This window comes from Aplidium turbinatum, chromosome 2 (assembly GCF_918807975.1).
Source record: "Aplidium turbinatum chromosome 2, kaAplTurb1.1, whole genome shotgun sequence".
In the NCBI taxonomy this organism is placed as follows: domain Eukaryota; kingdom Metazoa; phylum Chordata; class Ascidiacea; order Aplousobranchia; family Polyclinidae; genus Aplidium; species Aplidium turbinatum.
The window spans coordinates 20,468,161-20,540,249 of record NC_137473.1 but is presented as its reverse complement, the minus strand read 5'-3'; the positions used below and the strand labels follow the sequence as shown (position 1 = coordinate 20,540,249).

The window sequence follows — 72,089 nt, the reverse complement described above, 5'->3', positions numbered from 1 at the left end:
AGCCTAAACATGGTTGAGCTATTTCCGTTTTATAAGACGCTGGCAAAAAATAGCGCTAGAAATTAGCGCTGACGCTGACGCCGTCAATTTCTTTAAGAGCTTACGCAGTACTTTACGCCGTCAAGTTTTTAGGCAATTTGCGCTGACGCTGACGCCGTCAATATATTTCAATGACGCGTACAACACTGATAAAAGCCTAGTGCAACTTTGCACAGCAGAAAACAGTAACCTTAGTGCAGCAGTTTTCCGACTCCTGCCCAGAGCATTGTGACGTAAGAAGCCACACGACCTCATTCGGTGGAAGTTAATCAGTTATTTTGTGTATTGGGCACCAGCTCAGTGGCCGAGTGGTTTCGCCTTCGGCTCTGGTACTGGTAGATCTGAGATCGATTCCAGGTCGGGTCAAACCGAAGACTTTAAAAACGGTACCGATTTTGTTCTATCCTGCATAGCGCAGTGAGAATGAATCGGGTAATAATGTGATAACATCGTAAACCTGATACAAATTAAAAATGAGCCCTGTCGCTAAAAGACCTTAGCTGTTGTAGAGCGACAATAAATAAAACCATAACATTATTGTGTATTGGGCAGCTACAGGGCGCTTTGACTCTTCAATGGTCTGGTCTGATGAAGGCCTTTAAGAGTGAAGAATTATCAACATAAAGTGATTAAGCATGACGATCGAAGTTAAATCTCGTGTGTCCGCCGTGAGACTTAATTTGACCGCCGAGATAGCTGCTCAGACTGGACACGTTTGTCCGCTGTCAACAAAATCGCATTTCGACCTATTTCGTCCCCTGAAAACATCGGGAAAAATTTTGAAATGTTTGCGGCAATTCCGATCAGGGACTTCGGCTAAAAGTTTGTTTTTTCTCGATCTTTTCAGGGTACGAAATGTTCAGGAGACGAAATAGGTTGTTTTTCTGTGTTTTCTTGTTGCTAATTCCTTCGTTGAATTCACTTGTTGAATTTTTTCATTGGAAATGACAAAAATTACTGCATTTTATGAGTAAATTGCGGGCCCCCTAATTTGCGGGCCCTGTGCGACCGCACGGTTTGCACACCCCAAAGACCAGCACTGATTACATGTATACTTCTCACTGAAGATCACTCTACAGTATATTACCCTAGTAGGCTACAGCAAATTAATGAACCACATTAACAATTCAGCAATTTAGCACGATTCTCAAAAACATTGCATTTTGTGCATATGAGTGTAACCTTAAGAGAGTAAGCTAAATTAATGCAGAAGAGAGTAAATTCAAGATAATTTCCTTGGTCTTCTAAGCATCTCTATAATGTTATTATTTCATATACGTTATTTTCCATTATTCATTTTTATTTTAGATACAGAAAGTATATGGAGATGGCAACCAAAGGTGTGTTGGAACCAGAAAAAATGCCACCAACAACCAGATCAGCCTCTCGCCATTGAAGCAACTCAAACAGCTTGCCTACTTTATCTGGTCCAGATCTGGTCAGAGCCGTACTCGATTTAGACCAGATAAAGTGGTTGTCTGGGAATCGTCACGTCAGCAGCAATCTGCTGTTATCAGGGTCATTCACCAATTCAATTCAAACTTACTTCAAATAAATGCATAAAACCAGAGACCCTGCATGTTTATAACATCTAGCTTAGCCTATGCTGTACACTGTATGTTCGTCCTAAGCCAATTTGGTTTTGGGATATTTTTCTACTATGAGTTTTCCTCTTGCACCGTATTTTAATAATTATTGCTCTATCGACGTAACTTTATATCAAAGCACGCTTGATATCTGCAAGACATAGGCTAACTTTCCTGGGTAGCCTATAACTGGATTTTCGCAAGATAATGATGTCGTTTTGTTTTTGCTTGTTTGTTTTTATTATTGTTTCGTATCGTCAAATTATAAATATTTGGTGATTCCTGCAAGGCCTGGTGCGTTACGCTTGAAATGGCTTTGCCCATGGTAGGATTTCTTTGTGGGGTTATCTTAGCCTGTATTGCTCTTCTTGAACTTGAACTCAGCGCCGCCGTGCGTGGAAAAGTATTTAACTGTAATGACTCCGCCTTTTGTTCTCGAGTTTTGAGTTGCTTTGATTCATCTTTTAATTAAATTTGGGTTTCTTTGAAATCATCAAAGAGAATACGATTAGCCAAACTGAAAAGTATGTTATTTTACATTGTTTTCTATGGCCAATAGCCTACATTTTGTTTCTAATTTATAACAAGGAGCAGAGGGAAAATTTTTGACAAAACTCAGTTTATCTCATTAAAAAACCTACTGGCGACTGATGTAAGTTTTTTGGTAACTTGGTAACTTGGTATCAAGATAGCCTATGTTCCCCTCACGACCATCAGCACTTTTGATAACGCACCATAGCCGATCTTCATAGCAAGTGTCTATTTTTATAAATCTTGAAAATATCAGCTAAAGCTATATGGGCTAATAAAGTTATTGCGTGACAGTGGCGCCGCCAGACCTTCAACAATGGGGGCAAAATATTGACAGTGCAAGACAGTAACGTAGTCAGGAATTTTGAAAGGGGAGTGTTGACGGGCGAAGCCCGATGGCGTGTACGCCGAAGACGACACTTGTAGGGTTTTCACCTTTCTAAGTCCCCTTTAGTGTAGGGTTTTGCCTAACTTACTGTCGTAATTTGTTTATAAAAATAAAAAGGATATATTAAAAGAATATTGAGAGACTCTAAGTCTCTAATTAAAAAAGGATAATTAAAAGGATAATTTAGGCTTCTGGCTGTCTAGTCTAGGGGTATGACTTCCTACAAAAAAGCAAACGAATTAAATAGAATGAATCATTTTTTATTAAATCAAAGTTACAAATTTGCTATTCGGGAATTGAAAAATATCTCTAATCAATATAATATATTGCGACCGGTGTCAGAAGAGCGACATTCCCCAGTCGTGAATTTAACCTTCTTGTTCTAAAGTTCAGTCCGTTCGCTTGCAAGTCTATTTTCGAATGCTTGTTTTTTTCAATTCCCCGCTTACTTCATAATATACCGGTAGAGCCTTTTCATCAATAAATAGCTATCGTAAGAATCAAGGGAAAAGCTATACCGGTTTCATAGTTATGTCGCATTAGAAATAGGCTACAGATGTGTTGAGCTAGATTCTGTGTGAGTGGCGTTTGTTAACAGGAAGCTTGACTTATGTTCTGTGAGAACGTTAGGTTTTGAATTTGCAGCATTGAAATGCATTTTGCAATAATGATAAATTTAAGTCAAATGTTAAAATATAAATTTGTTAGTAAAAACATGGTACATGTTACACACTTAGCGGGGGGGGGGGGTCTGAGGGTCTGAAAATTTTGAAAAATTACTTTCAGTTTGGTGCATTCTGAAAGCATTTTCAACAAAAAATTGGGTATGAATATTCCTGTAAAATGGTGCTGTCTGGTGGCATAGCAAAAGGATAAGATCATGTTTTCTTCGGCATTTTTCGGAAATAAAGCTAAGTCTCTGTGTTTTTTTGTTGCTAATTCCAGGCTGAGATATTTAAATGTTCGGTATTGGCAAAACTCGCTCTTTTAATGCAGCTTCGTTTAAAATTAGGCAAACTTTGTTTTTGAGACATAGGATGGTTGCTTTTTTTCCGAGACTATTACAGTTTTATTATTTATCAATTTTCTCCTTGGTTGATCCAAAAAGCGATCTTATTCCGGTAAGTCATTAACTTTTATGCTTTAAAGTCAACTCAAAGTTTAAAAAATGTAGCGTCATGGACGTCATACATCTTGATGAGTGTCAAACAAAAAGCTTTGAGACAATGAAGTTACTTTATTTCTGATATATGTTGTGGTATATGTCTGTATATGAGCACGCATGCTGATTTGCTGCTTCAGCTACAATTGCTTCTCCCTCTCAGTACCGTATCCACTTTTAACTTAAAACCTACAACATTGAACATATGGCAACTCTCGACAGTACTTTTGTGCTTTGCGGTTTGTGTTGTGAACTTGTGGGTTCACTGCAAGGTCGCGCGACTCAATCAATTGTTTTATTTTTCGTCATTAACGTGTCCGGGACGAAAAAGATACTAACTACAAAAATCGATATAGACCTACCAGCACGTCAACGAACGGGAAAAGGTAGCAAAACCTTGAAAGGTTTAAAACGTGCCTGAATGAAAAATTATGTAGTAGGCTATATATATCAGTAGTTAGCAAGGCCACATACCCAAAAAACAAACAGCAAAAAATAAAACAAAAACAGAGAGAAGCCCACATGTAGTAATGAATGACAGCCTAATGAAAAGTGTTGTGGATTAAATTTGCCAGTTCCAATGGTGATGTGGATGAGCAGTCAATATTAATAATAAAAGAAACCCATCCTCATTCCTCAGGCAAAAGCTCGTTTCGATGTGGCCCAGGAGAGCAGGTGTTGAGCTCTTTCTATGGTTAGACTGCACATCACATATGGTTAGACTACTCATACCCTTCAAAGAGTTTCTTGTTTTGGGGAAAGAAACCTTTATTCTAGGCAGTGGCTATTTGACCGGCTCCAATCTTTGAATCTGAAACACTATTTGACCGGTCATGATGTCACTATACGTGCACTTTTTTCTTTTTCTTTTTCAAACCAAAAGACGAGAAGAGAAGAAAAAAGTCCAGCTACATAAGTTCTAAATTTGACAATCATATTCAACTCAGTTAGTGGCGCGTACGAAAGTCCTCGGACTGGGTGCAACCTAATTCGTAGGCCTACCATGAACAATTCGTACCGTCAGTTCGTACCTTGAAAAAATCAAAATAAAAAATCAAAAAGCCGAAGTAGCTGATCGCAGTTTCAGCAAGGTTAGGGTCTTGGAGTATCGGTAGTTAGGGTATCGGAGTATCGGTTAGGTATCGGTATCCGCAAACAAACAAACTGAAAAGATCAAGAGAGAAAAATACAACATCGCTGATCGCAGTTTCCATTTTTCTGCAGTTTCCGCAAACATTTTAAAATTTCTGATTGCAGTTTCCGCAAACATTTTAAAAGGGTTAAGGTTGATTGCAGTTTCTGCAAACATTTTAAAAGGGTTAGGGTTTGGGTGTTTCCGCAAACAAACAAACTGAAAAGATCAAGAGAAAAAATAAAATAAAGCCGAAGTCGCTGATCACAGTTTCCGTTTTTCCTCAGTTTTCGCAAACATTTTAAAATTTCCGGTAATGATCCTAAGAGTTTGCCGAAGTGGCTGATTGCAGTTTCCGCAAATATTTTAAAAGGGTTAAGGTTGATTGGAGTTTCCGCAAACATTTTAAAATTTTTGGTAATGATCCTAACAGTTTTTGTTTCTTTGGGGGGGGGGGGTGCAACCTAGTTCGTACCCTGAACAGTTCGTACCCTGAAAAGATCATGAAAAAAAAATTAAAACAGCCGAAGTTGCTGATCGGAGTTTCCGCAAACAAACTCGAGCGTTAGCGGAAACTGCGGAAAAATATTTGTGGAAACTGCGATCAGCAACTTCCGTCAGTTCATACCTTGAAAAGATCAAGAGAAAAAATTGAAAAAAGCCAAAGTCGCTGATTGCAGTTTCCGCAAACAAAAAAAAACTCTTAAAATCGTTATTTTAAAATGTTTGCGGAAAAACGGAAACTGCGATCATCGACTTTGACGGTTCTATTTTTTTCTCTCCATCTTTTCAGTTTGTTTGCGGAAACACCCTAACCTTACGGAATGGCCCGTTTCGGTGAGTCCGATTCGGAGAGTCTGATTCGGAGAGTCCGATTCGGAGAGTTCCCTATTTGGAGACAGCCTTTTTCGGAGAGTTCCCTATTCGGAGATTTTTTGAAATTGTTTTTGAAAATTATCGGGAACCGTAGCCTAATTATCATTGCCCCTTTTACATCGTTTTAACGTTGCTAAACGTTCAAGTCGTGCAGAAAAAATAGAAATAAAATGTTTGAACGATTAAATGAAAGTTTGTCGGGAACTGTAGCCTAATTATCATTGCCGCTGTTACATCGTTTTAACGTCGCTAAACGTTCAAATCGTGCAGAAAAAAAAATAGAAATAAAGTGTTTGAACAATTAAATGAAAATTCGTCGGTATCGTAGCCTAATTATCATTGCAGCTTTTACATTGTTTTAACGTCGCTAAACGTTCAAATCGTGCAGAAAAAAAATAAAAGTAAAATGTTTGAACAATTAAATGAAAATTTGTCGGTACCGTAGCCTAATTATCATTGCCGCTGTTACATCGTTTTAACGTCGCTAAACGTTCAAATCGTGCAGAAAAAAATAGAAATAAAATGTTTGAACAATTAAATGAAAATTTGTCGGTATTCTAGCCTAAATTATCATTGCCGCTTTTACATCGTTTTAACATCGCTAAACGTTGAAATCGTGCAGAAAACAATAGTCGAAGCTTTAGATGAGTGGGGTTTAAACCTAACCATTGAGATCTTAAAACTAAAAAGCGAATTAAACTTATTTTTGAACTATTAATGTCTGCTCAGATAAAATTGACATGTATCCTGCGTTGCCTTCTGCATGCAAACTTAGAATATATTAGAATCCTCAACTATTACAAAATTCTAAATTCAACGACGCCTTCTGTTTATTTACAGTAGAGAATTTTATTCCACAATATCGTTTCTTTTATAGTTAAAATTCTTGAAGCTTTAGATGAGTGGGGTTTAGACCTAACCACTGAGATCTTAAATCATATTCATGACTCCGGAAAGACCCTAGTGATATGGTACGTTCCATATTCATAACTTCACCAAAGAAAACCGGAGCAACAGAATGCTCACTTCATATCTTAAATATCTTTGCTATGTTGACGTGTATTGTTTTTGATATGATGGTCACAAATAAAAACAATTCAACTGAACTGACATGACGAATTTTCATTTAATTGTTCAATTTTGCTCTTTAATAGCTAAAAAACTGTCCTACAATTATCACACAATTTTCCCTTAGCACTACTGGCCTATTGCTTATAAGTCTTTATTTCATCATGTATGCAAACTCGATTGCATGAGCCACCGAGCTTACATTTAATCCTGGAATGACTCTGGAACCTGAGACTATTGTTACCTTTCAATCTAAGAATTATGTTAAGTTAATTTTGCAAAAATATTCTAAGCACTACCTAAACCAGGGGTGGGCACAGTTGTTCAAAGAAAGAGCCGCTTGCGGATAAACCATAAACACCAGCGAGCCGCAAAATTAGTTCACAAAATAACATAACAGCAATAAAAGCACAATGATTGCTTATCCATATCAGTTTTGTACTTGACTCGCTAATCTCTGAAAATTTGAACGATAAGTTGTTAATGCTGTGCGAATTAATTCTTCCAAGTGTTCATTTGTCAATGTTGCACGATGTTTTGATTTTACAAAGTTCATTACAGAGAATAAAGATTCACAACCACAAGTTGTTAGAAAAACAGAAATGAGTCGTGCAGTGGTCTTTTTGAGTTCTGAATATTTATTCTCAGGAACCTGCAGATTTTTTCAAAAATTGATATTAATTAATTTAATTTGTCGCAGACATTTGTTGCCTGTCGGCTAGGGTGCATCGTCTCCCGCTTTTTTTTGAAATTGGTTTCGTAACATTGAGAAGTGTGTTCCACTTCAGGAAAAACTCAGCCAAAAAAATTTTTTTTGTTCAGGGACCCCCCCTTCCACTCGCGCATGCCCCCCCAAATTTCGGACAGAAAAATCGCCATAACTCCAAAACTAAAATACTTAGACATAAAGTGTTTGGTATTAGATTTATTGTAACTATATGATTTGATTCAAATTTGGTGAATAAAACATATTTTACAAAGAAACAAAATTTTTTTGCTACGTTTGTTGAAAACGTTCAAGTTGGACTCCCCTTTTAAAGCCTTATTCAAGGCTACTCTATGAGATAAAGAGTTATGGATCCGTCTCTTTTAAAAGCATTGTTCAAGTTTAGTATCATCAATCAACTATTATAATATAATAGTATGTATATAATAATCTAAAAGAGAAATAGCGATGGAATGATAATGCAGTAACTATAAGACATGCCACTCATACCAAATGGAACTGTTCTGTTGATGGTGCTATCAGCATGGTATTTGACACTACATCAACAAACACTGGCCTTTGGTCTGGAGGTTGTGTTGAATTGCAACAGAAATTGAAGAAATCATTGCTATGGTGTGCATGCAGAAAACATGTTGGAGAACTAATCGTAGGTAATGTGTTTGAAGCACTGAGTATTGAAACATCTCGATCGCCTGAAATAACTATGTTTGTTCACTTTCGTACTCACTTCAACAGTATTTCTCAAGACCTCATCTCTTTCCCACCTTATTTAGATACATACAAGTGCTTGTCAATCAGTGAAATGAATTTCCTTGAAACCTTGAAAGAAGATACTGTAGCTCTTGCAACCCAGTTGCTTACAAAAAATGATAAAAGATATTTACTTCGAGAAGACTACAGAGAACTATTGGAGCTGTGTTAGTTTCAACTATCCATTGCCATGCAAGAAGCCATTTAAATTTAAACAACCAGAAGCTATTCACAAAGCTTGGTGGATGGCTAAAGTTATTTATGCCATAAAGTTAATACTATTGTCTAGAAGGACTGAAGAAGTAATGGATCCTGCTAATCCCAAGAAGCACTTGATTCTGCAACCAAAGCAAACTGAGAAGTTGAAAAGGTTTGCAATGTTCCTCCTATATGTGTATGTGCCATGGTGGTTTCGTTGCAGTTCAGGCGTTTCTGCACCATGGGCAGACCTGAAGTTAATGAAAACTTTACATTTGTTTGAGAAAATTGATCCCATTGTAGCTACTAGTGGCTTGAAAAAGCTGAATCTCCACCTCTGGTACTTAACTGAGGAAATGATTCCTCTTTCTCTGTTTGATTACCATGTTCCAGATGAAACGAAAAGAGGAATTGTTGATGCATTGTTAAAAATGCAAGCAGCAGATGGTTCAATTCAGGAACCTCTGAAAAGAAAAGGTAAAGGAAAGCCAGTTTTTCCAGACACAATTGATGCCAACACTTCACTGATTGATTTGATTGGTAAAGATTCCTGGTATCTCTTTAAGCTCTTAAAAGTATGCCCAACGTTTTTTGAAAAAAATGTTAGGGAGTGGGAAGAAGATAGTCAGTATGAACTGGCCAAATCAAAAGCAGAAAGGTTAACAGTTGTAAATGACTGCTCCGAGCGTGGTGTCAAGCTGGCCACAGATTTTCGATCATCTGCTCAAAATATCCAAAACTTTGAAAGCATTCTTCAGGTAGTTGAACAAAGCAGATCTAAGAGACCAAATTTGCGGAAAAAATCATAGACTGTTGCATCCATCTAACAAACCGGCAGCTCCACTTTCAAAAGTAGCCTTTAATTATTAGAAATGGGACCGAAGTGGAGTTCTGTGGGTAACTATATCGTCACATAATTTCCAGGTGCTCATGAAATGTAATTATTTACAACAGCTTTACTACAAATACCACCCCGTTTGCCTGAAGAATCTATTCTACCGAGCTAGACGAAAACGTTCGAGTTGGACTCCCCTTTTAAAGCCGTTTTCAAGGCTGCTGTATGAGATATAGAGTTATGAATCTGTATTTCTTTAAAGCTTTATTCAATATTATATTACACTGGTCTACAAAAAAAGAATTTTTTTTTGCTCCATGAACTTTGAAGACTGATTTAGAGTAATTTTGAGGTTCTGAATCTGACCTCAGATTTATCCTATCACGTCAGGTTTGTGAAATATGATAGCAACAAATTGCTACTTTCGTCAAAAGTGGAAGATTTGGCGTTGCGTTTACCACCAACATATGCAGTGCTGTAACGAAACGTTAGTGTTAGACAGGCCAAAACAGCCTAAATATGGTTACTGAACAAGCATTGCCATAGGCTTGCTTAAATCTTTGTGGTTTCATGCAAAACATTGACGGGGGAGGGGGTCAGTTACACTTATAGCCTCCCTTTTAGCTTGTTATTACTGCCTTGTTAATAATGTTGCTTAGAAAACAAATTGGTATCAAAATTACAATTGGTAGGTGTATTTCAGCTACTTATGCACCACATGGCCTGGATTTCTGGATCTTGCACAATGTGTATGTGCAATAAACGCAACGTCAAATCTTCCACTTTTGACAAAAGTAACAATATGCTGTTATCATATCTCACAAACCCGACGTGATAGCATAAATCTGAGGTCATATTCGGATTCAGCACCCCAAAATTACACTAAATCAGTTTTCAAAGTTCACAGAGCAAAAATCGTGTAGACCAGTGTTATCAGTAATGAAACAGAAATCACTTTAGGCTTATTCATATTTTCAGTTCATTCAGTGACATTATTATAATATTTACAAGGGAACATGCATAAAACGAACAGTGCATTCAGTCACAATCATTCGAACAGTCACAATCATTTCGTAGCTATTTCTTTTTAGATGTATTCGAGGGAACAGTGTCTCCTGAAGAGCAAAAAAAGTTGTTTCTTTGTAAAATATGTTTTATTCACCAAATTTGAATCAAATCATATACAGACGAAACCGGTTAATCGAATCACCTATTTGCCAGACGTTTTGATACGATTATCCGATTGATTCGTTTAACCAATTTACTAAAAAAAAGGTTTATTGTGAATGGGCGTAATTGTTGAGATGTCTGTGCTGACTAGGCTGCAACGCACATTACAACTAATACTTCCTACAACTGTTTACGATTCTGGTTAAACTTTAAAGAGTTTACTAGTTCTGTGTTACATAACATTATGCTGTGTTTTCCAGCCAGCGAAACTGGTCCTTTTTGCATTGATTTATCATCTGCAGACGTTGAAACAATGTAAAAAAGACCAGCTTTCCTGACTGGGAGAGCATTTATGATCTAAGCATTTTTCTGCAAACTGCAGCAATCGGACTTCTTTTAATCTCACCGATATCTGTGATGTCACAACGCGAACTTTGATGTTGATGTTTTTGATTCAAGCGTGCTATTTTTAGCTCCGCACCAGCTGTGTAATTTTGAGTATGGAACATGGCCTACGAAAATTTTAAAGAGTTTACTACTTCTGTGTTACATAACACTGTGCTGTATGTTCCAGCCAGCAAAACTGGTCCTTTTTCCATGATTTATCATCTGCAGACGTTGAAACAATGTAAAAAAGACCAGCTTTGCTGACTGGGAGAGCATTTACGATCAAAGCATTTTTCTGCAAACTGTAGCAATCGGACTTCTTAAAATCTAACCGATCTTTGTGACGTCACAACGCGAACTTTGACGTTGACGTTTTTAATTCAATCGTGCTATTTTTAGCTCCGCACCAGCTGTGTAGTTGTGAGTATGGAACGTGGCCTACGAAAATAGTGGTATGGTAGAAAAACAGGGCCCACACTCATTGTTTGTTTTGAAATCGCAAAGTTTTTTTTTTCAAGTCTTTTGCGCTGTTTGTGTTTTGTTTGTTTTGAAATCGCAAAGTTTTTTTTTTTCAAGTCTTTTGCGCTGTCTGGTAAAATAATTAATTTGCAATGTTCTTCAACTGAACGAAAGTGCACAAATGAAATTACGCACTGCATTTCACAACAGTAGGCTATTTTTTTTCAGCAATTAAAAAAAAATTCTCCAAAGTTTTTTGGTTTAAACTTTTGGACATGCTTTCCAACACTTCCCTCTCAAGCCGAAATAATTTGTCCGTGTCCATTCCTTGGAAGGCCAGTCGCCGACGGATGACATCAAAAGCATTTAAACTTCTTTATTGGGAAGTGTGATTATTCCTTTTGTCTGCTTTTCTGTTTTAATGAAGCCCAGCTGTGCGAAAATCGGTTCTTTGTAGTGCGATGTCTAGCACATAAGATTATGGCCTGGGATTACAGACACTTGTCTTTGTTTTGATCGCATGCGTATGTCTCACCTCTGCTTCATTTCGCCTTTGAACATTGCAGACAATTATGTGAAGCAAAAAAAGAGACATTCTCCTTTCGCTAACAGGCACAATTATACGATTAAATGAATGAAGTATGCAAACTAGAAGCAAATCCTGATGCTTTTATCCGACTTATTCTTTTAAGCGGTATTCGTTTAACCGATGTTTTTACTTAACATTAGATTGGATTTGGTTTGGGATTTCAGGTTTTGATTCAAATAAACGGTTGATACGTTTAAGCAGTATACTATTAACCGATTTCGTCTGTAGTTACAATAAATCTAATACCAAACACTTCATGTCTAAGTATTTTAGTTTTGGAGTTATGGCGATTTTTCTGTCCGAAATTTGGGGGGGCATGCGCGAGTGGAAGGGGGGGTCCCTGAACAAAAATTTTTTTTTTGGCTGAGTTTTTCCTGAAGTGGAACACACTTCTCAATGTTACGAAACCAATTTCAAAAAAAAGCGGGAGACGATGCACCCTACTGTCGGCGGGTTTTGTAACCGTTGGGTTGTATGCTAACTAGAGATTGAAAAAATCGATGGCAAATCATTCCCAATATTGGTGTGTTCTACTACGAATTGGGTTCCTTTTATCCGTTTGATAACTTGAGGAAGTTAGGTAAAAGTACGGTACCGTTTATTCATAAAGCACAGCTTGTGAATGAACCTCAAAACTTCAGACTGCTAAGTGCTAAGCAGCGCCAGCACAGCACGTAAAAATAAATCATACCTAGCATAATTCTTGGTCTCAAAATTTCGTATAATCATGCTTATAGGCTCAATAATACTTTAATGCTAATTTCTTCCTAGAACAGACTGAGTGCTCTGGTCAGGCCAAGTTGAAGTCATACAAATACAACAGATTAGATTTATAAGTTCTTAGAAAAATGAATAAGTAAGTTCTGGTGCTACTTCTAGGCTTCAACTAATCGCTGCTTAGCGACTTTACTAAACTTCCAATTGTTGCTGACTGAGCGCAAAATGAGCCAGGAGAGGCACAATGTTGCTTTTGCAACGTCACAATTCCATTGTTTAACAATGGCTACAGTAAAAGAGAGACTTCTTTTTGCTCTTTGTATTGTGTTGCCTATTGGGCGCAAATTAGATTTTGAAAAAAGTATAGTCACAAACTTTAATTTTTAGCAACCGATTTTTGCGCCCCTATCAATGTGGTGCCCACGACTCGAGCCATGCCTGCCATAACCTAGGTACGCCACTGCTTGGTTGACAGCGCGAGATAACACATTTAAAATAATCTTAATTTTTTTTGTAATATTACGATTCAATACAAGAGCCACAAAATATATGTTGAAGAGCCGCATGCGGCTCGCGAGCCGCAGTTTGCCCACCGTTGACCTAAACACTCAACTGTATGTTACACCAGCAAAACAGTATGTACCGTATATGTTTTGGAAATTTAAAGCATTCATAAGAGTTGTTAGAATATAGCTGATTGTATTTGACATGTTCATGATTTGTCACTTTCTAATCCCCTTGAGGTGATGACTGATTAAATCTAATGTACTTGGTAGTAATTTGTTATCTGTGCTTGTTGTTGCATCGCTTGTGCTTTGCCAGCTAATGGCTCATTTTATTGCTCTACAGCTCAGACTTATTTTTGTAATATAATTATCATGGCTCTTCGTCGTCTTCCTCAACTTATCCAACAAATTAGCAGAAGTCGACAATTGCATGTGTCTTCAACAACATGTGGTCTTTTTGATGCCTTCAGTAAGTTTTTCACTGTATAAAAGTACTGGTAGTTGGTTTTTGGCTGAATTATATCTCAATACTGTGGTATTTGATTGTATAAACGAAATTGCTTAATTGCATATTGATTAAGAATATCAATCATTTTATTGGATCAAAATCTAAAAACCCCAAATCGAATCCTGTTTGGTGTTAAAGTAGACAAGTAGACCCATCAGTCAATCATATATACTACCATACTTAAAGGTATGAATTGTATCAGGATTTGCTTGTGGCTTGCATAATCGTTTGCCGAGACACGGCTAAGACAAGGTTTAAAAAAACTTGATTTAGAGCTAGGGTCTCAAACTCAAGTTTCTCTGAGGCCGAAATGACACTCATGAATTAACCAGTGGGCCTCAATACACAATAAAAAAGGTAGTAAGAATACCAAGAAAGTTAGATTACAAGAAAAAGAAGTAACAACAGTAAAGATGGAAATGGACCTGGACTGGAGAGTAAAAATCTTCCAATCAACTTTCAAAAAGCATAGAAAAACGAAATTCTTGAATAACAGATTTTACCAAATACCAAGATTACTTTTGGGATAACAACACAAGGAGTAAATAGGCAATGTGATCTAGTAATACGAGTTTCTCGCACGCAATAAAATGGTGTGACAGTAATAATGGTAATATTTCGTGTAAAGTTTGATGGGCAGTTTCAGATTTTTTGAGCATGTGTAGAGTGAATTTTATTTCTAAATCTATAGAAAAAATATGTACTTTAATTGTTTTAAGGTTAAAATGCATTCCGGGTGGCACCAAAAGTCCTTGCTGGGCGGATGTTAGAGACCCTTGATTTTAGAGTCTTTAGACTAGAGTAGTTTAATAAACAGTTTTCAGACTGAAATTTTCCGAAAGGACTGTTCGATTCTTGGTCTGCTCTTTTCATGTAAATGTTTGGGCTCAGAAGCGGTAGTGTTTATCATGTTGAGTCCATGCTAATGCTAACCCACTTACTTAAAATTTATGTTGTAAGTACTTATCTATAATTGGAGCATTTCACCCAACTACTTCGAAATCTTTGTGGCATTGCATACATAAAAAAAAGAAGTTTGAAGCAGGTAAAAATATTGACCCAATCAATGTTCACATTCAAGGAATTGCGCATTTTAAAAGTTAAGACATTTAACGAAAATGCAAATATCCAAAGTTATCAAGTGCAGTCATAAAGCAACTGAAATTTATTTCAGAGAAGCCAATGCCGCGACAGGAGGATCATGTGACAGGTTACCAGAAGATCATCATGGATGCAAAGAAGGTGGGAGAAGATCCATTAGAGGTGGAAAACCGTGATGAACGAACGGTTCTTAAGGGTTTAGGAACAAAAAATGATCCATTTATTGTTCCGTCCCGAAACACAAGACGATATGTTCTCGTTGAAGGTCAGTGAAAGAGATATCAAAAATTTTTACTTGATCATGCGTCAGTATCACAAGGATTCGCTTAGCTTAATGCGTGTGACAATATGATTTAGTTCTGCTGTGTTAGTTACTGAGAAATTTCTTTTGTATTATTTAATAAAAAAGGTTATAGCATTTACCCATTTCTCAAACATAGAGTAGTCGATGCTGTCATGGAAAGCGTACAGTAAGAGAGGTTACTTTTTGCAGCAACATTTTTGAGATCACGACTTCCAATGACATCTATATCAATCATACACCACCATTGATTAATTTTGGGAATCTTTATCTTCGAACTGAGTAGGCTAAGTCTTATGAAAGCTTAAGCATGACCGTTTCGCATACTTGTAGAGTCTTTGAACCACTGACGCATGCCCGGTCACCGAGGTTGGCAGAGTGAAGTTTCCGATTGTTGTTGAAGTCCTTGAAATGCATTGCTCAAGCACACAACCCGAGACTCGAACCAGCGTCGTTTGATCTTGACGTTATTTCGTTCACAAAATAAAGCGCTTAATCATTTAAGTAACAGCGGTTGGGGCAAACCCGAAAGTGTCTCCAAAAAAAGTCACTATTTTCACGACTCTTGATCGGTGCTTTCCGCAGTTACAACGTGATTCATTTTATTTGTTTCAGGTGCGGATCACCAGGGCGGACCTTTAAAAGGATTTTGGGTAACGCTGGAAGGCGGAGGTCGCTGTCCTCTCACGGGGCAGCACTACAAACTTCTCCAAGATTCAACAGACAAGTGGGGAATCGATGAGCTTGATCTTTTCAAGCACTAAACAATTTACTCATTACTGGAATGTGTGTATGTTGTACAAGTCTACCTTGCAATCGTTTGATACTTGGAGGCGACAGAACATGATATAATGGATTGTACATGCCACTTTGATTCAGTTAAATAGTTACATGTAATTGCGCAGACCGTTATTCATTGCTCTGTGGCGGATTCTTTCAATAAAATTAGCAACAAATCATGAAGCTTGTGTATTGTAGTGAATAGTGATGACAAATAATATTCCAGGGGAATTTTTGGACACTAGTAGAGTTAATAATGTAGTATTGGTCTGTGCGAGCTGGTCCATCCCCAGCGTTGTCATCCAAGAATTGTCCAGGACTTACTGGAATTGCGACATTTTCTATACGCTGGGTTGTTTGTGAAATACAGTACAGTAGTTTTGAAGGTTTATTGCTTCTCGCAATGTAACAAATAACAATGATTCACAAATGCGTGTCTCAGAGGAAATTGTTTACCGCATGATCTTTTCATTCAATTAGCCTTTTACGTATGCTGAAACCTTGGGAGGTTCACTGCTGTTACCATGTACAAAATAAAGCAATGTGCGAGTAATTACTATTTCTCTAGCCAAGCCTTAGCCGCTGATCAATACGAAATGCAACAGCATTGAGCTTGAAGTGCAACGTGAAATAGGGAGACATGCAAACGCTGAGCAGAGTTGCCAGATTAGAGGCGTATCTGCCCGATTTGGCTCGTATTAATTGTGACCTGCGTTTTCTGCGAAAGCGGCTGTTTTTTGGTTAGTTTTATTTTTACTCTACGCCAGAATGGTGATAAAAACTTCTGCAAATATCTTACAACCTTGCATTATTGTTGATACAATCCTTTGAACATACAATGTCATATTAATCAGCTTTTTAAATATTTTTTGAACAATTATGGTTTTAGCATCAGTAATTTGAACCATCATCGGCTTGCGAAGAAATTTTCCAATAACCACGAACAATCTGAAGTTGATCTGCAATTTGTTGATAGGCTCCTAACAGTCGCTTTATCCTCTCCGATAGCTCAGTTGGATAGCGTGTGACTTCGTAAACGAAGGAGCTTCAAGATCAAGCGGCGCTGGTTCGACTCTCGGAGTGTGCACTTGGGCAACGCACGTTAAAAACTGCTTTCCAGTCAGCGGAATCTAATGGATGGAATAATTCACGGGCAACAAGACTTCAACAATCGGAAACTCCACTCTGACAATCTCAGTGACGGGTCTGCGTCAGTGGTTCAAAGCCTCTACTCTACATAGTCTACAAGTATGTGGAACTGCCAGGATTAAACTCACAAAGAAGCTTTCCGAAGATAAAAATTCAATCAATCAGATATCTTCGTCAAATGAGTACCCACCGATCTGATAAACATAATAATGCCCACCTCACCTAATAAAGTGGCCCTCATCTGGGCTATTTTATTAAAAACAAAGTTTAATTGCTTAAGAACAAGTGACCAAATCACTATAAGCTTGAGGTATTTGAAGTAAATCATTTTGTTTGTTTGAGAAGTTTAACCCGAAAAGAAAATTTAGGCATAAAGAAATTATGTAACAGAAGCAGAAATTTTGAAATAGGTCGCATTTTGCTTGAAATACTCCTCCGCAAAACTGTAGCTCATGTAGGCCTACCTTGACCAAACACTTTATAGGCTCTGTATTCTGCAAGGTGGCTCATTTTGCACTGTCTTCATGAGTCGGATGATGCAACATTCTTCTGCATTTCATAATTTTTAGCGCTTAACAAAACCAAATTGCTACGATTTCGAAATGAAACCAAATTGCTACGATTTAGAACAGTGGCTCTTAACCTTTTTTCTGGCACGCCTCTCTTTCATAATAATTAGGCTACATGTTCTGCGTAGGGGAAGGTCGGGTTAGTTGAGCCACTGGGTTAGTTGATCCACCCCTTTTAATTCTTAAATGCGGTGAGCAGTGGTGCGGGAACTATTTTTCTCTAGGGGGGGCTGAAGCTGCCATTAGTGTTGTGAGCTTCTGGGGGGCCAAGCCCCCCAGACCCCCCTTGTGTAGGAGAACGTTTAACACTGGTAGCAGCTTTTATAGGTCCCTCCTGTGTGTAAAACGACGCCAAAACACACACATTGTAAGTTGTAAGAAACGAAGAACGGCAACAACAAAGCAGCTGTTCAGGAAATTAAAAAGTAAACGAACAAATTAGAAAGTGATGTGAAAACGACAGTTTGTGGAAATGAGTTCTCACACTCTTTCGAAGATTGCTTTTTGCTCAGGTTTTTCTCTAACTTATATGAACTGTGTCATGAGCTTTTTGACATCGACAGTGTTCAAAATGTTTTGGTGGACATAGGCCTACATCACCGCACGATGAGTACGGTAAGTCTGTATTGTGTCATTGAGCTTCTCAACCACGTTTTCAGGCGTCTTAGAGCAGAAAAAGAACTTTCTGATGATGCAGCTGGAACTGGGAGGCAAAGGCAGAGCTCCACGAATTTTCACGTTTCTTTGAAAAGATCAGTGTTGGAGGGTTTGGTTGCGATAGTACGGTATCTCAGCAACCTTTTGAACGGAGTTTGCGGTTTTTCCACTTATACAGCATCGCTGAGCAAGGTAAGTTCCGTTTTAGGCGATCTTTTCTGATGGCATCCGGTAAGCTGATCTCAGTATCAGATCCTTCCTCACCGTTTGCACAGCTCAGAAGGGCCTTTTCTCTGGTGGCTGCTGTAAGCAGATCCACCTGGTCGAATCTTCGATCAAGCTCAGCTTGAACGACTCAAGGGCTTTGATGTAGGCTATTGCCGTTTCCACGCTCCTTCTCCCGCAGACGACAAAGTTTTGTTTAAAAAACTTTATAAAATTACCTTGTTAAGTTCTTATTAAATCGTTAAAATCGTTCAGTTAAATTATTTTATCTCATGTAACCTCGTATTTGTGTTCTTAAACGATATGATTCATTATATGCTCATGTTTTCCCAGCTGGTCTTGATTCAATATTCTACAAAACCTTATATATACAATTCGATTTCGAAGCTACTGTTCCATCCATCATTATATTTTATTGATACAGTTATAATGTCTGATGCTGCAATGTAAGATGACTGATGACAGGCAGCACCTTGACTGGTTAACCGCAAGGTTGTTCGGTGCTGCCAGACCTTTCTATTGCCATATTTTGATTTGTATGTAATTGTGTTTCTTTATATCGAGTCGTATTAGAAAGGCAAATAAACAATATCTCTCTCTCTCTCTCTCTCACAAAGCATCCGATTCCTCTGTGTTTCAAAATTTTGCTGAAGTTTTGCTCACTCGGAGATCCTTTGGCGTCTTTAGGCTAGTGGCAGACGCTGGGACGTTCGCTGCTTCCACAAGCTTGGAAACGGATTCATCTTTTCTAAGATTTTTGATCCGTTTGCGGAAACTGGTGATGGATCCAAAGCTGAAGAAGCGGAAATCTTCTTGTTTTGGAGCTGTCTAGCGACGGCTTCCGCAGGCTGAAAAACTTCACCTCTGCAGGTAATCGCAAAATAAAGCCGCATCGTGTGTGCTTATTTTACCAAGCTGAATAGGCTATCTTTGCACGTGCGTCTCCTTCCATTGCACTATCTTCTGTCATGTCGGTCAGACATTGCAACAGGGGAGGGTAGCACTTAACAGCACGAACGAGGGCAGAAGCACGAACGCACCAACGAGTAGGACACAAACCCAGAAAATTGCAGGCAACTTCATCGGAACCAAAAAACGACATGAATAAAGATTTACGTTTAGACGATTCACGAATTACAACTGCCTTGAACGAAGTTTAAGGCATCGGCAATAAGCCTCACCTCCTTTACAACGTCTTGCAAAATCAAATCGAGAGCATGATTACCGGTACTGCAGTGAATGTATAACGATCCGAGGCATAATGCTTTAAGCTTGGCCCGCACTCTGTTATAACAACCAGATCTCTTGCTGTTCTATGCTGTAAGTGTAAAGTGAATATTGGCTGCAGAATGATGTCCAATAAACGATGGAACGTCGTGTTAGTAGGGAGGGTGGCTGGAACCGCTACTGCGAGGTATAGTTCCCTGTGATTGACGACTCTTTATTTCGAATGATGAGCGCGATCACACGTAATAGGAACTCGATCGATTCATCGTAGCAATTATTGCTCGAATAATTTTCTGAAAATATGTTATGTACCTACCGTACCTTAAATTATCAGAATTTTCTAGGGGGGGCTGAAGCAATTATCCAAAATTCCAGGGGGGGCTGAATTAGCTCTAGGGGGGGCTGAAACCCCTTGAGCACCCCTACTTCCCGCGCCCTTGCCGTACTCTGACCAGGGATATCTAGAGAAGGGGATACGAAGGCTTTTAATGCGTCTGACAATAAAAGGGCTTCTGTTTATTGTAAATAATCTCTGTTTATCCCAAAATGACAATTGGCACCGGTAGTAGTTTAATAACTCTTGTTATGATAACCTGCTTTGCGCTATTAGCATCAGGCCTGGATAGGCTACTCACTGCATGCTCATGGTTAGGCCTACTTGTTAATTCAAATACCCGTTTATTTGCTTTAGGCCTACATCTGGCCTACTGCAAAGAATTTGTTAAGAAAAACAGCTAACTGGTAACCTTTCAACTGTCTTTCCAAACAAGTACGGTAGGCTATTCTTTAAATATGCTCTATGTAACATTTAGGCTACTAACTCTCTTCTGTAGCTGACTGTACCAGCTGCACAACAAAACTTTCTGCAGTTGTGAAAAGAACTGCATGTTTTACGCGCTACAAACTACCGCCCTTATATTGTCATAAGAATAAGGCAATCGCTGTGAGCCTTCACATCCCCTTCTTTAGATATCCTTGACTCTGACATACTTTCTACACCAAAAATAATACTCTCTGTGTTGACTTGAAGGCCAGGACGCGATATAGGCTACATAGCCGCTGAAGCATCCAGCATCTGTAGACTATAACGTTGAAGAGACGAAAAACTACATATAAGTGATTGAAACTGCCCGTTGCAAGAATGCGTTTAGCTTATGGGCATGCAAATTCTTGAGAGGAACGCAAATTCCGAATCACTCCTCACAATCCTGAAGCACAACTGCACAATTACTTGAATTCCTGGGTAGCGTTACATATATGCAAAAGAACGACAATTTCACGACGGTAACAAACGGTGAAAAGACCTAAGCAGAAATGCAGGGTGCCACAGTTGCATTGCATATTGTTGGGCTTGTTTTTGCGTTGATTTGCCTGTTTTGGGCTTGCTTTTTTGATTTACCGTACTTGCTTGTTTTTAATGAATAACCTGGCATCACTGGTCGGAATCAAAATAAGGGTGGAGTACTGGAACTGGAGTTGGGAAACCAAACTTCTGGCCTGGGCCATGCAGCCAGCGCTTCCACTTTTGTGGTAATTACCACAATTGTGGAATTTTCATCATGCTTGTGGTAAAAATGTGGTAATGAAAAATTTGTGGTAAAAATGTGGTAATATGGAAATTTTGTGTGGAAATGTTGCCAAAATGTGGAAATTATAAATTTTGAAAATTTGACATAAAATACTATCAATAAATAAGAGCATTTAAACTGTTGTCCTCCAAAATCGAACAGGTATGCAAAAAACTACTTATAACAGCATGTGACTAGCATGTTCCGCTGTTTTCGGTTTGATTTTGGAATGCGTCCTGACTTTTGACTTTGAAGGTAGGGTGATCATGTGATCGTATTCATAGTCAAGATGTCTTTCAGATTCTAGCTGCGGTATCAAGTACAGTACTTTGCAGTGGCGTAGACAGGGGGGGGGTTTGGAGGTTACAATCCCCCCTTTGGCACGCGTGTGATGTCACGATATTGAGAATGATGCTTTCAGTCTCTATGTCTCTAAAACAAAGTTTGCCTAATTTTAAATGAAACTGCATTAAAAGAGCGAGTTTTGCGAATACTAAACATTCAAATATCTCAGCCAGGAATTAGCAACAAGAAAACATAGAAACTTAGCTTTATTACCGAAAAATGCCCAAGAAAACATGATCTTATTTTTTTGGCTGTGGCTATATTTACACTATATAGTGTAATAATAGCCTGAATAGTGTTGCCAGATAAGGAATTCTGCCCTAATTTGAGAAAAGTTTAAAGCTGTTGAAAACAAAAAGTTGCATTTTGGAATTTTTTTTTAGTCCTGGGAAGATCAAAATCCTAATCTTATTCCTAACTCTAACCCTTACCTTAACCCTTCCTAACTTTAATCCTAACTCTGGCAACACCTGATTGTGGAAAAATAGCCACTTCCTATTTTTTTGCTATGCCACCAGACAGCACCATTTTACAGGAATATTTATACCCACATTTTTGTTGAAAATGCTCTCAGAATGCACCAAATTCAAAGTAATTTTTTAAAATTTTCTGGGGAGGCCCCCCAGACCCCCCACCGCTGGGTGTCGCCTTTGGCAAAGAGGCCGGCGGGCGAAGCCCGGCGGCGTCAAAACCCCCTTTCAAAATTTCTGGCTAAGCTACTGGTACTTTGCTTTCTTATTTCGGACGTTTTGTTGATAAATTGAGTACGGTAGTTGTTTTAGGCCTTATTTTACACTATATAGTGTAAATATAACCAAATAATAGCGTTGCCGGATAAGGAATTTTGTCGTAATTTGAGAAACGTTTAAAGCTGTTGAAAACAAAAACTTGCATTTTAGAAAAATTTTTAGTTCTGGGTAAAGATCAAAACCCTAACCTTATTCCTAAGTCTTACCTTAACCCTTACTAACTTTAATCCTAACTCTGACAACACCTGATCGTAACTATGGCAACAAATGGGTAAAAATAGCCACTGTGTTAATGTAAAAGTAAGTCGAAATGCGGTTAAGATCGGGTGAAAAATCACAGTAAAAAATGTGGTAATCTGAGGACAAATGTGGTAATACAAGTGGTAATCTAGCTTTGTAAAAGTGGAAGCACTGCATGCAGCTTCAAGTCGATCTTGAGATTTGATTTTGCGATCTTGAGATTTGATTTTGCGATTCAGAAGCACTCAGACCTATACTTTAGCAAGGCTTATAAGCCGAAAAATATAAGGCACCTGGAGAGGTGGTTTAAACCTTTGTTGAAGAAAAAAGTGTTCTCATACTGGAGCTAGGTTATTAAAAGTAGGAGGTTTGTTACAGCATTTAAAAAAATATATATACCATCTGGTGCAAAAGCACGAGACTTTTTCAATATTTTTTAATGTTCAATCATGGGTGACTGTTGTCTTAGCCTGATTGCGGGCAAAGTTTCAGTTTAATAATAGTTTACAGAAAGACTCCCATAGAATGCTTGGACTTTAGGAAGTTCAGTTTCATATTGCTGATTGTTTTGTAGCTGGCTTTAACATATATTATCAAATAACCGGACTTCTTTCACATGCCATAAATAAGTATTGCTAAGATATAAACTAGGTACCGGTATTGCTTTAAATTCAATAGGCAAGTTACGTAATTAGCGAGTTTACTGCTGTTGTGCTTCATTGATTCTGTGTTAGGCTACATGTATTAAATCTTTTAGATAGTTTATACAGTTTCTCGTAACCCTTTGAAATAAATTGCATTATCTTTTATGTTAACAAAAATTTCAAGAGGATTAAATTACAACGATTCTGAACTCCAACTGCTTATTGACATCATCAAAAACTTAAATCTAGACGTGGAAAATACAGATGGAAATAATCTTTCAAAAAAAAATCAAGCTTGGAATGATTTAACTAAACTGTTTAAAACAAACAGTACATGTGGAGTAGTTATGAAAACTTCTCATTAATAATGTGTTGCCGTACAGTTCGTCTGGCTACTGTTGCTGGTCTACTACATATACGGTACCTGGCCTATACAGGCCTTAAAACTCGTGTTTTTTTCCTGCAGCCATCGTGGCCTACCGAGAGCTCCTTCTCGGCAGCCAAATCTGCACGCTTGGAGGCCAAAATACAAATAACGATACCACAAGTAAATAGAATTAAACTTGCAACAATGCTAAAATGATCACTTAGCGTTGTTGAAGTCTGAGCCACGTCCTGCAATAGAATAGTTGTACCACGCAATAACTGCTTTATCGCGATTGGGAGCTGGTATACAAGTCCCCCCCCCTGGTACCGGTAACTCATGACAAAGAGGAATTGACCAAAACATGTGGATTGAAGGGATGCAACCTGGTTCGTACCCTGAACAGTTTGTACCCTCAGTTCGTACCCTGAAAAGATCGAGAGAAAAAATTAAAAAAAGCGAAAGTCGCTGATCGCAGTTTCCGCAAACATTTAAAAATTTTCCCCCTGAAAAGATTGAGAGAAAAACAGCACAAAGCCAAAGTCGCTGATCGCAGTTTCCGCTAACCGTAATCCTTACCCTAACACTAACCCTCGCTCATCGCAGTTTCCGCGAACATTTTTCCGCAGTTTCCGCTAACCCTAACCTTTGCTGATCACAGTTTCCGCAAACATTTTTCTGTAGTTTCCGCTAACCCTAACTCTAACAATCGAGTAATCTATACTCTCTAACCCTAACCCTCGCTGATCGCAGTTTCCGCAAACATTTTTCCGCAGTTTTCGCTAACCTTACCCTAACCATAAAGTAATCTATGCTCTAGTCTAGCCCTATCCCTCGCTGATCGCAGTTTCCGCAAACATTTTTCCGCAGTTTCCACTAACCGCAGTTTCCGGTAACCTTTACCCTAACCATAGAGTAATGTATGCTCTAACCCCAACCGTCGCTGATCGCAGTTTCCGCAAATATTTTTCCGCAGTTTCCGCTAACCCTAACCCTCTAGTTCAGTGGTTCTTAACCTATGGGTAATTACCCACATGTGGGTAATTTCAGGATAGCAGGTGGGTAATCAGCTGAACCAAAATATTTAGAATTATAGATGTAACAAACAATGTCACAGCTGTAAGTGGTAAAGTTGTTTTATTACTTACACTTTTTTTGATGTTTTGAGTCCGTTCAAAACAACCAGTGATATTTTATTTTAATAAGAAAATTTTCCCAGTGAAGAAGATGAAGATATCCAAGAAGGGTTTTTAGACATGATTTATGAGTCATCTGTCAAGGCTTCTTCTGAAGATAAAAGCTTGGGAAAATCCTGGGGAATGATAGGCAAAGTATATCTAAAAGTTGCGCAAAAACCACTAACATTGTTGATTATGTTCCCTTCCACTTATCTCTGTGAATCAGCATTTTCAAGTGTTGTTGCTTTGAAATAAAAATCCGGAAACAAGCTTTTAGATCTGGAGTCAGATTTGCATTGTGCAGTATCCAAAATCGCACCCGATATTGCATCGATTGTACACAAAAAACAAGAGCAAATGTCTCACTGACGCTATTGATGTCATTCTTTGCATTAAATGCTGTTTTTGTTGAATAACGCTCTTCTATATTTTTAATATGGCAAAATAGCAAGATAGATAAAATTAGATTTTGGGTAATGAGACTTTAATCTGGACAGAAATGGGTAATAAGGGGAAAAAGGTTAAGAACCACTGCTCTAGTTTGTTTGCGGAAACTCCGATCAACAAGTTCGGCTTTGTGCTATTAAACTGCGATCAGCGACTTCGGCTTTTTTTTATTTTTTTCTCTCGATCTTTTCAGGGTACGAACTGAGGATACGAACTGTTCAGGGTACGAACTAGGTTGCACTCGATTGAAGTGTGTGAATAGTAAAGCAAAGGTAAAGTAGTTTCACCCTATATGTTTGGTCGAGTCCTGTCTTTGTCATGAGTTACCAAGGGGGGGAGGGGGGAACTTGTATACTAGGGTGTTACATTTTTTCAAACCTACTACAATATAGTGTTTGTTTGGTGGGAAATGCACTCAAACAAACTATGTCAAAATATTTTTCACTTAAAATAATATTTTGAGGTTCCACACTTGCGTTAACGATTCACCCGATATTGGCGATTTTATCATATGAACAACACAGTAACAGTATGAGTAATGTTATCGAATCTGTCCTGGTAAGAAACATAGACATGGGCTAATACATGCAAAGACGTCGGCAGAATTTTTTTTAAGGGGGGGGGGGGGCGTTTTTGTAATTTTGACATTTTTTAGGGGGGCGCCACTTATGTAATCTACATAAGTAGAATTACTTTCATTACTTTACACCTCTGGTCATGGCTAAGTGGAAAATTTGGGGCATTTCTTATTGAAATAGTACGTTTCACAATCATATTGATTATTCTAGGGGGGGCCAAGACCCCCCCTTGCCCACGTCCTATCAACGCCCTTGAATACATGCACTGTATTACTAAATAATATCAAACTCTCATCTTCTACAATTCACTAGTGTATCTGTATATTTTAAACATACGAAATATTACAAAAAAATCAAGTGTCCTACAGATATTCGAGACTGGTGGTCATGCAAGTAACATATCCTCTGATCGCTGTATCAATCTTTTTCAGTTTTTCGTCACTCATGTCATCATTGCTATCCTTGATTTTCTTTTCCTCTAAGGGTTTCTTAACATTCCCAATCAGTCTTTCATTTGGCATTTGGTTATTTTTGAAACTTTGCCATATTCCTCCGTCACCCAATAAAATACAAGGAGAACATTTACTGGTGATATCAAAGAAAGCTTTGAGGGGTCTAGCTGACCATTCTCTTGCCAGAAGCATTAAGGCTGGTCCTTCAACCGCACTGGGTCTTTTAAAAATGGAACAAAACATTAGAGCAGTGGTTCCCAACCTTTTTTGTTGCGTTCCTCCCTTTGCCTATTTTGGAACTATTCATTCCTCCCCATATTACTAAAAACAAAAAAGGGAGTCCTAAATTTTAGAAACCCTAGAATTTTAACTAAAATGGTTTCTCTGCAATTCCCCCAGATTGTAATAGACACCATTATGTTAGGGTTCTAAGACTCCTTCCTCATTCCGATCGGAAGTAAAAACGGGATCAGGGACCGCACAGCCGGCGGTCTATAAAAATTACCGGATAAGCCAGTTTTTGGTTTGGCTTCTCAAAACCATCGTGTCGATCATCCTCATTCTGCGCGAGCGGAACCCAAGGTATGTGAAGGTTTTTTAGTGGGGTGTTTGGCCAGTGGCGTAGCTAGAAATGTTTTTTTGGGGGGGGGCAAATATTTGATGGATCAAAGAGAACGACAAAGTGTTTGATTAAAGACATCGCTACCTCATGTGCAGTGGCGTATCCTGGTGGGTTGAGCAAGGGAAGCAATAAAACTGGTGGGGGGTTAGAGCGTGCCAAAGGCACGAGTATTCTAGGGGGGTCCGGGGGCATGCTCCCCCGGAAAATTTTTGCAAAATTACACTAAAATAATGGATTATAACGCTTTCTGGAAACACTTTTAGGGTAATATTTGTATGAAATTTATTAGCAAATAATCAGTTATTAACTTATTAAAGGTAGCTCTTGCACACGAACGGGCAATAACTGAAATTCCTCCCCTGAACTCATGAAATTCCTCCCTAGGGAGGAATTCCTCCCCGGTTGGGAACCACTGCATTAGAGTGTAGACATCAACAATAAATTGGGAAATTTGGTTCAGAACAACATGTTGTGAGGAATTCAACTGAAATGGACAAAATGATAAAATGCGCAAATACCCATTTGCAGTTGTTAGCCATCTTGCATGTCCCACTGTCTCCTGCTTGTAAAATAAATATTTTTAGAAAGAACTTGGAACTTGTCTGAATGTATTGCAAGCCAATGCTAGTAAAACTGCTTGATCATCTCGAATTGATTTCTTGCAAGCAGGTTTAGTGGACTCAGCTACCAAAAAGTCAGATAAAATCTGTTGACTTTTTGTAGTTGGTTTTAAATTAGGGGTGGTCAAATTATTAGCCAGAAGATAATGTTTTGAAATCTTCGAAATAAAGTTAAAAACCGATCCATGCTGCAATAACTCCGGTGATGTTGTATCGCCATCAAGAGCTTTAATAACATCTCCCAAATACAATTCGACTATGTGAAATAAGCATTCCTATAACAGCACATCATGCTCATACTCTTTATTAACATGCTGTGAAATTCTTGCACAAATTCCACGCCTGTGTCCTGTGTTAAGAGATGTTGTATCTGTCATAACACATAGAATCTTCTTGAAAAAGCTGGGTTGGATCAACTCCTTTATTGCCAAAAAGCAAGCTTCCCCGGTAACGCTCTCATTTCTTCTAAAAGTTTTAAGAGCTATGAAGATTTCTTCATCAGTGAAATTGGCCAAACATACTAGTCTTTCTCTGTTGAATATTCGCTTTCCATCAAAGCATAGCTGATAGTATACAGCATTAATCATTTTTTCTTCTACTTCACCAAGCAACGTGTTCCTCAGTGCCAACTTATGCCGATAAACTGTAACATGGGATCGTTTTGCTTCTGGATGTCCAGATATTTCAGCAGCTGAGTTCAATAGTGATGATGATAAACGATTTGAAGCCAGTTTTTTATCCGCCATAATACAGTTATCTGTGCTAACAACACTTAACCTTTTTGTACGATTAGATGGCCCAGCCTCATCTTCTTCAACTTGGATTTGTGCACTTTCCATTTCATAATTATCATCACTACCCATTAGACTCGGTTTCATCAATTGCTGAACTGCTTCCCTGTATTGATTGTCCATAAAGAACTCTACATGGTTCTGGTGTATTGTTTCTTCAACTGTATTTGCTAATTCTTCTCATATTTGCTTCAGTTTCCTGAATATCTAAACCACCAATCACTTGTATTCTCCTATTTCTCAGGTCAGTTAAAAACCCTGGTTCTAGCACTGGAATGCGCCTTTCAAAATCACATTTGCATACTGTTTTCTTGTGCCATTGCTGCTCAACTGTTATTTTGCACTTACAGGAACTCACATCAAATAAGTTCTCAAGTTTACTCTGAAATGCAGCTACTTTCATTAAATATGCTGGGGAGTTTAGATGAGATAATGGCTTAGCTTGAAGTTTTTTCACCTGATCAAAAAGTTCTTTCGTCATTTGAGTTACACGATCAATGTTAACATGTGGCAGACCAGCTTTTCCCCACAACTGAATGATATTTTGTACTAACAATGTCTTTACTTCAACAAATGTAGGAATTTTTTCAGTATTTTGATCAAGCATTATTTTATTTCTTAACCAAAAGAAAGCTCTTGCTACATCACCATTAGTAGGAAGTTGAAGCTGCGGTAACTCAGTTGGATAACCAATGCAATCCAAGATTTTAGTCCAATTTCTAGTGACGCGTGAAGATTTTTTTTTTTTTTTCTTCTTTGATTTTCATATTCTAGGTTGCCAGATAAGTACACAACAACTTGATTTTATAAACTATTGTTTTTAGAGCCCATTTGCTGAAAAAAAAGTTAATACACATGAATAAATCCAAGAAATAGCAGGCATAAAAATCCTGCATTTTTTTGAATTTTTTAGATTTTATCCAATATTACCCATAGAGCGTGGAACCTCAAAATATAAATATTTTTAATTTATTTTTTGTGCTGACTAGTTTTTGTGCAAAAACCCATCAAATAAATGATATATTGAACGATTTTGCCCTGGGTTGTACAAAAATGTAACACCCTATTGTATACCAGCTCCCGCGATTGTAATCCGCTATTGCGGGAGCATCCAACGACACTAAATTGTTTCAACTGCTCTCAGCTCAGTAAATTGTTTCAACTGCGTACCGCCTTTCATAAAACCTGACCATTTATTTCGTTATGATGTCACCATTGATCGTGTGAAGTCACTAACAGACAGCGGGAACATTTCTCAACTATGAAGACACGTGTTTTCCCCTCCGATGTCAACTAACCTAGTTCTCCTTTTTAACAACGATTCAATGTCCGGCAACATTGAATTGATATAAAAACGATAATATTGCCAGCGGATGTAAATTAGCACTTTGGATTAACACTTTGTTAAAATAAACATCGGGTTTTTGCAAACAAGACTTACAGCGCTGGTGATCGCAGCTGGATGTATTCCATATATGTACACAATAGCAAATGTTCCCGCGCAATACAACAGTGGTGATTATGACGCGCTGACCTAATTCTGCGTCACTCTTTGATATGGCACTGCATATTTTCGACATTTAATCCACGATCATTCTATTGCGAAATTAACTAATTGGCTAGAAGAAACCGGAGGTAGCACCGGTGGTCATTCAAGCACTACTTAGTGGCCTTGGTCGCGATGGCTGCCGGCTGCTTTAAGGCTTGCTATATAATATCTATAACCTGGCCTATAGTGGCCTATGCCCTATATAATTCTGACTTACGCATAAGCCTTACTTATTTTGAGACGCAAATCTGAATTCCACCCTGAGGGACAATATCCTCAAAACATTTTGAGCAGGAGTGGAGTTCGGACTCGCAGATGATGGAGTGAAGCAGGAGTCCAGAAAACCTGATTTCATACACCTCTGGATCTGGTGTCTAGACGTATGTGTGCACACAAAAAATTTACACTTAATATCTTAAAGCATAAGTTATGTTTTAGGCTACGGTACTTGTTTTACTTGTTTGTTAGATTACTTGTTTTGTCTGTTAGTTTTAGTAAAGAAAATTATCTTTTTGCTGTTTACTGAGTTGTTATTTTTACATGTGTGCTTTAAACAGGCCTATTGTGACACAGCATTAAGTTTGGCAAGTTATATATTATCTGAAACTAATAGCCTAATTCTGATTGGGACATATTGTTTGCTGCTTTGTAAAAGAAAACTTTTGTAGAGTAAATATTTTATCCACAAAAAGGCAGCAATCACTTTCACCTTGTGGAAAAAAGCGTTTCAGTGGAATTACAGATTTTCACAGGATTGTTGCTGACAAGAATAATGAAGAAAACCACTCGACATGATATCTTTTTGTATGTTCCCAATCTCATTGGTATGGTAACTTTATCAATGATGCTATATAGGCTATGATTTACATCAACAGGCTGGCGAAGTTATATTTTATTCAAATACAATAGGAATGAAATATGTTGCCATTTAACTCTTGTTAACTGTTTTGTCTGCAGTATATCGGAATGGCCCGTTTCGGTGAGTCCGATTCGGTGAGTCCAATTCGGTGAGTCCGATTCCCTATTCGGTGATTTTTTGATTTTTTTAAAAAATTATTGGGTACCGTAGCCTAATTATCATTGCCGTTTTAGGGTTAGGGGTTAGGAGTTAAGGTTAAGGGTTAGGGGTAAGGAACTCACCGAATCGGACTAACCGAATCGGACTCACCGAATCGGACTCACCGAATCGGACTCACCGAATTAGTAGCAGACCCGTATATATAGGCCTAGTCCATGTGCGATTGTGCGTATTTGTGATCATTTTTTCAAGGACATTTGAAAATCTTATTTTTTAACTTAAATAGTTACGCCTACTCTTTTTTTATTAGAAAGATATTTTCATACTCTCAAGCGTATAATAATTTGGTGTGATTGTTGTGTGTATTACAATAGCATATTTTGTAATTGCTGTTTTAATTCCAAAATGCGTCCAAACACCATTGTCATTCTGGCAGAATCTTTCTGTGCAATCCTCCTAATAAGACAATCCGTAAAAACGCATGGTAAATAATGCGATTACACAACAACGTGCGGATTTTGATAAAAGCATTTCTTGTTGATATTTTTTTTCATGAAAAAGTCAGGATGCCACTTGAAAGTCAAGATGCCATTTTTATTTTATTTTTATAAAAAACGGAGTTATTTCTAAAAATGTAATTAGGGCTGCAGTTTTTTGGCTCCTGAATGTCCATTTAAGAGTCTACCGTAATCTAAGTTGATTTCATTTTTTAAGTTGCACGTTTTGTTATTGCGAAGCAGGACATTAAGGCGCGAACAAAACGGCGCAGAGACAAAATGAAGCCGTCACGGTTGTTAGTGTGAGAGACAGAACGCAAAGTGTGATGCGGGAATATTAATCGCGCCGTATTTTGTCTTGAAAATGATGCAACATAATCTTTGAACTTATTGCAAACAAATGTACGCTGTTTCAAATTGCTCCCCGACCAAATGTGGTCTTTACTTCCCGACTGAACTTGACTTCGAATATAAGGAGCAACGCATTTGAATTAAGAATGTCATTGAGTGTTATTGAACTCATTTAATTATCACAAATTAGATATTATTGCACGGTAGTTTCTCTTTACAATAATGTTATTTCGTGCTTCCCAAATGAACTTGAAGTGAGCAACGCATTTGAATCAAAACTATTATTGATCAACTAATAGCGCTTGAGTTAAGTATTTTCAAAAGAAAAAAAAATTGTTACGTTGACTTTGGCGCCGTTTTGTCTGCGCCGTTTTGTTCGCGCCTTAACCCTTTCAGTGCGTGTACCCGGTGTTACCGGGTATAGCAACATGTCGGTGAAATACGTGTACCCTAGAGTGGTTCAAAAAAACACAATTTTCTCGGAATCTTCCTCCACAAGGCTTAAAATGTGCCATCTTCCCATAGAAGTGCCCTTGCAAAAAATTAGACTGATTGGAAGTCGTTTAGAGGTCAATCAGATTTTCACTTTTTTACCACATTCTGCCTATGTCAAACCCTATCGCACACAGGCCGATATTGTGTGCAAGACTTACAGAGAGGGAATGCCCCCTATTGTTTTGAAAACCACAGCAGAGAATGAGCTAGACTTCTTTATGATGCATAATTAAACTTCGTGTGTATGTAAACAGATTTATTAACTTAACACCCAACAAAGCAAAAATCTTATTTTCATACTAAACTATCGGCAATTCGGCATCTACCATTTTTATTGAAAAACACTCGAAACCAGCAGTAGTCTCATCAGTCATCACTTCAATTATTTTGATAGGTTAAATAAGTTTAAACATAATACAATTTTCCTTTTATCACAAAGAGACATCCATATCACGATAAATGAATTAAAATACAATGTTAGCATCAAGGACTGTGGTGTTAAATCAGATATGACATTCGGCCACTGTTTTCGTCACAGTCTCATTTCAGGCTTTGTTGAGATTAAGGGTTGCTTTGGTTGGCACCGGAAACCTTTTCCTGTAGATGCTTACTAACTGCAGTAGGTACTGGTACTGTTTCTGAGTCTCATGAAAATGATTGAAGTGATGACTGATGAGACTAATGCCGGTTTCGAGTGTTTTTCAATAATAATGGTAGATGCCGAATTGCCGATAGTTTAGTATGGAAATAAGATTTTTGCTTTGTTGGGTGTTAAGTTAATAAATCTGTTTACATACACACTAAGTTTAATTCTGCATCATATAGAAGTCTAGCTCATTCTCTGCTGTGGTTTTCAAGATGATAGCGGGCATTTCCCCCTCTGTAATTCTTGTACACAATATCGGCCTGTGTGCGATAGGGTTTGACATAGGCAGAATGTGGTAAAAAAGTGAAAATCTGATTGACCTTTAAACGACTTCCAATCAGTCTAATTTTTTGCAAGGGCACTTCTATGGGGAAATGGCACATTTTAAGCCTTGTGGAGGAAGATTCTGAGAAAATTGTATTTTTTTGAACCACTCTAGTGTACCCGGTAATACCGGGTAGTCAGTTAAAACCTTGTTAAAGCTAGTTATTGACTTGCACGCGCCAGCTTGGCTTGTTTCTATGCACTAGAAGTTATTTGTAGCTGTTTAAAAACGTCAAACTTTAAAATGTCGGGGAGCAATGTGCGAGGTAGTCGATTCAATACGGAGGAAGTGGTAGGTCAGATTTTTGCTGACACAGACAGCGGGGACAATTTTGATATTGCTGATAGAGAAGTTTCGTTTCCGCATGTTGACAATGACAGCCCGGGGAGTGATTGGGAATGTGATTTGAATGATTTTTATGATTTACATCTTGACGATAGATCCATGGATGTGTTTCCTGATTATGATGAAGAGGGTGGTCGTCGTGTGAGCCTCTGGGGCCGAGGGTCTATTCTTTTACCACCCCAGATTTACGATGTTCCCGGACTACACTGGAAGGCTACTAGAGAGCAGCCAGTCTTTGGTTTCATCATCCATGACACGCAGACCTTCCACTCCATTAGATGGCTCGAAGATGGAACAGTCATTGATGATGTGGTCTGCGGTTTGTTCCTCGGCACCACAGTCACAGGAGGAGGAAGAGGCCATTCCCCGTTGGTGCATGGTTGAGCGGAAAAGCCCGACGCCAGTTTGAAGATGGTTGAGGCGCACCCATGCCTGTCTTGGTAGCCTTAGGCCGATGGGGCGTGTGTCGGCGTCGGGGCTGAACGAATAGAGTCTGGTGGCGCTTGACTTCCATTCAGAACTCCATTTATGGTCCGCCCAAGTACCCGCATTTATGGTCCGCCCAAGTTTGCCCTGACTGTCCAAGCCAGCCAGGCCTGCATGCAGATAAAGATTGTTTTAGGGTTTACCACATAAAATTGGATTATTCTGTAGCTGCACCCAGGGCCGGCTTTAGCTGATGGGGAGCCGGAGGCACTTTTAGATCGGGGGGGCCCCGTGCAAAATTTTTTTTAGCTCCGTCGGCGCGAAAAACCACCTCTACGTGTACAGTAGCAGTAATCCAGCACTGCACAGCATTTTGCAGAAACTTCAAAGGCCGAAAAAAAAAATAATAACACAAAATTACATTTTTTTCTACGTCGGAGGTCCCTTCAAAAGGGGGGCCCGGGGCACCTACACCCTCTGCCCCCTCCCTAAATCCGGGCCTGGCCGCACCTGATGAAAAAAACAGAGATTCATTAGACGTATAGCCTACGAGTAGGCCTAAATGTCTAAATTTTGCTCTCACCAAACTCAACAGCCTGAAGTTTGTACTGTGAAAGAAAGCAAAAACATTTATTGAAAAGCATTAGCCTATGTGATAGAAGACTACAATCACTATGTAGCCTACAAACTATAACTATTTTTCAATGTAGGCTATCTTTCATTTTTTACATGGTATTCTATGGTTCTTTTTGTCCATTTTGTTTATTTTTATCCATTTTCAGTAAACAACAAGACATTCCAACAACATTTTACTAGAAAAAAAACTTTTTTTACAGTTTTTCTAAAAATTGAAGCACCTAAAATGGCTGCCACGAAGTCACGTGACAATCTATCTGTGTAAAATTTTAAAATTTTCCTTTTTTTTATTAGTTCAACCTTTTTTAAAATCTAAAACACAAAAAAAATTTTCAAAAAGCTCTAATAAGAGCTTATTTTTTTCACATTCATTATGAAATGCATATTTTTTTCTAAATTTTTTTTTTCTAATTTATTACTTTTTTTACCAGTTTCATTTTTTAAATGTTATTCAGTAATTGATTTTTTTCGTTTTGTGTATCTTTATCCATATTTAGTAAGAAAAAAGACTTTCTAACTACATTTCATTACAAAAAAAAACGCTTTCTTCACAATTTCACAAAAAATGAAAAAATCCAAAATGGCTGCCATGACGTCACGTGACAATCTAACTGCGCAAAACTCTAAAATTTTGCCTGTTTTTATTAGTCCAACCTTTTTTAAAAACGAATACACAAAAGAAATTTTCAAAAAACTCTTGTAGTACTTTTTGCACATTCATTTGAAAATGCATATTTTTTCCTAAAAAAGGGCTTAGCACAGGAACTAGACATACCTATAGCAGCGAAAGGGTTAATGTCGTGAACCGTTGTTATTGTGCTACTGTTTTCCAATTTGCACATTTTGTTATTGTATTGCACACACATTACTTGTTATGTTTCATAATTTTCCAACATATTGCAGGTTATGCCAGGATTGTTCTAGCCATTGTTTCCTTTCATTACATGCCCACTGATCATGTAAAGGCGGCTAGCTGCTATTTGTTGAGTGGATTTCTTGACGCATTTGATGGATATGCTGCTCGACTTTTAAACCAAGTAAAGTGCTATTATTGTAAATGTACTCTAAATTTCCGTTTTTTCTCCTCTCTTTTGTGGTGGTAGATGTGATCTTATTTCATCTCGGCACTGCAGCAGTGCAGCTACCGTATTAGGACTAGTAAATATTTTCATTTTCGATCAATAAACATATTAAAGACACATAAAATGTAATCAATACAATCTTCCAAAGCACATGTAATCCACATTCCACAGTTGGTTGTATGTTGATTTTTCCAACTTTTTTTTAACTTGGTCTTCAATATTAAATACTAAAGAGTCTTTACATTATAATTTGGGTTATGGACTCGATGGAGTCTGACAAAAAAGTCTTTCCCATGTCTCAATTAACAACCGTTTGACTCTGGCTCATGTATGCTATTTTTTATACTTACCGTATCACCAACGTGGCATGACAAAAGATGAATATGTTGTCCAATGTCCATTTGCTACCCTTGTTGTTTTATTGGTATGCAATATTGGTGACACAGTTTTATGTCACAATATTGTGTCAGCATAGAGCTGACACAATATTGGTTGTTATTTGTGGATTTTCATCATTGTTTATCATCAAGACAAGAAATTCAAAATTGCTTGTGAAGGATGAAGACGAATTTAGCCATAAATGACGAAATATGAGTTTTTAATGTTTATTTGTTCAAGCGTATAAGGGATTATACAAATGTAGTTACAACTACAAAGTTGTAGAATTAGATTTCAAACTTTAGTATTTACTGTGCATCGTTTCTAAGTAATCAGGAGAAGTGGTTGAGCCACCATTGCTGGCATTGGCATGTTCATAAATGAAATCATTGTCGAATTTCTTTTAAAGTGGTTTGTGACTAACGTTCCTCCTAATCATTATGTGTTCTGTTTTTTGTTGCAGGGTACAAAGTTTGGAGCGATGTTAGACCAGTTAACCGACCGAGCAGCTACGGCCTGTCTTATGGTTACGTTGGCAGTATTCTACCCTGCGTATGCCTTTTGGTTTCAACTCAGGTAATATTTTCTTTGTTTCCAAGACAATTCGCTGATCATGCGTCAAAGTGAACGTGGTTAAGTTATAACAAGTGCGTTACAAGTTTCCCTTTCACGTTTTTTCATGAAACTTCTGAAATAAAACAGTTTTGGTTTGTTTATTTGTGTAATTGTTGTGAGCTTTGCGACATGTGATTGTTTTTGTGTTTGCCTCATTGCCTGTATTAAAAATTTTTGAATGACCCCATCTTTGGCTAGCGGCTACCGAGAATTCTAATCATCTGCTCAAGAAACGTGGTCTCCCTTGCTATTATCATTCTTTTTCTTCGTCGTATGAGCTGTCTTCTTCCGGACTATATGTTTGGGCATGAAGTCATCAGCCACTCGACAGTCTCGTCATCCAAGGCCTTCAACCCAAGCGTTCCATGTGGTGGTTGATAGATTGGGCAGTCATGGATGACATGGTCTACTGTCTGGTCTGTGGCACCACACTCGCATCCCGGTGAGGGAGCCACGCCCCATCTGCACATGTCTGAGCGAAAGCGACCGACGCCAGTTTGTAGGCGGTTAAGCCGGACTCACGCCAGTCTTGCGAGGGACATTTCCGGAGGGTGGGGATCGACGTCGGGTAGAAATTATCATTAAGAGTACCGTATGTTTCAATTTATGAAATCACGTAATTACTTTCAACAAACTGTACGTTTGCAACTCTAATTAGTAAAAATTTCTTGAAATGTAGTTACCAGAGCTGTGGAACATCAATTATTTCATAGAAGCTGCTACGTGATCGTTGATCGATTATTTAGTATTTTAAGACTGATGAAACAACACATATTTTTTTAAGTATTTCAGAATGGTTAAATACTCTAAACTAAAGTCATATTCTCTGTACACCTTGTTATGTTGAGTCGTTGCTTGGTTTATCAATCAAGTAAAGTCAAAACCGTGTAGTTTTGTGCAATGATAATAAAACTTCAGGCAAAAAAACGTCGCAAGCAAGACTAACTCAATGCTGAAACCTAGAAATCGACTTCAGTGACTTAATAGAATAATTAGATAGATGCTCTTGTGCTAATTATGTTTCATTTCTGTTTCCAGCCTTGGTATTGACATTGTGAGCCACTGGATGCATCTGCATAGCTCGGTCCTGAGGGGAGCGAATAGTCACAAGTCCATGGACCTTACCAGCAACCCCATCATGCGGATATACTATACATCACGGGTATGCAGCCAAAGTACCAGTTAATCTGCTGATAGTTATTGATATTTTAAAGCAAAGTTTCCGGTTGTGCTCGTTTGTTCGACGTATATAATCTTTATATACGGTACCTGAAAAATAGGGTGGAGTGAAACATTTTTTTTCTAAAAAATCAAAAAAAGTACCCCTCCAAAAACCTGGCAAATGGCCTAAAACTGGCGTAAAATTTGGTTTTGGGGTGTTGCCCCCTAAACTGGCCGAGCCCGGGGCCGATAAAGGTCACGGAAAGGTCAAATTTCATAAAATCGCTATAACTTTTGAACCAATTATGATAGAAAGATGGAACTGGTCTTAAAAGATGCAGAAGGGCCAAGTTTCTATCTGTTGTAAGAGAAAAGTTTTATCTAACTTTCTTTAGAAATAGAAATATTTTCAAAAAACTGCTTTTCAGAGGTCCCAGATCTGCTGAAATATGGAACAAAACTTGTAATTTAGTGAAATTGAACGAAACAGATGCATAACAAAATGTAAGCATTAAGCTGCCAACATTATTGTAACATTGAAGATAGGGAATGTACAATATGGGCAAAATCTAGAAACCACCTATGTTTACCCCCAACCTTGAAAATATCTACCAATCCATCTCAACCTATACAAGTATGCAATATACATTTATTAAAGCTCAAGTAGATCTTTTCTCTTTGATGATTAAGCCCAAAAAGAGTCCTTCAAATGTAATGAACAAATTGTGAACAGCGACTGTTATGCTAGCCTACTACGGTACAGTACAAAAAGAGTGATAAACTTTTACTAGCTCAGTAGCTCACGCCATGATAACTACTATATTTCTAAATATGGATAAATATAGGCTATCCAATATGCACGTGAACACGGTGTTCACTACTGGAAAATTTTTAAAGATACACTTGATGTAGTAGTGATTAAAGAACACATTGCTGCTTAGAAGCAGGCTTCAATTCGCACTTCTTCATGCAATAAAATCCTTATCTGTAGTCATAGACAAGTATAAAACAAGTATTGCTTTAGTCACAGTCAAGCATAAAACAGTGGATCGTTGGATCAAACACTGGGGTACAAAAATAAATCAAGTGATAATGAGGACTGAGGAGTCATTGTGCCTCATCTTTAGGAATGAGCTCATGAACTAAATTGCTTTTTAGTGTTGAACTGTTTCATCAACTGCCTTGATTTAATTTTTTTATGACAAGGATGCAAAAGTTCCAAAGGCTGAGATCTTATGCTTTCAATTTCAGAATTGTTTAGAGTTAGAAGTGCTGGTGGCTGATTCATATCTTGTGCATTCAAATTCACTAATTTATGAAAGAACTTCGCTCTAAAATTCAACTTGGGAAGAAGAAATTTGCGAACGGTTGCGCTAGAATTGTGCAATGTTTGCATTACAGACTCATCTTCATCATTCTGTTCAATATACCCTCCACTGAAACCATTATCATCAATTGTAAAGGCTTTTAAACTTCTTCTTATGGCCAGGACTTTTGTGAACAGCAATTCTTCGTACATCCTCATCATTGTCACCAAGCAAGACATTTTCAGGATGTGCAAAAAATGAATTTCTTTGGACGACTTTTTTTGCAATATCTTTAACTTTTTGATTAGGAAACTGAACTATTCTTCTGACAAGATCGAAGAAATTTTTCGGACCATCTGTTAGTTGATGTTTTTCTTTAATTTTAAACCATGTAGGAAACTAAATTTGAACACAAAACTCAGCTAATTGGATCAAATTTGGACAAGGTTTGGTAGTTGAAGTATAATACCGTAGTATTCTACAGGCAAGGGTCATCCATCTGGAATGAACGGGTGGTCTAACTTCCAAGAGTTGCAGATCCATGTCCACATCACCAAGCGTTACTGCCATGCATATTCTAAAGCCGTAATATTGATCAGAACTAACATTTTCAATAACTTCATTGCTCAAAATTGGAAAATTTTGATTAGGAATTTTCTTAAACTGTTCCACTGGCCAATCTGAGACACTGGTGTTTAATTCCTTCCCTATTAGTCCACAAAAGCTATCTGGGCTTCTAGTTGTACCATCTAAGCTGATGAAGACATGGCGCAAAGAAATTTCATTGCAGTGTAGTAGGCAAATTGCCCATTGCAAAGGCCGCTGAAGTAGTTCTTTCAAGCTTCTGATAAATCCATTATGTGCACTAGTCATCGATGCAGCCACCATCTGTAGCCTACCAACCACTGAAAGTTTTTCTTTCAGTTCCGTTTCTGCAATTGCATTGAAAACATCTAATGCAATAGTTCTCCCTTTGCCATTTTATGGAGCAAGGTGAGTTAAATAGAACTCACCTGGCTCCCCTACTACAACGTAATGCTCTTCTAGGTGAATCGTCCTATACCATTTTCCTTCAGCTTGAAGCATCATTTGTGTTGCATCCTGTCTTCCATCAATGTATATTCCATTCACTAATGCAAAATGCCTTGTTTCCTCTTCTCGTATCTCTTCGCGATATTTGTTTCTTTCCCTTCTTAACTTACTTCTGTCTATCACCAATCTCTTATCTTCATCATCTATTAGTCCTACATCCTGTAATGCAGCATTGGCAAGTGCCGAACCTGCTCTATCAGAGACTTGGTACCGCTTAAAGATTTGGCCAACTACATCTATTTTGTTCCACCTGTGAGTCTGATTTCCTGAAGTAAAACCTTCGGAATGTTCAGATGATGATATAGTTGATTCAATTGAAATGGAAGAATCAGTATCAGAATCATTGTTCAACTTCACTGTATTACAAGTTTTCTTCCATATTTTAGTGCCTCAGACCTCTAAAAAGCAGTTTTTTGAAAATATTTCTATTTCTAAAGAAGATAGATAAAAATTTTCTTTTACAACAGATAGAAACTTGGCCCTTCTGCATCTTTTAAGACCAGTTTCATCTTTTTATCATAATTGGTTCAAAAGTTATGGCGATTTTATGAAATTTGACCTTTCCGTGACCTTTATCGGCCCCGGGCTCGGCCAGTTTAGGTGACAACACCCCAAAACCAAATTTTACGCGTTTTAGGCCATTTGCCAGGTTTTTGAAGGGGTACTTTTTTGATTTTTTAGAAAAAAAATTTTCACTCCATTCTACTGAAAAAAGCATTTATCCAAACTAGAATTGCCACTTTGTTTTTTTATTATCGTCATCAGTCATCACATTAATAACTTCAAAGCCTTTAATTTCTTAGAATAACATTTTTTCCTTTAACTGTTGAAGGAATTATATTCCTTTTTAGAATAAGTATAATTTTTTCAGCTCACGATGTTGACCCGTTAAATCGATCAGGATTTAATTCATTTCGAACTTTCTTAAAACGCTGTAGCCAATTCGGCAGCAGGAATGCTGTGAAGTCTTGGCACATGTGGGTACTTCGGGGGAAATTTGTCTTTTAACGTAGCCTACTTTTCATTTCAGCCATGCCTGTTCATCATGTGCTCTGGCAACGAATTTTTTTTTGCCATGCTTTACCTTCTCAACTTCACCGAGGGACCACCAGGTTAATTTATTCTATAGATTGTGTTTCACTTTTAGCAGCATGACCGTTGCTTACTTCACAATGTAGATACTAACGACCTGTTTTAGCTTGATGCACTGCGAGTTCGCTGTGGTAATAGTGAATTGTACTAGCTTTCTGAACACAGTTCCCTAATCAATAATAATATGCTATGACGAATGGTGTTGAACTACGTCACCTAATTTATTAATCAACTGATTCAACAAGATTTCACAGCAATAACGCCTAACAACACAGAAACTCAACAGACAGCATTCAAGATAGCAGCCTCAAGCCAAACAAAAGAGCCACATAAAACAGCGACTCACTGACTTCAACACCAATCGTCATAGCACATGACTAGGGAACTGTGTTCCGAAAGCTAGTGCAATTCGCTATTACCACAGCGAACTCGCAGCATCAGGCTAAAACAGGCCGTTGCTATCCACATTGTGAAGTTAGTTTATTTTATATAACTTATACTCAGTTCGGCAGAGGTGCTGCCTCAGTAGACTGCATGTGCTTGCCTTGATTCTTGATTTGCCATTTGACTGGTCATTAGATCCGGAAAGGCCGAATGCAAAAATGCCTGTCTTTATATCTCAGTTGAGCGATGAAAATGTCATCTAGCCAAGAGAGAAACTGCAAAACCCAGCTATGTTGTTTCAACTTTCTGGGTTTGAGGCTGATGCATGTTAGGATAGCTCTCCACTCATCGACATTGGGTAGATAGAACAATACATGGGTGTTAACCATGACGTACAAACGGTGACTTTGCTCTTATCAACCTCGGTGGCCAGATCTTCTGCAGTTTTTTATATCCTTTACAAACATGCTGAGTTGCTATATGGTTAAGCTTCCAAAACAGAATAAAGATTCCAACTATCAATAAAACTTCTAAATATAGAATTGTCGTTCCTGCAAGATCACGTAACGCTAGTTTTGCTCTCGTGGTCTGCGCTTGAGCAACGTACTTCAAGGACTGCTTCCCAATTCCCATTCAGCGGTACCGAGTGGATGGAATAATTCACAGACAACGTCAACCATACATAGACAACTGGAAAACTTCACTCTGTCTGTCAATCTCGATAACCGGGCTTGTGTCAGTGGTTCAAAGCCTGCATCTGCAAGTATGCGAAACTGCCCGGAATATGCTATCAGAGGCTTTGTCAGTTGTAGGATAAAGATTCAAACCACGATCAATAGTGGCAGTTGAGCTAATTCTGATCACATAATCATGGCGAGATTTTTTGTTATTCTCAGTCCATGTTAACTGTGGTTATATATAGCTTAGTGGAATCTTCTCAACCCCCACACCATAACAACCTGTTGTGAGCAACTTGATTTTGTTAAGTTCACTTCAATAATACCTCACCGCGTGTTGATGTCATTATTGCATTGCAGTGGCCGGTATTGGTCTGGTGCGCATTATTCTCTACTTGAGCGCCCCTATCATGGCCTTGAAGACCCTGATCAGCATCATTCACTTAATGGATGCTTCCATCAGGCTTGCCAGCATTGACGCCGACGAAAAGAACAAGGAAAAGGATTGATGATATCATCAAATTAATACGTTATGTTATTGCGGACGCAGTTAGCCCGATGGCACTTATACTTGGAAGCTACTTAATTTTGAATTAACTGGGTCGTTTGATTTCGTGTTTCTTGGCTTGACTCTCGGTTAGTTGTTCTGTGACCTGTGTATGATGGGGCTGCATTTTTATTTTGTTGCTTATTTTAAAATAATTTATTTATAATTGTCCAACTCAGTAGTTCTCAGTTTTCTTCAATGACAAAAAATTTATACCGAAGCTGAACCACTATAATGTCGTAAACATTTGTTTTTGCTATACCACTATCATGCGTACTAATGTTTACAAGGGAAACTTTTGTAATTTGGACACCCCAACACAGGGCTTCCCAAATTTTTTCGTCTGTGGCCACTCTTAAGTTGAGATTCTTTTTTCGGCGATCCTGAACGTTTAACGGTAAAAATAAATATTAAAACAGTACTTATAGAGTGCAAAATCAAGTTAATTTGTTTTGAGTGGCTTTATGGGTGTAGGAAAAGGTTAATTTTTAGGGGTGCAAAAAGATTTTGCCTAAATAATTTTTGCGATAAATCATACTTTGTTTTAAAATTTAACTTTAATTACTGGTTGTTTATTGGTATACAAATGTACTTTGCCAACCTGCACAATTACTTTCCAACATTAGTATTGTAGCGATCCATTATTTCAACATATAAGTTTTCCTGCCTTTTACTAAAGTTATAAAAGAAGCCCTTCGCCAATATTGTAGTTTTTTCTCCTCCGTGCAATCTACAGAGAAACCCCAAACAATGAATTTTCCTACTTCGTTCTCAGGAAAGCATTTGTCCTGATGTTTCCAACAAGCAATAAAAAAATTGGAGATTTAAAGTAAAAATGTTTGTCGAAATGCTTCATACATCGCTTCTTTTTCTTCGTTGGAACCTTTTTCGTTATCCCAGAGGTCGAGGGGCTCTGCCTTTTACCACCCTTGGGCAGTGGCAGCGAGTCAGCGACTCGGTCTAGGACCTAGGTGTTTGGGCAAGTGTCGAGCAGTCATTGAATCGTTGCTGTCTATGTACTACGAAATTACTCGTATAACTTTTGCTGGTTACAGAGTTGCGCTGTAATAGCATAAATTGGCATAAATCTGCTAAACATGGTTTGTGTTTCCATTATTAATTTTTTGACATTTGCACATCAAACGTACATACAAATTGTTAAAAAATAATTCATTAAATTTTGTCTTTTTTTCTCTCCTTTTTTTTAACTTTTAAAAATTCTAATAAGGCGTTGCCACCGTGCCACATTTAAACTGATTCTCCTGCTTTGGTAGCATGCACATTATAACGTTCGTGTTTTGTCGCTTCTACCTTTTTCTAGACCTCTGCTATTTTTGACATATGTTGTCTTTCGTTGTGATGGTCAGAAAAAAAAAAGCTGAACTGATTCAACACTTTGAGGAAACTGGAGTAGCCTATTTGCGACCCCTAAACTTTGTTGCACGACCCCTAGTTTGGGGGGCGCTGCCCTTAGAGGATAACGACAGTATATCCACAAGAAATGCCCATTGTATTTTTTAATACATGCATCACATGCGGCGCTACATAGCATATTTACCAAGTTATTATTTAAAATTATCAAAAGCAAATGAAATACAGTAGAACTCGGTTAATCCGGATTCGGTTAATCCGGATCTTTGCCTAATCCGGATAAAACTGGAAGTACAAATGATTTGTAATCTTTTTCTTGAGAAACAGCTTTGGATTATCCGGATTATTTAATCCGGATCTTCGCCTATTCCGGACAAAAGTTGCGCTTTCTCTATCGCTTTATCCGGATTTTCCCGATTTTTCGTAAGTTTTCCATAGAAACTCGTCTGCGGTAACTGTTTTCAAAAGTTTTGAGTGACTACAGATTATTCCGACACGCATGTCTGAAGATGTAACTTTTGCCAGTGTGTTCTTGCGTCAGACGCAGAGTCTACAAATACATTCATTTTACATGCATACTGCATTTTAAAAGAACTCTATCACTGGGTCGCTAATGTGGTGATCGCGCGTCTCGGAATTGGCAGATGACAACACTAATGCGTTCAATTTCGGTGATTTTTACCGATACCCTTCTATCTAGGTAACGTCAGGCTTGATAGAACCGTCATCGGTTAATCCGGACCTTCGCCTAATCAGGATGGAATCGCCGGTCAAATCGAATCCGGATTAACCGAGTTCTACTGTAGTCACAAAACAAAAATTTGGAATAGTGGTCCGAATTACAGTCCTTGAGTGTAGGCTAATTTAGACCACGGAATATGTCAAGCAAAAAATTCACAATTTTTATCGTAAAGTTTGTCATAATAAAACAGATTGTTCTTTTTGTTCACTGAAATTGTTTCATTATAACTATACCTGTCCTGATGACTGACAAATTCAATAGGCTACTGGTGATTTACATTATTTCAAGTCTTGATCCAATTTGTTCACAAACGTTACCAAAACAACTTTGAAAATATAAAAGGAGCGTCGATTGAAATTACACGGGTAGGTGGGGGACTAGCCTACTTGATGAAAAATCTACTCGTAAACTTTTGAAATTTATTGCTGCACTGAATATTATTTTTGATTGGTGTTTGTTTTACTTGTAATACATATTCGTTTGATTCAAGCTTGTAGTTTTAACATCAAAATATTACGAATTTATTTATTTTGGACACTGAGGTACATTGAAGAAATGATGGGACAACATTATTCAAAGTGTGTACAGATACACCCGCCTCGATAAGTCAGTTGGTTGAGCTTCCGATTTTTACGAACGAATAAACATTAAGACCAAGCGACGCTGGTTCGAATCTCGAGTTGTGTGCCTGAGCAATACATTTCGAGGACAGCTCTCCAGTTAGTCAGAGGCTACTGGTGGATGGAATAATTCATAGGCAACTATCGGTAAGTAATTAACAATCTCACTAAAATTTTCGAAATCAAATTGTTTTTGTTTTTCAACATCTCGTGATGTTAAAACCTATTGTGTCGTCTGGAGAAAACAGTAAAGAAAGCGTAAAAATATAATTTTATAGAAAAATTCATTTTAAGTTTTTAAACAGTCGTCCAAAGTTGGCAAAATCTGAAAATTTCTACAAAATGTGACAAATCAGGCCGTATCTTTAGGTAGGCCTAGCCATGAGAAAACCTATAAATAATTTTTGGCAGGAAGGAACCTTTTATTCTGAAGTGATCAACAGATACGACAACTAAAAACTTTTTATTGCAAAGTTTCTGAAAAATTGATTTTCTTTGTTTGGACCATTTTGTCTCACCTTTCTCCTATTTCAACTTTCGAGCTACTGTAGCTACAGTCAAATCAAAATTGTCGTATAGGCTACAACAGGTAGGGAAAGTGGAGTTAGTTGAGTCAGTGGGTTGGTTGAGTCACCATTGTTTTCTGACTAACCAAACATGACTTCGTGAAGAGTAATAGCTTGAAATAACAAGCATTATGGGTAACTGTGTCCATCTTGTTTTAGCAGCTGTGTAAGTTATACAGGTTATACAGTCAGCAAAATACCATTTTTTGGACTAAAAAGTAAATATTTTCAGCTCAAAGTTGATTGGGATGCTGAAGCTAGGATAGGCGTAAGCGAAGATAGCGTCGAAGTTTCATATAGTTTATAGCTATCTTATGCATCGTGCATTTGTGTAAAACTGATCAAGCTTTACGTATAGATAATACTTTCAATAATTGTCACGAAGAAGGATTGGGGTTGGTTGAGTCAATAGCTGCGGGGCTAGTTGAGGCAGTGACTCACCTAACCCTACCTCAAGTTGCAGGCTGCATCTTACTTCTGAATTTTATTGCTAAACGCGCATTATTAATTCAGTTACTTGGACAAAATGAGCTATTATTTGATTATTACTTTTCTGTTTAGCTTTAAAATATTTTCAAATTAAGTCCTAAAAATTATGAAAAAAACTGGTCGTGGACAATGGCTTATGGAGACTTTTGAAGCTGGTTTGAAGTTAGTGCAAGATGGTATGTCGTTAAGAAAGGCAACAGAAAGAGTTGGTGTAGACAAAAAAACGTTTCGTAGATATTTGAAGAAGATAAATGAAACTGGAGCTGATACTTCTAAAGTAAAAATGGAATACTCAAGCCACAAACAAGGCATGAAACAAGTTGGGTATATTGTTTTTAGGGATAGAGGAGCTTTGGTAACTGTGATCGGCACCATCAATAACTTACTCTTGGAATTGCTCGATCCGTTGTTGTTGCACTGGATGCAACTCGTGCTGTCCTATGGTGGAAGTAGTAGTTCTACATGTTTCCAATGCAACAGTTGGGCACATTTGGCGTGCACCGACAACAGTGCTGTTTTTACATGTCCCACTTGTGATTAATTTAGGGGTAGGAAACTTACGACCCGCGGGCCAAATGTGGTTCGCGAAGCAATATAATGTGGCCTGTTGGAGCATGAAAAGTATTAGATTTCACGTCACTTTCAATAATACGTGTGAAATTCGGGTCTGGACGGTATGAAGACCTTTTTTTTTAGAGAAATGGCATGAAGTCGGGCGAAATCGAGAGAAATTTGGGCCTGGTTGCGGTGAAGACCTTTTTTAATTTTTTTTTTGGAGAAATGGCATGAAGTCGGGCAAATTCGAAAACAATTTGTGTCTGCTGCTTGCTGTGAAAACTCTTTTATGGAAAGTTTGTGGAAACGGGCGAATTTGGAGGAGCCATGTGGCCCACCTGGTATTTTTAATATTTCCTGTGGCTCATTGTACAAAGTAGGCTATTCTCCACTTCTGGATACAATAAACGTTCATTGATGGTATAAATCAGAAGTGCCAGTCTGCCAGATGGGGACGGTGCCCAATAGCCCCAAAAAGTTATGCATCTCATGAATGCCATTGCGCCTCAACTAACCCCACCCACTGACTCAACTAACCCTGCATGCGGGGTTGGTTGAGTCAAACGGTGCTCTGTGTTCGAGGTAATAAAAATGGCAATTAAATAGGAGATAGCATTTTCATAAATGGGTAGCAGCAAGCATAATTCATTACCTTTGTTTCACTTAGACTTTGATAAGTGTATCTACAATAGGTAAAAAATCATAAGGAAAAATCTGAAACATGACTCAACTAACCCCACCTTCCCCCTACCATTACCATTGGGCTTGAGCCTTTTCTTGAGCAGTTTAAATTCGGACAAATGATTTGGCTGGTTTTCGAATACCCGCAGTCGATAAAAACTCCAGAATCTTAGGCAGAAACGTATTAAAACTTTAAATTACGGCCAATAGGCCTATCCCAAAGTCATCCATGTGAAGGTAAAATGTGGCAGTAGCCTACCTAGATTGATTCGTATCGAAGCTGCCAGATTTGCTAACCTGTTAAGTCATTTGCTTATGAGAATTAGGCCTTGTTTCAAAATCAACCTGGTCTGGTCATTTTCCAAATTGAGTCACAGACTTAGCCATTTTAAGTTTTAAGAAATAAGTTATTAAAATGTATTTTAGGCTACTTAGTTTATGATGACCATGTATTTTTTAGTACATTTATATTTGTTTAGAGAGAGAGAGAAACCTTTTATTTTGTCTGCTGCGAAAAATAGTATAGGCTACGATACAAATATAAACCCGTACAAATATATTCAACAGTTGCTCAATAGTTTTGTGCTGTTTTAAAACTCTTTTTAATAAAGTCCAATTTTTAAGGTCTAAAATTTAAATTTAAGCTTTAAATCAGTCATTCTCAACGGGGGCGGTACCGCCCCCCAGGGGACGTTTTGATTTTTTTTGGGGGGTGGTATGATTGCCTCGGCTTAAGGGGGCGTTTTGATTATTAGGAGGCATTCTTTAACCCATCTACAGCCCAGCATAAAGGTTTCGTCAAAGAGCTCGTATCTTCGTGGTAGCATTTTCTATCTCATACCTGGTGGAAAAATGATTCAGCTGTGTTGTTCTGCTACATACCCAAAAGCGAAACCCACTTGACATATTCATACGAGATGATCTTCGAATGTTTCTCACTGGCTTTACACCGGATGTGAAGAAACTGGCATTTTTTCACCAAGCCCAAGGTTCACACTGACTACCAGTAGGCCTATACTGTTTTCATGCTCGCAAATATATATTTGCTTTTCATCAAATATAGTTACTAGTCTCTAAAACCCTTAGCCTACACTCAGCCTGTTTTACCCTAACAGGAGGATCATCAGTAGGTCCTTATATTCTAATATAAATATAATTCTATTTGAATAAGGACCTTCTGATGATCGCCCTTTTAGGGTAAAACAGGCTGTAGGCTAAGGGTTTTAGAGACTGGTAATAGCCTATATTTGATGTAATTCGCTCTGCTTGGCTTTTTGCTTGGCATTGAACACTTTTTGTAGTATTAATTGTTTTATATTCGCTTTTCGTAATTAATCGTTTTTGTTGGGGGGCGGTAAAATTTTGCCAGTTCATGAAGGGGGCGTTAGGCCAAAAAAGCTTGAGAAACACTGCTTTAAATAGTAGCCTACATGCCTATCTTAATTGGATGACCAAATGGTCTTTCGCTGCTCCTGGCTGATCAGATTCAATTGTTCAATATTTAGCGTAGGCCTACTTGTATCAGTCAGCACTAATTTGTAAAATTATCATGAACGAGGCAAACATTTCCATCAAAATACATTAAAGCTCAGGGAAAGCAAAGTTGCGGTGGTAACATTCTATCGTAACGATAATGGAGCCACAAGGTGGAAACAAACAGCGAGCCTTTGTTGTCCTACCAAAGTGCTCACTATTCTTGACAATTGACATGATAGCCTACCAACTACTGCCTACTCTTTTCTTTGATCCAGATTGGGATATGCTACTTCCCGATCTTATCACCATCAGGTTCTTTTCTCTTGTCGGGAGCTGGAAGCAATGAAGCGACAAGTTTTTCGGTTTTCAGGTAGGCTATGTCGAAATTGCAGTTTTTCATGTCTTGTCCAGTTTTTAATATGATTAGTCTAAATTCTTGGTGATCAGCCCCTGTATCGTTTCCCATTAATTTTCCCTTCTAATAGTGGTCTTTGGACACAATTATTGCAAACCATGTGGCTAAAATATTTCAATTTTCTTGTTTTAATTGTTTCAAATTGTTTCATAATTTGTTTTAAATTGTATCATTGTTTCAAAATTTTAAATATGCTTCTACTTAGGCTATAGTTCCGAAACAAAACTTAATTTGTAACTATAAGCTTTTCATCAAATCTTCTTATGACTTTACCAAGGTTGCGTAGTGTGATAAAATAATTTTAAAAAAGACATTACCACACTTGTCGTTTTACCATTTATGATGACAATGTCCATTGTCCATGCGTATAAATAAATAATTTATGTTCTGCTTTTTGCCAGTCACGAAAGAGCAAAAACAGTATGATTAAATAGATTACGTTTTTTTAGTTTTATGGTCCTCAATCTAGCACTTTAGCACTGAACAATGATAGTGAGAATTGAATTGTGACGTCATTATTAACGCTTCTTTACAGATTAAATTTATGGTACATGTATCCGTTTCCACAAAAGTCTTGAAAGTCATGAGCAAACGATTTTTGAATGTGCGTTTCATGAACAAACGTTTTTTTAGTTTTCTTCAAGCTTTGATACATCTTCTGACCCTACAAACAAACACGAAACAGTCCAATGATAATATTCCTGCTAAATTTTCAAAAAAAAATGCTTTTCTTCGAGTGGACTACATCAACGTGGAGTTATGTGCATTGAATTCCAAAATATCCGACTTCTATTCCCATGACAGGATTCATTCAAGCAACTTCAATCAACAACGTAACTTTTAACTCTTGCAAAAATATGTTGTTATTTTCTTGAGAACCATCTTTAACATCAGAGTAACAACGCTAAAAAGAAGTGACTTGATGAAACATCATACAGCACTTTCTATGAACATTACGATTCAAGATAGCACATGTCTCCATAACAAACCACAAAACTAAAAACACCTAATCTATTTGATTATTATAGGCCAATACTGACTTTGTTCTTTCGTGACTGGCAAAAAAGCAAAACATAAATTATTGATGCTCAGGCAGCGATAAGGTATTGACCGCCATATGTCGAGTCTAGCTGCTATTCTGCTATTTTGTCTTTCCAAAGTTAATTGCAAAGGTTGTGTGAGAAGAAAATTACAGCAATACTATTCTTATGATTCGCTATTTGGTTCTTTGGGCTGCTAAACGGCATCAGGTCAAGGAAGTTTCCTAGATATTTGTTCTACAGCTAGCAAAGCAAGAACTCAGCAGGATTGAAGAGAAACTTTATTTTTGAAAATCTAAACTGTTATTGTAGAAATCGTTATCTACTCCCAGTGGAAAAGTGAAAGAGTTGTATTGTATCCAGTCTAAAGTGATAAAGTGAGCCATGAAACAATCCGTTACAGGAAGTTCAAGGTTTGTAGCATTAATAAGACATTTTTTTTAATGTGAATACACAATTTAAAAATTTTGATAAAGTAGAACAAACTTAAATTCAGTTTCCTGTCATTCTCTCAGATTAACATCTCAATTTATTTTATCTAACAATGATTGAAGGGAGAGCTGGAAAACTACCTCTTATGCAGGTATTGCCTGCTGTGCAGAAGAATTACAGATAACACTGGTCAACACAACTTTTCTTGCATGGAGTTTTTCAATGGATTTAGGGTAACTTTGGAGTGCTTCTTCTTCGTCGTATGAGCTGTTCTTCCAGACTATATGTTTGGGCACGATGTCATCAGCCACTCGACAGTCTCGTCATCCAGGGCCTTCAGTCCAAGCGTTCCATGTGGTGGTTGATGGATTGGGCAGTCATGGACGACATGGTCTACAGTCTGGTCTGTGGCGCCACACTTGCATCCCGGTGAGGGAGTCAGGCCCCATCTGCACATGTCTGAACGAAAGCGACCGACGCCGGTTCGTAGGCGGTTAAGCCGGACCCACGCAAGTCTTGCGAGGGACATTCCCGGAGGGTGGGGATCAACGTCGGGTAGGAAATCATGGAGTCGGGAGGTGTTGTTTTGCCACTCCATGTTCCATGTGTAGTTTGTCCAGTGTGCCGCACTTATTCCAAGATTTTCAACGTTGTTCAGAAGCTGTCGTGCGGCGGGCACAAATGGGCGTCTTGATTTCAGTCGCTGCTGTCCTTCAGGTAGGCGCTGGAGTGTACTGTGAAGGAGGTGGTCGGGGTCGAGTGCGCGACGAGCAAGGGAAATCATGGCTCCTTTACGGCGAAGCTCAGCAGGTTGGATGCCCGCAAGGATGGGAAGGCAGTGCGTTGGAGTGGGACGCAGGCATCCAGTCACAGTGCGTAGTGCGTCATTGATGGCGGTGTCAATGTGGCGGGTGTGAGAGCTGCGGCACTACACTGGTGCGCAGTACTCAGCGGTAGAATGGACGAGGGCCAAGGTAGCTGTGCGAAGGGTTTTCGCATCAGCTCCCCAGCCGGAACCCGCCAGCCGCCTCAAAAGTGCTACGCCCGCTGATAGTTTTTTGCGCAGTGACTCCAGGTGTCGTCGGTACGTGAGTGATCTGTCCAGGGTTACGCCGAGGTAGGTGGGTTCGGCGCAGTAGGGGAGGTGTTCGTCATCGGTGGTGATGTTGATCTCACGTTTTGCTTCCTTGTTGTTTAGATGGAAGGCCGCCGGCACTGTCTTTGCCTTGCTGAGCTGTAGCTTCCATTTCTGGAGATATGTTGATATAGTTGACTGTCCTGGCTTAGGTTCCTCTCCATTGACTGCCAATCTCCGGCTGGATGCAGGAGAGCCAGATCGTCTGCGTAAGCATACTTCCTGGAGATGGTGTCAGGCAGGTCATAGACGTAAGTGTTAAAGAGGAGGGGAGCCAGGACAGAGCCCTGTGGGACGCCGTTCCTGAGTCGACGTAGTCTACTTCGTCGGCCGCTACCGGTGGAAAGGGTAAAGCTGCGGTTTTGCACAAGTTCCATAATCATATGGACCATGTGCCTGTCAGGAAGGAGACGGAGTAGTTTGCAGGTAAGGCCGCTGTGCCATAGAGTGTCGTAGGCAGCCGTGAGATCGACAAACACGGCGCCAGCCTTCTTTTTTGCCGAGAAGCTGTCCTCGATGTCTTGGGTCATCAGAGTGACCTGGTCTACGGTTGATCTTCCGTGGCGAAAGCCGGTTTGTTCCCGAGGGAGCTGAGGGTCTATTATCGGTTCGACACGGGCGTAGATAAGTCTTTCGAGTATCTTGAAGGGGATACAGAGCAGAGAGATGGGGCGGTAGCTCTTTGGATCCCCTGGGGGCTTCTTCGGCTTTGAGACTGCAACCACTAGGGCTCTTCTCCAGATTCTTGGGATGCGCAGGTGACGCAAGCAGCAGGAAAGGAAGTCTTTTAACCAGGACCTCATAGAGGGGGCAGCTTGGAGTATTAGTTCCGCGCATAGGTGGTCAAGGCCCGGGGATTTGCCTGGCTTTAGGTGCTGGAGGGCGGAGGCAAATTCTTCTGGGGTAAACTCACCAGAGATGTTGCCTCGACAGGTGTTGGGACCTTTCAGAGGTCCGTCATTTCCTTGAGGACGGACTTGTCTGATTTACGGTCTCTCGTTCTGTGCACTCCATTTTTCACAAGTTGTGAGGCGATGGCATTTGCTGAAATGGGGCATTGGCGACGAGAGGCACATGATCTGCCAGTGAGGTTGTTTGGGGTGCTGAATCCGAATCTGATTTCAGATTTATCCTATCACATCAGGTTTGTGAGATATGATAACAGCAAATTGTTACTTTTGTCTACAGTGGAAGATTGACGTTGCGTTTATTGCACATACACATTGTGCTTTATCCAGAAATCCAGGCCATGTAGTACATAAGTAGCTGAAATACACCCACCAACTATAATTTTGATACCAACTTGTTTTCTAAGCAACATTATTAACCAATAACCATGCAGTAGTAACAAGCTAAAAGGGAGGCTAAAAGTATAACTGCCCCCTCCCCCGTCAATGTTTTTCATAAAACCACAAAGATTTAAACAGGCCTATGGCAACGCTTGTTCAGTAACCTTATTTAAGTTGTTTTGGCCTGTCTAACACTAACCTTTCGTTATAGCACTGCATATGTTGGTGGTAAACGCAACGCCAAATCTTCCACTTTTGACAAAAGTAGCAATTTGCTGTTATCATATCTCACAAACCTGACGTAATAGGATAAATCTGAGGTCAGATTCGGATTCAGCACCCTAAAGTCACCCTAAATCAGTTCTCAAAACCCATGCAAGAAAAATTTTTTTTTTTTGTTGACCAGTGTAATACTACTGTGGAATCGTATGGTGTGGTGTGCACATCTCATATGATGTCTTTGTGGTGTTTCAATCAGTGTTTGAAACTGTCTTCGCATATGTGTTGTGTATTGATCCATATCTACCATCAGTTTTGGTGGCTAGGCCGCTAGGTGATCAACGTTTTGAAAGCCGGATTTGCAGTGCAGGCACTCAAACCTGCTCAGAGTGCCCATCTATGTTGTGTATGAACATTGACAGCGTATTTACTGATAAGTCTGTTGGCTGTTACCTATTCCCGTATATTTGCTGTATGGAATTTTGAAAGAGCCGTTGTTGGGTAGTTGATGAAATTTTCTCCCCTTGGCAAGTCTGTGTCCCACTATTAGTTCCATTCTTGATGAGAATCACAATAGTTGTAGGCTACCAGGAATTTTATAGATTTTTTTTTATTCTAATCTATAGCCTATTGGTGTTGGAGACTTGTTCTATTATTTTTCGTATGGGTGATTTTTTGGTAGAAGAGGTGATTCTACAGTAGCTTAATTTTTTGATGCTGAAATAGATTGAATTCTTCTTCGTTTAAACCCAGTGGCGGCGACAGTCTGGATGTTTGAGCAGGTGTCGAGCAGCCATTGAATTGATTTGTCATCCAGTTCGCGCAGACCACGCACACCATTTGGCGCATGGTAGATGGCGCAGTTATAGATGGCGTAATCTGAGGTTTGTTCCTCCTTGCCACAGTCACAGATCGCGTATGGAGCCATTTGCCATTTGTGCATGTTGGAGCGGAATATTCGGAGCAGCACCCGGGGCTTCCTTGGCAAATGCATTGCGATTGGATGAGGACCGGTGTCGGAGATGAAACTTTTGAGTCTTGAGGAGTTCTTCTTCCACTCAAAGCTTCCTTGGTGGTCCACCCAGGTAGCCGCACAGATGAATTGGTTTTCAGCGGTTTTCATCAGGAGTTGTGCGGCACGTACAAATGGGTGTCTCGATTTCAGTCGACGGGGTTGCTCGCTCACAGACTCGTAATGACTTGAGTGTAGCAAATGTTTGGGGTGCAGAGCGCGGCAAGAAAGAGACATGATAGCTTCTTCGCGACGAAGCTCAGCTGGTTGGATGCCTGCAAGGACAGGGAGATTGTCCGATGGCGTAGGTCGCAGGCATCCTGTCATGATACGCAAGGCGTCGTTTATGGCAGTGTCAATTTGATGGCAGTGAACACTGCGGCTCCAGACAGGTGCACATTATTCTGCTGGCGCGTAAACTAGGGCAATGGTGGTAATGCGCAGGGTGTCAACTCCGGCTTCCCAGCCTGAGCTGACCAGACGCCTTAGCAAAGCTGTGTGTGTTGAGATATTTTTGCGTAGTGACATCAAATGTTGATGGTAAGTGAGCGACCTATCCAGGATTACCCCTAGATACTTAGGATTACCCCTTTCCTACGGTGTTGATCTTGAGCTCACAAACATTTTATAACGTGTTTATAAATATACAATTTTGTTTCTCTTTTGAAACAATTGCAAATTAAAATCTTTGCTTTTTTAAAAAAAAGTTTTTAATCTTTTATGTTTTAGGAAATAATATTTAATTTTTGCTCAAACTATTTCTTCATTAGACGATAAAATTAAATTCTCAGTTGCATTACAGAAAGACAAACTCGAGCAGAAGTAGGAAGACGTCAAAATGCTGTTCAAAATGTCGGAAACGTAGAGAAGTAAGTTAGAATCCAAGTTATAAGCCTAATAAATAATTTCCTTGTTGTTCACACTGTGATATGATTATTATGATTACCTAACATCACAGATTGTGGCCGCAATTGAAGACCCAGTATTTTGAAATGACTAAGTTTCTAACCTAACTCAAGCAAGACGTTAAAATCTCTGTCATGAGATAATGTTTTGCTTTTCAAACAAGGCTGTTTCATCTATCGGTTTGTTCAAGTTAATTTTTAGATGATTATTTAGCAGAAGATGTTGGAACGGAAAAGGAAGAGCAGAAGTAAATCAAGGTTAGCGGAGAATAAATAGTTTTTTTTTTTAAGACCAATAAGGCATAATAATAATCTATACGAATCATAGCATTTTAGTTTTTGTGTGACGCACTTTTTTAGATTTAAACATTTAAATAAGTACTTTAATATATTCTCGAACAGTTTAAGTGTAAAAAATTGAAAACACAGAATCGTTTATGCCTATTGGAAAAACACCGGCCGTCAATATGTAGTATGCACCAAAATAATGAGTCATCGGCTACCTGTCCTTGTTTTTAAATTTGGTGTTTATATACACTTTATCGAAATAAGCAATTTTATCCATAAATTCTTTATCAATTGAAAACCTGTTAAATACGTATGAGACATACGTGTAGACTTGCTATATATAGCCTACCTTTTGACCCAACAGGAAAACAATAGACAAGGAGCCATAGAAAGGAAAAAAAAAGGCTTAACCCAAATACAGCTTTTTTGCTGTAGTGTTTCCAAAGGGAATTACAACATATTTTCATGTTTCTGAACAAATTCTCTCAAACTATTTTTTATGACGTAATATTAGTTCACTCTACAACAGTGCTTCTTAAACTTTTTTAGTTTTGTTCACCTCTAGCATCTATCTCCAGATTTCATTCACCCTTTTCTCATGATATGATAAAACTATCTCGTCTATATATAACAAAATACTTGTATTATATATTTTAATTTGATATTTATAAAAATATAGTGAAATTTATAAAAAACAATTAGTTTTGATTAAAAAATGAAAAACTTAGAATTGATTTTGTTTTTGGAAATTCTCACCTGTTCAGTGAACAGGTTGAACACCCGGAACTTCCGCCCTGCTCGCAAGCTATCATCCATTTCTGACGGTTCACCCTTATTCACCCCTTTTGGTTGGTTCATCCCTGCAAAAAATTTTATTCACCCTGGGGTAAACCATTCATCTGTTTAAGAAGCACTGCTCTACAATAACCTTCCTCGAGATTTAAGGATTAATTTACTAAAGCTTAAGACAAGTTATTTTCTCTGTAGAACAAGCTGGTGGAATAACTTCAGAGGTTCACGCAGTCCTTCCATTCCTATCGATCCAAACCGCACGTCTCCGAGTCACCTTGAGCTTCGACGCATCACCAGGTATGAATGACGACTCCATGCAAGTTGTTTGTAGGCCACCAATAGTGTTGTAATTTCCAACAGAAGCAGTGTCCTAACGTGTGCTTTTGAGCACAATGAATGACAAGGTCCAGCAAAAGTAACTTATTTTGACACTTGCAGTTATGAATCCCCGAGTAGAGCATTGTAGGCCTGCAGTAGAATCTACATTGTAGGCTAGATGAAAGAGGGTTCTGGTAATAGCACTCTTATTATAAAAAAAACTTCTCGTACAAAGCATCTGCCGTCCTCAGTTGATTGCATTCGCCAGTTAATAAAATACCTCGAGTTTTGCTTTAAAACAGATTTTTTAAATTTTGGGCGTGCACTGCCGTGCAGGTTACAGTAGATTTCAACGATTAGTTTCTTATAAGCTTATTAAAAAAATCCCCTCTCTTCCCGATAATAATAATCAACAAACAACAGAAACCATCATTGAAAATTATACTAAAATCTGCTCATCGAGTGATGGATAAAGCAGCAGTTGGTGGAACTGGAAGTGTTACTTACAAAAACGCGCAATGTTTAGGCTTTGTGGAATTTCTGTAGGACTAGCACTGTTTCAACAAAACCCACACATCAACTTAAAATGAAAGCCCTATTTTTACAACTTCTTGTGAGCTAAATTGTGTTAATCAAAATTTGCCGGTTATGGATAGCCCAGTGGTTCCCAAAGTGAGTTCCCAAAAACTTAAGAGCTTAATACAAAACTGAATGGTTCCTAAAGGTATAACGGTCCATATGAACAGCATGAACCTCATGCGTACTCACATAGTTAGGTGATGGTGATAGGCTTGCTCTTTTGTTTAGATGTGCCACAAAAAATGCAAACAAATTCTTCACATAGGGTTTTTAGTAACCAAAATGATTTTAACACCAGTTATAGATGTACAGTAGCTTACTGAACGAACCAGTTTAATATAATCAATTTTGCAATATTTTTATGTACTGTAGGCCTATGTGTGTGAGAGAGTGTTAAAAAACGTAAAACCGGATGATCTGAATTGCTTGTAAGGTAATAGAAGAAAGCTACTATTGGTCGATGAAAAGTATATGTGAACAAGTAAAGGTGGACAGCATGAAGGAGGCTATCCCTCAAAGGAAGGCTCCTCGCTAGGTCGAAACTCTGATGGTTTGCAGGCCAGACCGAACCGTCAAAAAGTTACTGCAAACCAACAATAGAAGCAATCGAATCATTTCAAATCGAATCAATTCGAATCGAATCAATTCGAATCGAATCAATTCGAATCGAATCAATTCGAATCGAATCAATTCAATGGCTGCTCGACACCTGTCCAAACATCTAGGCCGCGTCGCCGCCATTGCTCAAGGGTGGTAAAAGGCAGAGCTCTCGACCCCTGGAGTGTTACGATTTAACGTCTGGCGAAGTGGCGAAGAAGGTTCAAACAAAGAAGAATAGAAGCAAAATGTTCGAAAAATATGGATGAAAACTTTTACGATTGCAACATGGAACGTCCGAACATTATTTTAGAATGAAAAATTAGACAACATCATAAAAGAAATGAAGAGAATGGATATCGAAATATTGGGCATATCAGAGATAAGGTGGAAAAACGGATAAACAAATGGGACGAATAAACAAATGTGGACATTCCGAAAAATGCAGAGTATTTCCTGGACTGACAAAAAAAAGCAGCCAAAACGTTTTAAATCAAGTAAAATAAACAAAGAATCTAATAAAACTTATCAAAGAGAATAAGCTTTAATTTTTAGGACACTTGCTGCGAAAAGGAAAATTAGAACATCTCTCTCTCACAGGCAAAGTTGAAAGGAAGTCAACCAAGGCAGACAAAGATTAACCTACTTAAACCAACAAACTGACAAAACTAACACCAGCAACATACACCTAATACACACAGCAAACAACAGAGAATCTTGGAAGCTTTTCATGCAAGAGCCAGTGGCGTAGCCAAGGGGGGGTTTGGGGGTTACAACCCCCCCCTTTGGCACGCGTGTGACGTCACGATAGTGAGAATGATGCTTTCAGTCTAAAAAAAAATTGCTTAATTTTATACAAAACTGCATTAAAAGAGCGAGTTTTGCCAATACCAAACATTCAAACATCTCAGCCAGGAATTAGCAACAATAGAAGCAACAAGAAAACATAGAGACTTAGCTTTATTTCCGAAAAATGCCGAAGAAAACATGATCTTATCCTTTTGCTATGCTACCGGACAGCACCATTTTACAGGAATATTTATACCTACATTTTTGTTGAAAATGCTCTCAGAATGCACCAAATTTAAAGTAATTTTTCAAAATTTTCTGGGGGGGCCCCCAGACCCCCGCCGCTGGGTGGTCAAAACCCCCCCCCTTTCAAAATTCCTGGCTACGCTACTGCAAGAGGCAGTCAATGCTTGGAATCAAGTGCGACAATAAAAGAAGACGATTGGTCGAAGCAATACGATTGTGTCGTCTGTGCAGTGTTCTTTCGCGTAGCGTCGACATCGATCGACGCCAGCTGTGATTACCCACAGTTTATCGATCCCTCTCTGCTATGCAATTGCAATCCAAGCATTAGCAATATGGGGATTATACGCAGCACTCAAGTGCATTGGCGTGACACAGCGAGGTCGAGGTAGTGCATGGCAATAATGCTACAAACGAATGACATTTCAGGTATAACCTACTGTGATTACGTCAGCTGATTAGCGCCGGCCTTGAATTGCATGGCCAAGTGGTGAGAGCCATGGTTTGACGTTCGAAAGGCACCGGTTCGACACCGCTCAAGAGCATGTGGTTGTGTGTTTGGCAAAACACTTAGACATGCCGTCGATTGCAGAGTGGCGCCCCTTCGAATACATCCCTTGAACCTTCTGCCAAGTTGCTCCAGAAAGAAATGCCTACACCCCTTCTTAGGGCAATGGCCAGCTGAATTGAACTGTAATTACGTGGGCTGATGACGCGGTTTGGGTGATAAAAATGGAAAACTTGTTTTTATTTTGCGTTGTCAAACTTCTTAATTTTTTTCAGTTAATAGGCTACAATGAACTGGCAGTGACACACACAGTAAACACATGGCAATCGTTTGATGGCAAAAGGCGATAGGATGGTTGCGGACCACACTACCGTACACTATTTGATTCTGCAGGATTCTACCAACTGAATTTCGTAGCGAAACAGACATAATTTCTCTCTCGGTCGACGGGTAGACTACTACAGTAGAGATAAACTATCTCCTCTACTTCAATTGCCGAGTTTACTCAAAATTAGTAAACTTTAGGCTACCATTGTTCTTGTTAAAAATACAGTAGACTACTTTCAAACATTTGTTTTTAAGAAATTTTGGGTAAAAGAGAAATTTATTGTGAAAATGTAATGACCGTAAAATTTAAACTTTGTTTTTGTTACAGTGCCAGGAAACTGCCTATTCCGTATGATCGGAAATGGAGTAGTGATGACTTGGATTCGGAGTGAACGAATGGCAGATGAAACCTCAGGGAAAACATTGCTAATAATGTATGAACAATGTACAGTAGAGAGAGACGCAACTGAACATCACATCCGCCGTTGTTTTAAAATCTACGCGAGGCCTAGCCTACATTATTTCAGAAGAACCGAAAGTCTTTAGATTTGATTTTATTCTCTGGTTGGATCAATCGTAAAATTGAGCTATTATACATTAAAGTCGGCAATTCAATAAAAATGGTTTATTTTTTTCATCAAATCATAAAATCCGTAGTACGTAATCAACTAGCTCACAGAAGAAATAAATTGTAGAATAAAATTAAACAAAACCATATAGGCCTAAAAAGCAAGCCATTCGTATTATTTGAACAACTTGACAAGAGTATTCTTGGTCACAGCGGTAAACCATAATCTCTTCGTGGGAAAATTGTAACATAAGATTTCCGGATCCGTTCGTCTGTATGTAATGACCGAAAAGAAACACTCCTTTGAAAACGTCTATTTAAAATTGTATTTCTGTAAAATTAGCCAACTGGCTGTCGAAATTGGGATGAAACACCGTACACCACTGAAAACTTGTCACTACGATACAAACTACTTAGATAAAGACGGAACTTTCGTCCAGCTGGCAAGCACTAAGCAAACAGTTAAATACGCGACCAACTTTCAAGCAACAATTTTACGAATGACCAGAATAGATTGCAATATCTCAAACTCACGTACGCAGTTACTGTGACGTAATAGTGAAACATTGTGAAGTAATTCTCAACAGGTGTGGTACAAGTCTTACGAACGATGGTGCAATCTTGGCTCATTTTTAGGAAAAATTCCATGACGTAATACGCTAAGATTCAGTAGACCTGAACGGTTTTATATGACGTTTGATTTGGTGAACCATTGTCGGGAACATAGCGGCCCCTAGTTATGACAGTCTGACATAGCATAACTAAAAATGAATTGACGACAATTGGTGAGCCAATGAATAAAAACACACGATACACAAATTGTTTGAATCACTCACGTTTAAGTTAATACGCAAATACAAAGGGCATGCAAAGAATGAACAGCAATAAGAATAATACGCGACGATACATGAAATTGGTACCATAGGTACACGCTAACATGACGCTATATACAATTGTTGCGATAATAACCGACTGTTCTGGGCTCAGACAAGTGTCGGCCACCGCAGACAAAACCAGGCTCAAACCCTAACACTTAAGTGTTCTTTACGGGGGCGAGGCACGAAATATCCCTCAACACGTAGTCTACTTTCACTTTCCCCGTACTCTCATCATAGTTGCAGACGGCAACTTTAGCTCTACGAACCACAGGCTTCCCTTTTCTAATTTGTGGAACTACCTCATGCACCCTCCCAAGTTGATACTTCCCACGTTTATCAATGTCTTGGAGAGAACCCACCACTACAAGTTGACCAAGCTCCAAATTCTCGGCCATTTTTAGCCATTTTTTCCGGCCCTGAAGCCCTGGCAAGTAAAAATCGATCCATTTACTCCAAAAATGCTGAGAAAGTGACAAATTGAACCGATAGTCCCTTCTTAATTGGTCACGATCATGTGATTTCCCAACAGCACAGTATGGGTCTAAGTATGGGGTCAAAAGTGAGGCAGGGGTGATGACAGTAAAATCCCTAGGGTCGTCACTCAAAGGTACCAAAGGGCGTTCGTTCACGATCCGAACGGCACTGCCTGTGTATGTAAGCAGTTCAATAAAATTGGGCTTACGTAATGAAGCTTCCAAAATGGGAAAAAAGTACTTGTTCATATCGGCCACGAAACCAAATCTACTAAGCCGAAATCTAGCCAAGACATCTGCCAGAAGGTTTAACAAGTCAGGACCCGAAAACATTACATCATTAACACAAGTTCCTCGGAATTCAGACTTGCCATCATAAACAATACGCTTTTTTAATTGTGACGTCACAAAGTATGGTAAATGCCACTCAAAACCCTTTACATTTCCTGCTTCACCAGCACGCTCAATATAACCATTAGATTTAAGATCTTTCATGGTGTCGGTAAGAAAATCACGAAGTTCAGGTTCTTTTACTGTAAAGCTTTCTTTCTTAAAGCAGCAGCTCTATCTGACGCCAACACAAAATTGTTAGGTAAATCAATATCTTCCTTCAACGGTACAGGTATCTCAAATTGACCATCTTTCAACTCAATATTCGGTTCAACAAGTTCTCTAGCCAAAATGTCATTGCGAGACAATTCACAGGTTTCATTTTGCAACGTCAAATCCTGAATGACTTTATTCAGGTCTGCTATTTCCATATCACGAGACTCAATTTTACGCTGAAAGCCAGAGATGACATCCGACTCTGAAGACGTCTGCACTCTGCACACATTAGCAACGCTTTCATCTAAGGGTGACTTACCACCACAAGCCAACCAACCGAGAGGAGTGAGTAAAGCATGCGGTTCACTACGATTTTCACCAACACGCTCTTCTTTAGCCCACATCAAATAAGCGTTGTCGTTACCAATCAGTACATCTACAGTAGGGCCTACTACAATCATTCAAATGAAACATATTCACGTCATGAAAATGACGAAAACCACTTAGATCCTTCTTATGCAGTAAAGTTTTAACATCGTCAGCCCAAGCTGGGTTAACCACGAAGTTATATCACAAAACAGTTCATCCGTCTCTAACGACTGGATGTTGAGTTTAACAAGGTCAGCACAAGTAGGTTTCTGACCAGCCAGAGTATCCATTTTAAACGACGCTTTGTCATACGGTTTAACGCCAAGTTCGCACACCAAATCACTCGAAATAAACGTCAACTGCGAACCAGGATCATGCTGACAATACACCAACTTCGATTTGCCAGTCATTGGATGCAAAACACGAGCAGCAGTAATGCGGTTAAAGGCTGCTTTAACATTTCCAATCTTAACATTAGGCACATGAACTCTGGCACCAGCATCATCTTTACCGACCGAATCCAGAGAATCACGTGCCGTCACATAAAAATCATGCAGAAAAAAAAAGTGTTTCCTATCGTTGTTAGGCCCACATTGACGACAGTTGTTTGCATGATTACAGTCCCTAACCATATGCTGGCGCAAACAATTCAAGCATTTGCCAGCTTTCACAACAACATCTCTCCGATCTTTAGGTGTCAAGCGCAAAAATTCTTTACAATTACATAAAAAATGATGTTCTACTTGACCCCGTGACGAACAATAAATACATGCCGGTTGGTCCTTACGTCTGGCCTCACCACCGCGCGGTGCGCCAACAGCAGTCGAGTACTGCTAACTACCTGACAGCACATTATCATGGGGTTTTACCGACGTCTGCCTAACCGGACATGAAGGCAATTTTCCTTTGCCGAACTTTTTTAAATGCTGCGACTCACCAGAATCGCCCATTAGCATAATGCTAAAATCAGTCGACTTGCGCATTTTCTCCCGTACTACTGTACAAAATCGAATAAACTCTGAAAAGTAGGCTTATCAGTGCTACCATACTGATCACCTAAAAAGTCAAGATAGCGTTGTTTAGCGTCAAACGGGAGTCGCTTAGTCAAATCCAAAACAAAACGTCCTTCCAATTTATCACGCTGACCATAAGCTTGCGCGTAAAGCAGACACTGCGACAATTCATCTTTAAACTCTTTCAAATCACTGGAAGAGATCGAAGTTAATTTGCTACCATAGCGGTACTTCCTAATTTCTGGTTCGGCAAAAATACCTCCACGAACTCCAAAACGTTGAGATAAGCGAGCTAACGACATTTCTATCCTGTCTTCCTCTGACAAGCCAGGAGTGTCGGAAACCAAATTAGCAATCGTTTGCGCAGCTGTCCTAACACAAGCTGCTTGCAACAAAGTCAAACGAGTTCCTTTAAAGGGAGAAACTGCTATTAAGGCCGTAACACGATTTTTAAAGAAGATAAATGGCATATTGTTACCATCGTAACCAATCAAGGCCGCCTTATCGAAAAACGTCCTACTATTTTGGTATTCAAAAAAGCAATCCTGTTGTTGAGAACTCGATTTAGCGGGAGAAAAGCTATATCCCTTAAGCGGCTGAGGGGGCTCAGTCACAAGCACAGCACGATCCTCACAAACGTTAAAATCAGGAGACGCGATTCGCCTCTCACAATCACGCAAATTACGTGTAGCTGGGCGATCAAAAACTAGCGGCGCAGAAAACTGTGAAGAGGGCAAAACATTACTTCTGATAGCGGCCCCATGACCTGTACGCTCTGGGGGAGGAGTTTGGCTAAAATTCGCTGGCTTGGCTCTAGAGCCTTCGTAAGACCCTTAGCCGCGGCCACGAGTCCTCCTGAAACAGCTTGAAAACGTGTGGATTGTACTGGTCCACTTACAGATTGAACAGGCGTCTGGAAAAGGTTATGTAAATGAAACTGCGATTGATGTTCACTTCTGGAATGGCTAGAAGAGCCCTTCTTAGAGCTACGCCGGGAGCCCAAAGGTGCGTCTACACGAGAAAGTGTTCTTGCTTAGAAATTCTTGCTTAAGCTAGTGATTAAGCTCGTTTCGTCTACACTGGCAACCTCGACGAAGATTTTGCTCGCTTGAATCGCGGTCACGTGAGTATCTAATCCCCAATGACGTCACGTTTTAAAAAGTTCGCGCCAAAGCATAACAGTTCGCGCTAAAGTACAGCAGAGTAGACTAAGCAACTGACTGTTCTTTAACCATTTGAAGTTGTTGCAGTCTTTTAGTCATGGCTTCCCAGAAGTTGTGCAAAAAATGCTGCAAAAAGCGAAGGATGCCAACCCGCAATTTACTGCTTATTGAAGCATTCAGACACCTCAGTGAGGTTAAAATGTTGGAAACAGAATTTCGTGTCAGCGTGGGTGACTGGTAACAACCAGCAAGATCATTCCTCCGCTATTTTTATTACCCAGTGTACAATGGCAATGGTTTTCTGCTGAGATCCTGTTTTGGATTTGAAATTGGAAAATATTGTGCTTTCTATGGGCTATTTCGAGAACGGTCACCGCCAGTTCAGCCCGCAACATTAATAAGAACGGGTTGGGATCAAAACTTAACGAAATCCTTCAACGATGCCGCCCTGCCCTGTCTGGATACTGAGCTGAGAGGAGACCTGAGATTTTGGCGGGAAAAACATTTCTAAGCAAGAAAACTCACTTAAGCGCCCAGTTTTTCGCTCTGGAGCGTATTTTTTCTCGACGGCTCGCTTACTCGCCCATTTTCTTAAAAGTCTACACGAGAAAGTGTTCTTGCTTAGAAATTCTTGCTTAAGCTAGTTTTTAAGCTTGTTTCGTCTACACTCACAATCTCAAAAAAAGATTTTGCTTGCTTGAACGCGGTCACGTGAGTATTTCAACCGCAATGACGTCACGTTTCAAAGAGTTCGCGCCAAAGCAAGAAGTAAACCAACTGTTTTTTAACAACTAGTCGGCAGTCGCAGTGAGCTGGCACTTTGAGTTGTTGCAGTCATTCAATGATTTAATAATGGCTTTCAAATGTTAACGTGTGTTATTTTTGTTGTGATGATCATGGTCAGAAATAAAAGCAACTGAACTCAACTTGTGTAAAAAATGCTGCAAAAAGATAAGGTTGCAATCGCGCAATTTACTTCAGAAAGAAGTGTTCCGACACCTTAGTGAAGTTAGAAACAGGCGTGGCCAGAGAACACTGGAAGCATCAAATACAAAACAACAACTACAAACTTCCTAGTTGCTTGACTAGCAGCCAGACTACTGAGTGTAGGTAGACCTGAGGTTTTGCCGCGAAAAGATTTCTAAGCAAGAGAACTCACTTAAGCGCCCAGTTTTTCGCTCTGGAGCGTATTTTTTCTCGGGCACTCGCTTACTCGCTCAGTTTCTTAAAAGTAAGCGGCACAAAGTGCGATTAACTTAAACAAACAAGAAGTTTTGCTAGCTTAAGCAAGAAAACAGTCGTCGTGTAGACGCACCTCAACTCTGATCGATATTCAGCTAAAACTAACTCTTTACGTTGTTTAGCCCTCAACTGAGCGTCTTTGAGTGCGAACTCAGCAGCTCTCGCTTCGGCTTTCGCGGCGGCCTAAGCAGCTCTCGCTTCGGCCTCAGCTCTCGCGACGGCCTCTGCTCGTGGCCTCAGCAGCTCTCGTGGCGGCTTTAGCAGCTCTCGCGGCGGCCTCAGCAGCTCTCGCGTCGGCCTCAGCAGCTCTCGCGTCGGCCTCAGCTCTCACGGCAGCCTCAGCTCGCATAGCCTCAGCTCTCGCGATGGCCTCAGCAGCTCTTGCTTCGACCTCAGCTTGGATCTGGAGCTCCTCTCGTCTTAACTGTAGGTTAATTTGTGCAACTATCCGAGACGAACTCTTAGACATCCTAGTGCTTACATTTGAGGCGCTATCCTCAGGATGTATGTCAGCATCCAACATATAGGCCTACTTACTTTTTGTTCGAAGTTATTTTTTAACGAGTTAAATTTGGGATCTACCCTATCACGAAGTTCTGCCAAAATTGCAGAGTCAAAAATTTTACTCAAAAGAGCATGGAAATGCCGTAATTCCTCTTCTAGAGTAGATAAGTTAGATCGAAAAATTAACAGTTCCTGCTTATCACTCAAAGAACCTAGGGCTACAGAAAGTTCCCCAATTTGAGTCAAAATATCCCTTCTAAGATGCTGGGCCTCTCGAACTGACTTAGCCTCATCGTTACTGGGTCCCTCATCAGAATGGCCTGCCCGACCGCAAAGAACATCATCAGGCTTAAACTCAGTCGAGTCGACGGCGGTCGAGTCCCTGTCGCCACCGAGTGTAGACATATTAAATTGTTGGGGCTAAATTTAACAATTAAAAAAATTAAGTTACACAAGCACACAAAATTATTACAGTAGTTATAAAAACCTTAACTGCAAAGACCGTAAAAAATACAAAAAGAATTTAAATGCACAATACCGTAGTTGTAGGGGTATATATATGAAGTCCTAAAGTTCCACAAAACTTGCTTGGATTCGTCCACTTGAATCTTCAAGCACAGATCGATTGTCTTTAATCTTTTTTCTTGCCAATGAATGTAATGTTGTTTTTTCTTCAGAACCGACAATGAAACGCCTTTTATTTTTAACTTGAAGTTCTTCAGTACCAACTGAGAAGCAAAGTCTTTAATTTTCTTGTGCTTTAAGTTCTTCTGCACCAACTGAGAAGAAAACGGCTTTAATCTTTTGCTTCTGTAGACTACCAACCATGCAGTAGCAAATCGTCTTTATTATTTCTGTGCTTTAAGTGCTTCTTGGCCTACCAATTAACAAGCCACGTCTTTATTATTTATGTGCTTTAAGTGCTTCTTGGCCTATCAACTAACAAACCACGTCATCATTATTTCTTTGCTTCAAGTGCTTCTTGGCCTACCAACTAACAAACAACGTCTTTATTATTTATGGTCACAGCGGTAAACCATAATCTCTTCGTGGGAAAATTGTAACATAAAGTTCCCGGATCCGTTCGTCTGTATGTAATGACCGAAAAGAAACACTCCTTTGAAAACGTCTATTTAAAATTGTATTTCTGTAAAATTAGCCAACTGGCTGTCGAAATTGGGATGAAACACCGTACACCACTGAAAACTTGTCACTACGATACAAACTACTTAGATAAAGACGGAACTTTCGTCCAGCTGGCAAGCACTAAGCAAACAGTTGAATACGCGACCAACTTTCAAACAACAATTTTACGAATGACCAGAATAGATTGCAATATCTCAAACTCACGTACGCAGTTACTGTGACGTAATAGTGAAACGTTGTGAAGTAATTCTCAACAGGTGTGATACAAGTCTTACGAACGATGGTGCAATCTTGGCTCATTTTTAGGAAAAATTCCATGACGTAATACGCTAAGATTCAGTAGACCTGAACGGTTTTATATGACGTTTGAATTGGTGAACCATTGTCGGGAACAATTCTACCAAATTGATCGATTGATTTGATCTTTATTCTCAAAGTAGGAAAGTTTCTTGGATTAATTAAATTGATTGAATGATGACAGTTTCACATACTTGTAGAAGCTTTGAACCACTGACGCAGGCCCAGTTACCGAGATTGACAGATTGAAGGTTCCAATGGTTGTTGAAGTGTTATTGCCGAGAAATTATCCCATCCATTGAGTGCCGCTGAATGGAAAGCAGTCATGAAATGCGTTGCTCAAGGACACACCCCGAGAGCCGAACTTACGCCGCTTGATCTTAAGTCGGGCGCGTAATCAATAAGCTAATGGGGCGAATTTTTTTATTTGGGGCAAATTATTTTATGGATAAAATAAATACCTTTTCAATAGGCTAACCTCATTGCAGTACCGTGCATTCTATTGATTCAAACATACAAGGTCGTCAGACCACTTGACATGCAACAACTCAGCAAGTAGCCTATATTGCAGCTACAGCTGTCATGTCAGAATTTGAGATTTACTTGCTCAGTTCGGACTTGCTTGGTCATCGCTTGTTAAACTAATTTTGCTGACTTTCAAGCTTCTGCTTGCTCAGGTTCATCGTATGTCAACTTTAGCTACTTGTTGAAATGTTGCTGGCTCAGTTGTCACTTGCTCAGCTGTCATTTGCTCAGTTCACAACTGCTGACTTGTAGCAGACTCTTCATATAAAACCATGTGTAGGCTATCAAACAACGCAGTCTTCTGACATATCACGTTCATAAACTGCTCGTACGGACGTCATATTTCACTGTTTGCATCACATACCTATGTTGCTTTAGTACTTACCTGTACATTATCTCAAACTATTTATGTACTGTAACATTTAAATATGTGTGTGCTTTCAAACAAGAAACACTTTGACCAGAAAACCGCAAAGTTTGTTAATGCTTCTTGCCTACCTATTTGCTCATTATGTATTTGAAGTGTATTGTTGAAAGGCAAATGAATAATCTTTCTCTCTTTACGCCTTATGAAAGCACATGAGTCTCCGGGCTAAGAAGTCATCAGTTCAGATCTTGTACCGGGTACTTGTTCTGTTTATAACTCATGGTTGATTGATTGAATTTTTATCCTCGGACTGGGAAAGCTTCTTGCAGAGCTTAATCCTGGCAGTTTCGCACACTTGTAGAGGCTTTGATCACTGACGCAGGCGCGGTAGCAATTTTTTTCCCACGAACTTTTTGTCTCATTTGCACATTTCTGTAAGTGTAGCCATTACTGGTTACCGATTTTTGCCCTCCAGGTACAAATCAAAACATTGAACTTGAAAAAAAAAACGTAGCCTGGAGACACACCTAGTCTAGTCAAGTTTAAAAAAGTTGAGAAAAGAAATTGATTCTGGTCACTAGTCTAAAAGTAAGATTTTCCGAATTGATTAAGAATTAACCTGAACCCATTAAACCTAACCTTACTTTTTTTGAAAAGCTTTAGTGCACCGCAAAAATTAATGTAAAGAAAAAAAAATGACTTCGATGGGCGTCGCCGATGTTTTCAAGAACATAAGGCAAAAGACGAAACCACTGAACCAAACACGCCAAAGAAAAATGTTTGCATTCACACGGTATAAATACCAACTCTATGCGAAGTAACAAAAACTTCGTGGGAAAAAAAATTCGCGGCCCGGTTGCCGAGATTGACAGTGTGAAGTTTCCGATTGTTGAAGTTTTGTTGCCGAAGAATTATTCCATCTATTAGATGCCGCTGAATGGAGAGCAATCCTTAACGTGCGTTGCTTAAGCGCACACCCCGAGAGTCGAACCAGCGCCGCTTGATCTTGAAGCTTCTTCGTTCTAAAAGTTACACACTAACCAACTGAGCTATCGGGGCGAACTATAGGCCTACTGTGTAGGCTGTGGTTATATACTGTAGCCTACAGTTCTTCTTTAGCCTATGCATGCACCATCTCAAGAGTCTGTAGCGGACGCTGCTTTTCGGCATACACGCTCATACGTAGCCATCAGTAGGATGGCGACATTCCTGGGCGAAGTTGGCAAGGAATGATCAGACACGAGGTCGAATTTGCTGCTGTATGTCCACTGACTCAAATCCAACCGAGTAGTGCTTACTCACAAGTATATTTGTTTATGATTTTAATCTTCGACTAATCTTCGATCCCATAACACAAAAAGCAAGAAAAGAAAACACCCGAATGGTTAACGTTCCACCACCGAAAAATGGACATAAAGTATTGTCGCTTCTACATTATTAACAGTCTTGAGTCAGAAATCATAGCTGCTGCACCAAAATCATAGCATACAGACTCTCAACATAATACTAAACTGATTCAAACGTTATACTAGCGGCAGCAGAAGTAGAAGCAGTAGCGACAATAAAACTGATACATTGATATCTCACATCTGGTATACTGACATACTGATTTAAAGTCATGATTTAAGCTTCTTTAAGAAAGGTTCTAGTTGGAATGGCGAGTTTTACGTACGATCATACAACGCAACACGACTGCAAATCTACATAACGATGAACCATGGTTGGAATTCGGCATAGCGCCTTACAAAAGGTTGATTACTGAATTGAATTCCCGAGACGTGCAAAGCAGTTCGCGGTATGTGCTCAAAGGCCAGAACTTTCTGGAACAATTCTAATGACGTGAAACGTGACGTCAGAGACAGAGCTCTCTGGCGCTACAAGTCCGAAAAATTGGGGAACAGCTTTAATAGTTGCAATCCCTAATTTTCACAAGCTACCAGAGGATCTAAGGAGGTTTTAACTTATAGCTCTCCTCATGCCATATCCTTTCAAAATCATCGAACGTCTCATTCATGAAAGTGTCAATCCGATCACCGACCCGCTTTTCCCAAAGAGGCGAGCTAGGTAACAATGTAAAATGTCGGCAATGGATCCAGTTATTCTCTTGACCAAAGCATTAAGGATATATTTGAGGTTAAAATGAAAGTCAGTGCTAAATTCTCGGACTATGTAGCTGCCTACGACGCTGTAAGTTATAGGAACAAATGCATTACTTGTAAGGTGCTCAACTGCTTAACATGCTCCAGAAAAGCATATTGTCAACATTATTGACATAATTGAATATGTGAATTTAAGAAGGGCCCAATTTCCACAAAGGCGTTTATGAGATAAATGTGTTTTAACTATTTAGATTTTAGATCATTTACGTTTGTGGTGGAATTTCGATAATGATTATGTGGCTACACATAGGGAAGGCCTGCAAATCCTAGAGAGACATTATGATGGAACGAGAAAGTAGATGCAGCAGTAAAGCTAAAACGCAAACGATGGAACGAATGGCAGAAAGGTGGCGGTAAGGAAGCCAATAATGCTGCTAAAAAGACTACGAAATGTACTTTGCCAAGAAGAAAGCACAACAAGAAAGACTCAGTGGTCTCAACTTCATCGACAAGAGGAATCAAGTGTTTAAGCTTGCACGTCAAACGAGAAACTAAAATGAAGATGTACTGTATGAGGATGATGAGGGGAAAATGTATTAGATGTGACAACAACAGCATTGCTTTTTCTGACGCTGATAAGATGAGAGCCTGAA

General features: G+C 39.0%; 3 protein-coding genes across 3 annotated transcripts; all 3 read left to right on the top strand.

Annotated features, from left to right (window-relative positions):
* The first annotated feature begins 13,467 nt into the window (after positions 1 to 13,467).
* LOC145765105 (cytochrome c oxidase subunit 5B, mitochondrial-like) lies at positions 13,468 to 15,993 on the top strand. Its single transcript, XM_082576857.1, has 3 exons — positions 13,468 to 13,589; positions 14,803 to 14,994; positions 15,646 to 15,993. The coding sequence occupies exons 1-3, from the start codon at positions 13,493 to 13,495 to the stop codon at positions 15,792 to 15,794; spliced, it is 438 nt and encodes a 145-aa protein (XP_082432983.1). The 5' UTR covers positions 13,468 to 13,492; the 3' UTR covers positions 15,795 to 15,993.
* Positions 15,994 to 30,363: 14,370 nt separating this feature from the next.
* On the top strand, positions 30,364 to 45,460 carry LOC145764603 (CDP-diacylglycerol--inositol 3-phosphatidyltransferase-like). Its single transcript, XM_082576234.1, has 6 exons — positions 30,364 to 30,608; positions 35,427 to 35,560; positions 36,447 to 36,559; positions 37,637 to 37,760; positions 41,189 to 41,270; positions 42,672 to 45,460. The coding sequence occupies exons 1-6, from the start codon at positions 30,557 to 30,559 to the stop codon at positions 42,818 to 42,820; spliced, it is 654 nt and encodes a 217-aa protein (XP_082432360.1). The 5' UTR covers positions 30,364 to 30,556; the 3' UTR covers positions 42,821 to 45,460.
* Positions 45,461 to 51,028: 5,568 nt separating this feature from the next.
* Positions 51,029 to 60,762, top strand: LOC145786996 (uncharacterized). The gene is made up of 5 exons (XM_082598751.1): positions 51,029 to 51,226; positions 55,703 to 55,769; positions 56,020 to 56,063; positions 57,081 to 57,182; positions 60,575 to 60,762. The coding sequence occupies exons 1-5, from the start codon at positions 51,198 to 51,200 to the stop codon at positions 60,636 to 60,638; spliced, it is 306 nt and encodes a 101-aa protein (XP_082454877.1). The 5' UTR covers positions 51,029 to 51,197; the 3' UTR covers positions 60,639 to 60,762.
* Positions 60,763 to 72,089: the final 11,327 nt, after the last annotated feature.

Coding starts and splice junctions, on each gene's coding strand:
- LOC145765105 (XM_082576857.1), top strand. CDS start 13,493: ATGGCTCTTCGTCGTCTTCCTCAACTTATCCAACAAATTAGCAGAAGT. Junction 13,590..14,802: donor TGGTCTTTTTGATGCCTTCA/GTAAGTTTTTCA, acceptor AATTTATTTCAG/AGAAGCCAATGCCGCGACAG. Junction 14,995..15,645: donor ACGATATGTTCTCGTTGAAG/GTCAGTGAAAGA, acceptor TATTTGTTTCAG/GTGCGGATCACCAGGGCGGA.
- LOC145786996 (XM_082598751.1), top strand. CDS start 51,198: ATGAAACAATCCGTTACAGGAAGTTCAAG. Junction 51,227..55,702: donor TCCGTTACAGGAAGTTCAAG/GTTTGTAGCATT, acceptor GTTGCATTACAG/AAAGACAAACTCGAGCAGAA. Junction 56,064..57,080: donor AAGAGCAGAAGTAAATCAAG/GTTAGCGGAGAA, acceptor TTTTCTCTGTAG/AACAAGCTGGTGGAATAACT.
- LOC145764603 (XM_082576234.1), top strand. CDS start 30,557: ATGAAGAAAACCACTCGACATGATATCTTTTTGTATGTTCCCAATCTC. Junction 35,561..36,446: donor CTGCTCGACTTTTAAACCAA/GTAAAGTGCTAT, acceptor TTTTTGTTGCAG/GGTACAAAGTTTGGAGCGAT. Junction 36,560..37,636: donor GCCTTTTGGTTTCAACTCAG/GTAATATTTTCT, acceptor TTCTGTTTCCAG/CCTTGGTATTGACATTGTGA.